Raw genomic sequence first — 56,473 nt, 5'->3', positions numbered from 1 at the left:
ACATCCCAAGAATAACCTCACCTCTTAAGAATCTTCATAATTCAGTATTAAAACTGTCCTACCGAATAAGGGTCGATCGCAATCTCTTTTTCCATAAAAGATAAAATTCCCAAATTTTCTTTAAAATATAGGGAAAATCCTTCTTTATAACTGTATTTTTTTTTGCAACAACATAGAGTAAATAGATTTTGTGAAATACGTTGTTGCAAATGGGCAAAAATGGCATTTTCAGAAAATGTTCTTGTTCTTCTCCTTCTTGTTTCCTTTTTTATAAACAACGTAGCGTCTAAACGCGTGAACCGATTTTCATGAATGAGGTGTCATTCGATTGGGAATTTTATGTCTTTTGGGGGGTCTCGGCGCTGTACATCGAATAGGAGAGGAGTTAGCCCCACGTATGTGACGCCCCTGCTAAATTAATATTACTAATAACTGAGTAAAACTTAACCCGATTGTGTTGAAATTTGGCAGGATGAAAGGGTTAGAGTTCCCCTATGTAACATTAATGCGTCGTTCTGCTCTTACACCTACTAAGGGGAAGTTTTGCAATCATTTAAAATTATCGTTTCGTGTATTTCGCCTACTGTCTTCAATGAAGTGTTATTTAGTTCAAAAAGTGATGTAGATTTGTATTTTTAGAGGTCTCGACACAGAGTATCTTTATGAGAGGAGTTTGCCCCACGCAGGTCAGGCCCTCTCTAAAACTATTGTTACTAATATTTCTACAACGCTTAGTCCGATTTTGTTAAAATTTAGCACGAAGAAGCGGTTAAAGCTTCCCTACGTGTCTCTAAAGTGCCAACATTCTCTTACACTTACTAAGAGGAAGAACTGCAATCGTTCAAATTATCGACGTATAAACTGTTTTTAATGAATGAATTGCCTTTAAATTTGAAATTTTTGATATGGTAGATACGGCTTTTATGGTTCTCGATGGTATATACTTAAGAGGGGAGTTTGCCCACTTAAATAATGACCCCTTTTAAACGGTTATTAATAATAAATCTGTAAATCTTCGCCCAACTTTGATCAAATTAGGCAAGAAGAAGAATTTAGAATGCGTGACATTTAAGTGTCATCCAGCTTTTACACCTACTAAGGGGAAGTATTCGCAACCATGCCATATTCGCAGTTTAAATTCTCTTTGCTTGTTTACTGAGAAGAACTGTAATTGCAAATCATTTTTCTTTCCCCTCTTTAGAAGTTATTGTGTCACAGCTTGTTTTCTCTTACATCCCTTTAGAGAAAGTAGTGTTATCAAAATATAACTTACTGCTCTTATAAGAAGGTACTGGTAATTGCAATTTCTTTCTGTTATCTCTCTTAATGAGATACATCTTTTAAAATTCTAACAGAAAAATATTTATGGGTGATAAAAGAAAAGGCCAGCATAAGGGTCTTTGACATCTAATAAATTATAAAAAAATATGATACTCGAGGTATGAATGAAATGTTTTTTTTTTTCTAATGGCAGAGCCCGCGGCGGAATTGCGATTTTTATTATACGGAATGTCTTTAATGATGTAGTTTTAATTGAGTCTACAGATAATAGGATCTTTCTCAAATTGTTTACTTTGTCGGATTATTTTAGTATTGGATATTTATATTTTCCACCCAATTTAGATGAAATGAAATCTTTATTGCTTAAAGAGTTTACAGATCTCATAGTAAGGTTTGACCTGTCTAACCCATAAATACAAAACTTATTGCATTTTCACTACAACAATAATAATTAGAATATATAGCAAAATTTTGTAAAGAAAAGATATCAGACATCATTTAAATCAACTAAGGAGAACAATCTTTTAAACATAAGCAAAAAACAAAATTAGAACAAGATATAGAAAAATAAATGATAAAGACAATCTACTGAATAGTTCTCTGCAGTAACGAAGTTAATCTACTCAAAAATAAAATAACAATTAATATAATAGGGATTTTTGCTAATATGGCTTTTTTTTTTTTTTTTTAAATTATTATTATTACATTATATAGTTTAGTTTGGAAATTGATAAGTTAAAGTGAGCAAGGAAGTTTCATTGAAGCGCTATTTTTTTAAATTTGAGACTGTTAGTAACAAATAGAAAGATATAGACTTTCTCATTAGTAGTCAATGGCTAAATAAAAAGGGCTAATTGAGTGTTGTAAATTTTCTGAATTATGAAAGAATAATTGATCAACAATTAATTCTCTGATGGATTTTCTATGGAATTGCCAACAACTAGATATATATAATACACTTACAAAATAGCCGACTTATCCTCATCCTTCCACAAACAAAAAATTTAAATAACTTGACACCTTAATTTTTGTATCTACCCTAAGACCAGACTTATTCCACAAGTCTGCCGTTAGTTTTGGTCTATGGCAAACACTCTTTGTGGGAGTAAATTCTTACGTTGAAATTGGATTGCAAGACATTTTGATTTAATTTCTATTACAAAGCCGAAGAATAGTGTCAGCGAGGATCCATCAGCTAGTGGAAAGATGGCTTTCAAAAGTCACTCTCAAAGTGATAGATTTTAAACAAAAATACAGACTAATTACAAAAATAAACATTACTTTTTTGGAAGTCTTTTTTTTTGCAATCGTTCTTATTTATGTGGACATCAACGATATCCTAGAATGAAGATAGAGGATAACCGTAAATAACCTCTCTTCCAAACGCGATTGTAATTGTTCATTAAGTGGTCATAAAGAAAAATATGAAGTTAGGAAACTTTAATTATAATGAACATTGTATCAGAAGGTGAAGGATTAAATAAGTTATTTGGAGTTTATCTATTAATGTCACAAAATGTAAAATATAAAGGACGAGTTTACATTGGCTTTACAATGAATCCTCAAAGGAGGATGAAACAACATAATAGAGGCAAGAATTATGGTGGAGCTAAGAAGACCTCGGGAAAAGGACCATGGTTAGTCAAATTAGGTAAAGAAAAAAACTCTATTGGGAACAATCACACACTTCTTATTACCAAAATCCCAGTGGTTTTGACGAATTTTCTTTTGATTTTCTATAAAAGAAGTTTTTGCAGCGCATTTAATTCATAGCGATATTATTATTTAATTCTTAGTGGATGTTATGTGAACTGGGAAAACTTGAGTATACAGAAAAAGCATTCAGAATGAAGCCCAATGCCCCCTTGAACCTCTTAAGTATCAATGACAGAAATTAAAGCAAAACTGAAACGACTTTCTTCTGGTGTACATATTCTCCCTCTAGGTTGTGGGCCTAGGTACTTCTAGTAATATTGGCTTTTTGCGGGTATCCCAGCTAATCAATCAACACTGACTGCGTAGGGTCTATAAAAATAGTTCTATAAATGGGTCTACAAAATAGTGTGTAAAAAACTATTTGGGTCCATAGGATCCTTGGGCAAGCTAATGCACTCCATAATGGAGTTTTCTAAGGCATGTTCAGGAATTTGGCTTCCTTGATGGTATACCAGGCTAACAACACCCAACTTCGAGATCAACACATTTTGCACCTAATGTTGATTTGTGTTAAGGGTCATCACAATAGATATTTTAGGTCGCAAGGAATCCGGCTTTATTGATTACTTCCTCTCAATCGACTCACACATAGTTTACATTCTAATTTTTGTCATTTAGTAATGTGAGCATTAACAATTTGAAATTCGAGTATGCATTTCACTAAAACTATCTTTTTGTTCTAAAATCTAGGGAAATGATTCTGATGGTGCATGGATTTCCTAATGAAGTTTCTGCCTTAAGGGTTTGTTTTTACTTAGTTTGAATTTTTGATTTATAACTTTTAAGTGTACCATTAATTGGTGCAATATTTATTTTTTTCAGTTCGAATGGGCTTGGCAAAATCCTAAACAATCAAGAATGCTCAAATTCAACAATGTAGACAAGTTAAAATATAAAGAAAACGAATTTTCGTACAGATTGCGTGTGATGAACATGATGTTGAATTCGGGTCCTTGGTATCGACTGCCTCTAATTCTTAATATTATTGCTAAAGAATACTCATCCAAAATTATGGTTAATTTACTTTCTCAAATATTTTTTACATTATTTTTACTTTCATGTTTTTGCAAATTACAATATTTATGTGTGAGGTCGTTTCAAAAGTGGTGAACAATATTTTAACACAACGTTTTTATTCAAGATACCTCTTCGAAGTATCTTTCTTTCAAAAAGTTGCAATGGCACATGAAATGGTGTTCAATGCCATAGTCTTTCTTAACTGCCTTAGTGTTTTCTACATTAACCGTGTTAAAATGAGTTCCTTTGAAGTGGGTTTTGACTTGTAGAACAAAAAAAGTTGAGTTTCTGTCATGATCGTACCATCTCATCGGATCCAGAAATCCTGGGAAATGAATGCATGCTATTGCGATTACGCATTGGACAAATGCTTTACGACCAGTTCTCACACAATCTTTTCTCGTATGCAGATCTTCCGTAAGTATTAACTGATTAACAAAAGTCCCATCTACGATAGAACAGACAAACAATCCGTCCGATTTGTTTATAATTTCTTGAAGTTGAAGGTGCGTATGCTGCAGCTAATTGTACACGATGGCCTCCCTTCCTTTCATTGACACCTTTACCTGAAACTGTTCTGAAGACAAAAAAGTATCCTGTAAGATATTCTCAACAAGTGTAAAGTTTGAGAACCTGATGTTTTCGAGTTTCGTGCAGAACGCTGCCCCAAATTTTTCCAGCATTTTGTTTGCATCAAGTCCCTAAAATTGTCTTGCAAATTGCTAACGCACTGTTCTACGAAAACATAATCTAAATTGACGCAGAACAAAAAACAAAACAAAAAATATTTTGCTTTTAGTAATGCCTTGTATGTTGTTAGTACTACATACGAGTACAATATTACAAAAAGTAAACTAGAGATTCTAATTGCAAAGATACGGCCTACGCTTTTCTTACTTGAAACATTACTATTTTTTGGGAAATTTCTGAATATGAGAGTATCTTTTAACACTAATGCAACAGTGAGTAGTGGAAGTAGGACAAGTTGCTGTGTTTATGTTTAACTAACAGCTGTGAGTTTATTTGTGAAATGATTATTTATTTATCATTTTGTCAGAGTTGGCACTTGCTGGAGTTCAGACTAAGTCTACCAGTTTGTAGAAAAACCAAGTTTCCCTCTTACTGACGAGCGAGTTTTCTTGTCTGTATGCTTGCCTATATACGAAATAATTAATTAATTAAGTGAATTTATTCAGATCAATCGTAGATTAAATAGCGTTAACTGTAGCTTTATTCTAATAGTCTATTTATCCTATCCCTGTGTTGTGTGTGTACATGAGTGTATGTCCATTGCTACAAGTAATTGGTTCTCTATAGAAGTGTGAGAATTTGGTAGAGTCGGCGGCTGGCCTACATTAGTGTTAGGTGTGGAGTATCGTTGGAAAACCCGTAACAAGCCTTGCAGAGGAACTTATAGTACCACGGAATTATGGGAGAAGTGAAGGCTCTCAACGAAGAGGTAGACCAGTTGGAAGAAGAGGTTCGCAGGATGAGCTCCCAAAGCGAAGCAGCAAGCTTACCCTCCAATGAAGGGGGAGTTAAACGAGATCTTTCCCTGGAATCGCTAATCATGCCCTGGGGTGGGGACATGTCACATAGGCCGACTGATCAATTTTTGCAGAATTTTTCTTTTTTCGAGCAATGAATCGGTTATTATGCTCTTCCAATCTCTTCATCTTCATTCCTTCTTCATCAGTTCACTGACTATTCAGGGTATAGTTTGTTCCACTTCTCATCTTATATTTGATCAAATACGTTAATTTGCTTTAAAAACTTAATCACCTGGTTTATTTGGGCTGAATCATTTCCAAGGGCCTCCGCAATGTTGTTTTGAATTCTGCTACTCCGTCGAGCCTGTTCATAGGAACGGACATTCAGCAATGATGTGCTGCACGGACAGACAGATGTTACAGGCGTTGCATACCGGGGTAGGGTCGCCACACATCAGGTAACCATACGTTAGCCGGGTATGGTCAATTCGTAGCCGAGCCACTACTACCTCCTCTCTTTTAATTGACCTGTATGTTGAGTCCCAGGCGTGCACAGTTTCTTTAATTGCTCTTAGTTTGTTGTCCGTTATTGATGTCCACTCGCGTTGCCAGCTGCGTTTTACCACACGCTACGCTTTTGCCACACGACTTATATCGACTGGTATGTTCCTTTCTATGTTTGCTGTCATGATAACGGCCTCTTTGGCAGCTAAATCTGCGACAATATTGCCTTGTATTCCTGAATGTCTAGGAATCCGTATAAAACACACATTTATCTCTTCCATTCTCAGGTTAAAAAGTAATGTGTGTATATCTTGGATTATTGGGTGTTTGGAATAAATATGTTACAATGTTAGTAAGGAACTTGTACAGGGTGAACCAGTAAGTATTGTCCATAGGCCTACTGTGTATAGTACATCTAAAGTGGAGTTCAAAGACGCATTGGCCAACTTCATATTTTCCACTGTTCTTGAGTGACGTCACTTTTAAGTTTTTTTCTAAAATCACTACTTTTTCCAATAAAAATGTTATTACTCAGAAAGTTTTAGTCCGAATTCGATTCTGATGACTCGGTTAGAAACACATATAAATTTGCTAAAAATTGATACCATTTTGAAGCATAAGTTATTCTCAAATCAGCCTCAATCTTCCTCCGAATGCTGGAAAAATAAAAGTAATCGACATTTTTAAGAAAACTCATTCGGCTCTTATGTGATCATTATCAGACCCAGGTTTTTATAAAAGTTTCCTTGTTTAGTGGGCTTTCAAACGGTATATCATTTTCCAGGATTCTATTTATCTTCGCATGAGAAATTACGTTTGTTTTACCAGAAAACGTGTTCACGAGCACTCAACAGTGTTAGTTTATCAAGTTTTTTAATTCATTGAAAACTCTTTTAGATGGACCAACAGTCAATTTTAAAGTAGGCTGTCTTTAAATAAGGAAGTCAAAGGTTAAAAATTGCAATAAAAAGAAAGAAAAAAAAATAAAAATTAAAAAATAAATCTAAACTCTGAAATATTTGAGAAAATATTAGGAAATATTTTAAACAAGTACTACTTTTATAAAAAAAAAAGTCATATAGTTTGTATTTACTCCAAATTACAATTTCACACACAACTACCCTGTTGAAAAAGAAAAAAATGTGAATGTCTTAACAACCCTTTGAACCCACTTACAGATAATCCTTATATCGGAATTAGGTATTAACCAATACAACTAGGTGTCTTACAAATAAACTTCCCTTATCTGTTAGACTTGGTTTCAAAATTTTCTATTGTACCATAACACTGTTGAGTGCTCGTGAACACGTTTTCTGGTAAAACTAACGTAATTTCTCATACGAAGATAAAAGGAATCCTGGAAAATGATATACCGTTTGAAAGCCCATTAAACAAGGAAACTTTTATAAAAAGTGCCAGCACCGGTGTCTGATAATGATCATATAAGAGCCGAATAAGTTTTCTTAACAATTTCGATAACTTTTATTTTTCCAGCATTCGGAGGGAGATTGAGGCTGATTAGAGAATAACTTATGCTTCAAAATGGTGTCAATATTTAGCAAATTTATCTGTCTTTCTAACCGTGTCATCAGAATCGAATTCGGACTAAAACTTTTTGAGTAATAACATTTTTATTGGAAAAAAGTAATGATTTTAGAAAAAAACTTAAAAGTGACGTCACTCAATAACAGGAAAATATGAAGTTGGCCAATACGTCATTGAACTCTACTTTAGATGTACTACACACAGAAGGCCTATGGACAATAATTACTGGTTCACCCTGTAGAATCCGGTGCAAACTGCAATTTTACCCCGGATTCCCCCTATAATACTTAGTGCCATATAAATAGCGTATAGTTCTGCAACATAAATGCTGCTTACCGATGGTAACCCAAACTTATATTTTCTGTTTTGTATAACGACTGCAGCCCCACAGCCTGTTTCGTTTTTAGATCCGTCAGTATACAACAGCAGGACAAATTGTCCTCTACTTAATTTTTTTTCATTAGTGGCCGAAATAGGCGGATGGTCAGAGGTGGATAAGATTATATTATAATATTAAACTACTCGTAAAAGGGGCCGCAGCAGATTTTGTGGCTTGTCGTCCAGAAATATTACTACCCATGGCGACATTTACTGACCTGCTTGAAGTGATTAGAACTCGCTTTGCGAGAGGCCATGCCTGAGCAAAGGCTATTGGGACTCAACTCCCTTGAACAGATGTCGGATGAAGATGCGCGTTAGTTTGTAGATCGGTGTCGGCAAGTTGAGGTAAAACCATTGCCTGTCACGGCATCAGTGTCTGAAGCGGTTTGGGCTAGAGCTCAACTCGAAAGAATTCTTATGGCGACCTATATAAAAGGACTAAAAGAGGAATCAAGTCGACAGCTGCACTACGACCCCCCGAAAACGTTTCATGAAGCGGTGGCTCAGGCTTCGCGTATTGAACAAGTGAGGGTAAAGTCAAACTCTTCACAGGAAATATAAGCAGTGCAAGGAAGTTTCGGTCTAGAAGGGAAGGCAGAAGTTGAGTCCCAACGATCAGGGGGCATGTGCTCTCTTTGTGGGAGACCAGGACATTTTGTTAAGTCACGTGATCAGAGAAGGAAGAGCCATGGGTGGGGTAACCAACATAGTGAGGCTGGTCCCTCAAAAAAAAGGGATTATTTGTTTTGTTTGTGGCCGAATCGGACACTATGCACGAGATTGCGCTCGACGAGCTACCTGAACAAAAGTCAGAACTTGATATATGGAGGAATACTCGCACTCAAAAGCGGAGGACTCGATCGATGGGCCAACGTCGAACGCCCTTACAATCAAGGGCAACGGGGAAGTCTAAGAGCGTAACAATACCTGTGTTCACAGGAAAGCGCCGGTTGGAACTACTTGTAGACAGCGATTCCAAAATTTCCATTTTAAAACAAGCGATTCCTGGATTGGCAGTCAAAAGCAACGGATAGTCCCTCTTTGGAGGAGGGGTACAGGCGGTTGGTTGGCCTTATCTAATCCATTGAATTTGCTTGGATTGTGGAAATAAATCCACTGTTCATCACATTTCAATTGAAAATCTCTCGGATTTGGAAAAAAATTGTTGTAGACTTTAAGAAGAGGCGCGTTTTTCATTATTCAGAGCATCTCTAAGCTTGTATTTCCGGTAAAAATGTTTCAATACCGCTATGCTTCCTCAAAAATGACAATTTTGTGATTCATATTATGTAGTATTTATTAGGATAGGGAAATGTGGTCTAAATAGAAGAATTATAATCTTACGTAGTTTATGTATTTATATTTTCTTTGTTTAGGATGCGAATGAATCTATACCGTTACATATGAAGATGGAACATGGCCCAATCACAGCAACGCAATCATATGTACCAAGTTTTCAAAAATTCCAACCCACTTTATTAAATAATCAGGATGAAATTAGATGCTACATTTGTGCAAAATATTTTGAAAATGGTGTACCAATAATAATTTGTAATAATACTAATTGCAAGATGACAGTACACATATATTGTTTGGCGAAATTTATGTTACACAATAGTGAACATATCCTACCGACACATGGTAGCTGTCCGAGTTGTTCGCAGTATCTTCATTTTGGTGAATTAATCAGTAAGCAGTTGTATGTTTTTGGAAAAAAAATATTTCTGAAATAAATTTTGTGATTTATCCCGAGTATACTCTATTCCCTTGTTATAAAGTTAGAACACGGGGCAGGTCCTGTACCCCAAGGTCCCGCAGCCTTAAGGGCTTAATGTGCCATCCCCTTTAAAAATCTTAAATATAGTCTTCTCAGTTTACAAGGTCTAGAGTTTTAACCACTAGTAGTGTTCGCGACATGATCTCCTTTGATGTCAATGTACGTACTAGAGATTTCTTATCTCAGCCTGGCGAATGCAACGTCAGCAACAGGGAGGTTTATTTCCTCCGCCTAACAGCACAGGGGCTCTAGGTTAGTTAAACACACGTGAGAAACTGTTTCAATTTATTAGTATTATTTATACAGTGGTTTGGCCAAAAAATTCTGCAAAACATTTTCTACCAAAACAAACATGAGAACACTTATTATCTTTTTTTTTAAGCTAAAAAGTACAGAAAAAAATGGTGATACTTCCTTTTTTTTCTTATAAGAATTCCATTTTTTTTTTTTTTTTTATTAAATAAATATTAAATATTTTTAAATAGTAATTATATACAGGGTGACCAAAGTTATATGCTCCACCCACTTTTTTTTTAACGGCGGGAAATTTCGAAAAAATTAAAAACACGTATTTAATCATTTTTAGTCTAGTTTATTTTCAGTGATTGACCCATTTTTTTAAACCCCTGTATCTCGAGATACAGCATTCAACTTTTGTTTTTCAAATGGAACGTTATATTTTTTGTTGCATATTTTTGTAGTATTTGAGCTCCTAAAAACAACAAAAAAAATTTTTTTGAAATCGGTTAGGTTTTTCAAAAGTTATGGTAATTTAAAATATGAAAAACAAATTTCTGTTTACTGTCAAAATTACGTTATTTTTTTTTAAAGAATCTATTCAAACTGGGCACAACCAACAGATAGGCAAGCCAAAACTCTGGACTCCCACGCTTTGCTTGTAGCAGCACTTATCGTGGAGAAGTCAAGATCTAGGCAGGCTAGAAGTTCGACGTTCAGGTTGCTTTTTCTACAAACGTTTAGGTGGAGTTATAGGAAATCAACTAATCGGCCCATACTTCTACAGAGAGAACTTAACTGGTGAAAGGTATCCTACTTTTTTTTCAGAGACATTTTGCCAGTTCCGCTTGAAGATGTTCATCTACAACGTCGGATAGATATGTATTTTCAACAAGATGGTAGCCCGGCGAGAGTGGTTCGAGGTTAGCTGGGCAGAAATTTCTATTAAAAGTGCGTAAGGACTCATTGTCCCATCCAATGGCCACCTCGATCTCCGGACTTGACCCAAATGGACCATATTTTGTGGGGATACCTAAAAAAATAAAGTGTAAAGTATCCTTAATCCCGTGGCTTCAGTCGATGATCTGAAACGTCGAATTACTCTAGCCTGCCTAGATCTTGACTTCGCTACCATAAGTACTGCTACAAGCAAAGCGTGGGAGTCCAGAGTTTTGGCTTGCTTATCCGTTGGTTGTGCCCAGTTTGAACGGATTCATTAAAAAAAATAACGTAATTTTGACAGTAAACTGAAATTTGTTTTTCATATTTTAAATTACCATAACTTTTGAAAAACCTAACCGATTTCAAAAATTTTTTTTTTGTTGTTTTTAGGAGCTCAAATACTACAAAAATATGCAACAAAAAATTTTTTTTTTCAGGCGGGGCTTAACGTCCAACTACCAATTAGGTGTCGTGGACGGAGGCGATTAGCAAACATACTTTACTGTAAACTTCTTTTATTAACCATTAGATAAAATCCAAGGCCTTAAGACCGGGAATCGAACACAGTACCACAATACATATTAGCTTCGCAGGTCTCGCCTCTAACCGCTCGACTACCGTGGCGCCTAACAAAAAATATAACGTTCCATTTGAAAAACAAAAGTTGAATGCTGTATCTCGAGATACAGGGGTTTAAAAAATGGGTCAATCACTGAAAATAAACTAGACTAAAAATGATTAAATACGTGTTTTTTATTTTTTCGAAATTTCCCGCCGTTAAAAAAAAAGTGGGTAGAGCATATAACTTTGGTCACCCTGTATACTATTTCAAAATTGAAAATATAAAAAAAATTATTTTTAATAATTATAGAAAAAAGATAAGGGTAAGGCCCCAACACTGCCTGCCTAAGCGGTAGAAGAGGATAGATTATGATTATGATGATGATAGAAAAAAGATGCACAATCATAATTTTGTTCCTAGGCAAAAATATATAGAGGAGCGAAAATTGATTTATCATTTCAAATTCTTTCTTATTCGATGCAACAGTTTGAATGGTGAGTTATTTAAGGATTATATAGGGAAAGTGCAAGAACTGGAATCGCAAAAAACTGCGTCAACGTAGAGAAAAGGTTGTATCCTGGGTACCCAGAGATTTTCAACCCCATCTTATTAGCGCCCCTTTTATACATATATAAAAATTAAATATGTATAAGCAAATAATTGTAAGGTAATTGTGAGATATCTATACCACACTAATACACTCAGCGCAAAAAGAGGAAAATCTTAATTATTTGCGATATCAGTTTAATGTCTAAATTTCTTGTTTTACTCATTTATTACGGCCTCGAAGTTCAGTTCTACAATTTCAGCTCTAAATTTCATTGCTTTATGGGGACTAGGGAGAGAAAAGATACAGAAAATAAAGTTTTAAAAGTATTGTACAATTTAACCTCACGTCAAGAACTCTACATTAAAACTGTCCGGTAGGACAGTTGTATAAGGGTTGATCGTCAAAAACTGCACGAAAAAGTGTAACGTTGAAAAACACCCAACTTTGACAATTTTTTCTCTTTTTCTATAAAAGATAAAATTCCCAAATTTTCTTTAAATTATAGGACAAACCCTCCTTTATAACTGAAATTTTTTTGCAACAACATAGATGTAATAGGTTTCGAGAAAAAAGTTGCCGAAAATGAGCAAAAACGGCATTTTCAGAAATTGTTGTTGTTCTTCTTCTTCTTGTTGTTGTTGTTGTTACCTTTTTTGTAAACCGCGTACCGCCTAAACGCGTGAACCGATTTTCATGAATGAGGTGTCATTCGATTCGGAATTTTTTGTAGATGTGCCTTTTGGGGGTCTCGACGCTGTACATCGAATGGGAGAGGAGTTAGCCCCCTTTATGTCCCCCTCCAAAATTATTATTTCTAATTTCTCTGTAAATCTTGGCCCGATTTTGATAAAATTTGGTAGGATGATAGGGTTAGGGCTTCCCTATGTACCATTAATGCGACGATCTGCTCTTACACTTGTTAAGAGGAAGTATAACAATCTTTCAAATTATCGAGACGTGAACCGATTTTCTTGAATAAAGTGTCATTCGAATCAAAATTTTGTACAGATTTGTACTTTAAAAGTCTCGACGCCATGCCTCATAAGGAGGGGAGTTTGCCCTACCCAAATAAGACCCTTTCTAAAACTATTATTACCAATATTTCTATAAAGCTTAGTCCGATTTTGATAAAATTTAGCACGAAGAAGTGATTAAAGCTCCTCTACGTGGCTGTGAAGTGCCATCATGCTCTTACGCCTACCAACAGGAAGTACTGCAATCGTTAAAATTATCAATGAGTGAACCGATTTACATCAATGAATTGTCGTTCGATTCAAAATCTTTGCCTTTTAGGGAGAAGTACAGTAATCGCAGTTTATTTTTCTTGCTCCTCTTAAAAGGAAGTACTGAAATCGCAGTTTAATTTTGTTATTTACGTACAAATACCTTCCTATTTTATTCAAAACGCTTTCTCAAAAAAATTGTTATTGAGGATGGTTTGGGGACCACAATTATAATCATTCTTTAAAAAGATCTCTCCAGTAGTTACGGTTCCGACTTAACGCCTTATCAGGTTATAATGATAGAATTGCTTATACCAAATTTTAAAAAAAATCTGTAAAGCAGATATGTAACTTTGCAAAATAGACAAAAAGAAAAATCTATCCAAAAGGTACAAAAATCTCCTTAACAAAAACTTACAGTTTAAAAAGTTAAGTATAAGGGTTGATTAAACGCCAAAAGGTACACAAATCAGCAAGTACCCATCATTTCATTTATACTTCATTGATATGATTTAAGTAATTTTACTGCATTAACTTTTCCTTCACATTTTTAGAATTTATTAGATGTCACAGACCCTTATGCTGGCCAGTTCATTCATAATATTTTTTTGTTATAATTATGATAAAATGAGTTCTGAATTATTCTGAGTAGTCACATATACATGCATGTTAAAGTAGAAAAAGACAAAGTCAGATTCAGCCACTGTTTAAATTTGAATCACGAAGGATTTAAAACAATATTTCAGTCTTGAATTCGTCTTACCGAAATATTCGTGAGCACAAATAACACACAGTTAATAACAAGTAGATTATTCAACAATAATTATTCATTTCTCAATTGTAATTTAATTTAGTCCCCCTAATTTTACTTATAGTAAAATACTGGAATAATTAGCTGTCCTAAAAATATGCATATCTTATTTATTTTATATTACATATATACAACATTGTGGGAAGAACATCTAGATTGAGAATGTAATTGAAGAAAACTATATTATTTGCGATAAAGCCAGATAATTATTACCTATTATTATAAACGTTTGACTACTTCATACAATAACAATTACTTTAATCGAAGAATGAACTTAAACCGACGATTTTTATTTAAAAATAAAAATAAATAAAATGAAATCATTAATGTATGTTGGTGTAAACTTTTTTAAAAAAAGTTTTTGAAATCTTTAGCCTAATTTTTTTTTTCTTTTTAACCTGTAATTAATAGTTTGATTATTATAGATAAATAGATATCACAATCTACAGTCTAGAACAAATATTTTGTAGATGAAAATGGCCAGCATAAGGGTCTGTGACATCTAATAAATTCTAAAAATGTGAAGGAAAAGTTAATGCAGTAAAATTACTTAAATCATATCAATGAAGTATAAATGAAATGATGGGTACTTGCTGATTTGTGTACCTTTTGGCGTTTAATCAACCCTTATACTTAACTTTTTAAACTGTAAGTTTTTGTTAAGGAGTAACATATTAAAACTGTCCGGTAGGACAGTTGTATAAGGGTTGATCATCAAAAACTGCACGGAAAAGCGTAACGTTGAAAAACACCCAACTTTGACAATTTTTTTCTGTTTTTCTATAAAAGATAAAATTCCCAAATTTTCTTTAAAATATAGGGCAAATCCTCCTTTATAACTGTAATTTTTTTGCAACAACCTAGATCTTATAGGTTTCGAGAAAAAAGTTGTTGAAAATGAGCAAAAACGGCATTTTCAAAAATTGTTGTTGTTCTTGTTCTTGTTGTTCTTCTTGTTGTTGTTACCTTTTTTGTAAACAACGTAGCGCCTAAACGCGCGATCCGATTTTTATGAATGAGGTATCATTCGATTAGGAATTTTATGTAGATGTGCCTTTTGGGGGTCTCGACGCTGTACATCGAATGGGAGAGGAGTTAGCCCCCTTTATGTAAGGCCCCCTTCAAAATTATTGTTACTAATTACTCTGTAAATCTTGCCCGATTTTGATAAAATTTGGTAGGATGATAGGGTTAGGGCTCCCCTACGTAACATTAAAGCGGCGATCAGCTCTTACACTTGTTAAGAGGAAGTATAACAATCGTTTCAAATTATCGACACGTGAACCGATTTTCATGAATGAAGTGTCATTCGAATCGAAATTTTGTACAGATTTGCACTTTAAAAGCCTCGACGCTGTGCCTCATAAGAAGGGGAGTTTGCCCCACCCAAGTAAGGCTCTTTCTAAAACTATTACTACCAATATTTCTATAACGCTTAGTCCGATTTTGATAAAATTCTGCTCAAATAAGTGGTTAAAGCTCCTCTACGTGGCTGTGAAGTGCTATCATGCTCTTGCACCTACTAAGAGGAATAACTGCAATCGTTTAAATTATCAATGAGTGAACCGATTTAAATCAATGAATTGTCGTTCGATTAAAAAATCTTTGCCTCTTTGCTTTTTAGGGAGAAGTACTGCAATCATAGTTTATTTTTCTTTCTCCTCTTAATTAATAGGAAGTACTGAAATCGCAGTTTAATTTTGCTATTTATGTACAAATACCTTCCTATTTTATTCAAAATTTTTTCACAAAAAAAACTTGTTATTGAGGATGGTTTAGGCACCGCAACTATAATCATTCTTTAAAAAAACCTCTCCAGTGGTAGTTACGGTTCCGACTTAACACCTTATCAGGTTATAATGATAGAATTGCTTATTCCAAATTTTTAAATAATCTGTAAAGCAGATATGTAACTTTGCAAAATAGACAAAAAGAAAATTCTATCCAAAAGGTACAAAAATCTCCTTAACAAAAACTTACAGTTTAAAATGTTGAGTATAAGGGTTGATTGAACGCCAAAAGGTACACAAATCAGCGAGTACCCAACATTTCATTAATACTTCATTAATAGTTGAGTAATTCTACTGCATTAATTTTCATTAATAAGTTATTTTTTAGAATTTATTAGATGTCACAGACCCTTATGCTAGCCACTTCATTTATAATATTTTTTTGTTATAATTATGATAAATCACATATACGTATTTAGTAAAAATCTATCGAGCAGAAAACGAGATATATTGTGTTTAATTTTATTTCCGTTCTATAAAGTAAAAACTATAACTTCAAATATCTCGAAAACTACTCGATAGATTTTTACTAAATACGTATATGTGATTTATCATAATTATAACAAAAAAATATTATAAATGAAGTGGCCAGCATAAGGGTCTGTGACATCTAATAAATTCTAAAAAATAACTTATTAATGAAAATTAATGCAGTAGAATTACTCAACTATTAATGAAGTATTAATGAAATGTTGGGTACTCGCTGATTTGTGTACCTTTTGGCGTTCAATCAACCCTTATACTTAACATTTTAAACTGTAAGTTTTTGTTAAGGAGATAATAAACATATGCCTTGATCTCTTCATGTTCAATTTAAGGCGCGTTAATACGAGTTCATTGGCGTTCGGACCTAATTTTTTGGTTCTCTGCCGGCCTCCGAGAAAAAGTGCTCTACAGCGTGGGGACCCAATGCCCTGAAGCAGTGTTTAATAAGATTCCTTCATTTTGTTTTCTTTTGGATTACAAATGTCTCATTCTCATTTTCTAATCGTTAGAATTTTTTGATTCGGGAAGATTGTGTCCAAATGTTGAGGAAGAAAAACCTTAAGTTACCGATAAGTAGCTAGTTTATAAACATTGTAGAAAAATCTGGTAAATAGTTTGTGCTCCGCAATAGAGGAAAAAAAAATAGATGAAGATCCTGTTTAGGCACCAAGAACCCCCTTACTAACTCCTGCCAGTAGTGTTGAACTTGTATAGCAATTTGTGAACATCACTTTACTTTGCTCGAAGTGCCAAAACAGTATTAGGAGAAGGGTCTTTTACCTCAGATTAGATAAAGCAGTATATAAAATTATGAGTATACTCTATATACCTATACCTGGTATGAGCTAAACTAGGATAGTCGGTTAGCACATCTGTTTGCGATAACTAGTAATGAGAAAAAGAAATCTGGCCGAATATATGTGGATTCTTCAAAAAGGATATAAAGAAATGCAAGAATAATTTTAAATGAATGTAGACAAAAATTTCATTAAATAAAATTGCACATCTAGGAGGAGAATCGAACCCACTACCATAATATGCCTTAGTTTTGCGGTCTCCAACTAGCCTGGCGGCGCCTCAGTTTATGTATAAAACTACAGGCTACGATACAGTAGAATTATTAAATGTGTACATTCTAGAAAATTAGTGTTATTTATTAATTTACAGAAAAAATTATTGACTCTTTTTGTAAATGTGTATGAAGCGCGACTAGTATTGATTCAATCTGTAGATGTTACCAGTAAAATAAACTTAGCATTTTCTTAGATGAGCTCATTCATGATTTTTAGAAAAGCATATTTACTCAGAATTGTATACGCTTTAATTAATGTTTTCTGACAGATGCATTTTTTGTTTTACTAAGTTCTGAATGTTCACAATTTTATTTAATTTTTAATTTAGGGCGCGTCAATTTATTTTATCTTCTTAATAAAGAGAAGTTAGTTTAATTTTGTCTTTTGTGAAAAATTGAGACTTAATTGTTATAGAAAAGTGCTTCAAATAAAACAATTATATTTTTTTTCTCAAATGTGTTTCTGGGTCTGCTATTTAGTCAGTCAGCGAAAGAACGCGAAATGGATTAGCGAAGGTAGAAGAGATCTCACTATACACTATTTACCTTAGAATATCTTTCTGAGGCGGGTTGGTAATAGCAATATCTCAACTAAATAGGCGTTCTATTGATTTGCAATACTTTTGCACCCAAGGGTGAGATGACAGATAAATTGAGAAAAGCGGCCAAATTGGAACCTAAATAACTCAATTTACAAAATAAGTTTTCTTTTTCTTCGAATAAACTCTCCAAGAATTTTTTTCTTTTAAACATATTTTTACAAAAAGTACATCAAAAGCACAAGACAACTTAATTTTTTGTCATTAACAAAATCAAAATAAAATTGTAACTAGGAACTCAAACAAGTATTGGTGGAGGCCGTAGATCCTTGTTGACAATATAAAATTTATGCTTATTACCAAATAAACCCCAAACTACGGCCAAATTTTCTATCACAATATTGACTGGAATTGTAGCAATCGCTCCCAGTATGCACAGAATAAATTTCACCACGCCAAACCTGGAAACAAAAGCAAAACATTTCGTTAAAAAAAAAAAAAAAAATCGTTACCTACTTTCTACTATACTATAATCTAATTTATAAAAAATCTAGAAGACTAATTGAACGGCGTAAATGGCCTGGATGCTCGCCCTATCTTCTTCAACGTAAAACTTATAACGAAAGTTTAAACTTAAACCTAATCCATATCCTCTAGGCACACCATAATATTAAACGATTCCGAAAAAAATATTCAATTAAATGTGACAATTTATTAAATAAACAATTTGTTTTCAAATTTAATGAAAATAGTTTATGTTCCAAAAAATGGTTAGAATAGTCCACAAGACTTTCTGTTACTGCTTTTTCATTCTTCAAATTTTTATGTAAATGTTACTTAATGGCTACAATGAAGGAACTACGAAGAACTGCTCACTTAAAATTTCTTAAAATAAATTTTCATGCAAAGAATTTCAAACAAAAACGACAGCTCTTTAATTGAGTTGACGGTTACGAATGTAAAAAAAATCGTAAAAGAGACGTTATGTAAGAGCTAGGTAAGCAAAAATTACACCTTCCAAAAAAACCCTAACATAAATTTCCCGGGGGGGGGATAATAATAGTAGTTGCACGTTAAGCATTTCCTGAAAAATAGGAATTTTCTACATTTATTGCTTGCAAATCAGAAGTAATGAGCGCGGAAGAAAATAAAATTTATATGATTCTCAAAAGAACAGATAGATGTGGTTGTTCTTATCTCGAACCCTCTCAAGTAAGAAGAGACAGTCCGTTAGTTGCCGTAGATACCGCAAGTTACGACATTCACGAAAATACAAAATTTTCTCTGCTCTAGTGTAGTCATAATACTCTTTCAAGCTAACTCTCTTGAATTTGTAAAGTGGCCCCTTCCGATTGATCTTTCTCCACATACCTTAATGTCGGATTGAACTTCACAGTTACAGGAATTATAAAATTTTAAGTTTCTCCCATTTTCCAAAGCTACATAAGAAGTCATAAAATACAAAAATGTGTTGATATAAAACACTAAAATTAATATAAAAGTTAAACTTACCTATATAATGAAATCGATTTGATCACACCAAACACGTACATGTAAATGGATACAGATGCGATAAAGGCGCAGGTGAAGTCGACTAGCGGCGGGCAAGGAATGGGGCATAATCCAGCGAGAACGATATTCGACGTGGATAATGGCATGGTCACCCAGGAATAGCAAGAAATTCCTAGCCAAACCTTTTTACCTGCAATTATTCAGTTAGTAATAACAATTACGAAATAACACAAAAATAATTGTAATAACTGCAGTAAGAGAAAGTAGAGTAAGTTCGTTTTTTTTCCATATCCAAAGAACGTACATTCGGTGATAACTCAATTCAGAAAATTTTATGCAATTTTAAATCCTTTTTTTTACTAAGAGAAAGAGAAAATAAATTCAAACATACCCAATGGTATCTGTTTCGAATGCACTACAAGCAGAATGCCTTGCAACCACCTTTTTCGTTGCTGGACAAAATCCCATAAAGTGAACGGTGACTTTTCCCACATTTCACCTTCAATAAAATCAAAAGTGTAGCCTAACGAATACGCTTTCATAGCAAAGAAACAATCTTCGGCCACACTACCGTCTGGTCCATTATCAAAGGTAACCTCACGTTCTGCCCTCACCTGGAATGAAACAAAATTGTAACATATTAAGGAACTAATTCAGCATTAAATATAACTTGATAATATAAATATATATTTGTTCCCAAGAAACTTTTCGTGAATTCAAAAATTTTACTGCCAAGAACAAAAAATAATTTTTTCAGCTTTGAAAAAAGCACCAAGTTTTATGCTTCTGCAAGATAATGCTCGATAAAACATCTTCCTCACATGATAAATACAAAATAAAGAACTAGATATTTCAAATTCTTTTACACCCACTCTATAGCAAATTAGCTTCATCAAACCACCATTTAGACCCAGTCCGTGGCATACTTTTTTCAGGAGAAAATTTAATTAGTTTACAAGTTCACAATGGCACACATGTGGTTTTTTATTCTATAACCAAAGCATATATCAGCAAGTTAACATACAACTGGTACAATGGCTCGCAACACCATTAATAATGTGCTTTTATATGAGCATGAATATAAAATTTATTTTTTCTTTGACAAAACGGCTGCTTTTTCTATTCACCCATTATTTGAAGTTTGCTTACTACAGACCTGTGTCACTACGTAAGATCCTTTCCATGAGAGAAGTGGGCGATGGAACAGAGAGAACTGAAGTCGCAGTTTGCCCATGTCGTCGGCCACTCTGAACGAATCAGCTAACGTTGTAATCCAATTGACCACATCCTCATTTGCGTAAGTAATCAGACCTTGTCCAAACGAATGTTTACCATCTAGTACAAAATTTAAAATACCCCTAATTGAATTATCAGTCAGCAAAGTTTCCTCGTCTAAGTGAACTATCCAATCGGTGTCTGCTAAAGAATTGATGCCATCCTCAAGACAATACTGCAGTGCTCGCGCTTTGAACATGGCTCCACTTTTAGTCTTGTATTCCACTGGTACTACCTGCAATCAAATTGTAAAGGGAGAGCATTTAATTTGTAAATAATAATTGAATAATTAGTAGAAAAAATGCAATTGTTAAGTTAAACTGCTGACGGCACGGCTGGTAGCGGCCGAGAGCAATGTAATAGGATTTCAAGAGAAACAAATATAAGAATTTCTATTGGCAGATAGAAATACTGTCCCTTGAATACATTTTTAAAACCCCATTAAATCTCAAGACTATAAAGCAGGTGTGTGATACAAGTGTAACCCCGTGTCTACTTTATGGTATCCAGACAAGGTATGATACCTCTCCCATTTAAATTCCAAGTTTTTAATTCCATTGGTCGTTCAGTGGTATGTTATGCTGCCTGCCCATTATCAATAAACAAATGTTCTGGTTTCGACATTGGCCCAGAAGTATTCCAGCGATTTTGTAGCCTCTTTGGATAATATACCTGCGTGAAAAGATCAATTAGCCTCCCTGTTAATTAAGATGAAAGCAGCCCAGCGACGGGGGTTTCTGGACCGCGTCTCTCTCTCTCGCCCGCTTCCTTTTACGAGGGGGTACCCAAAAATAACCGGAATTGCGTTGCCGCGCATGGAGCTTATGTAGTACGCATTTCTGCCGCTAGACGTGTATAGCGCAATTCCTTGCCAGTTCAGTCCTGCCTGTGTTGTCTGCCTGGCTTGTTCTGTTCATCTGCAGTGATTGTTTTTACCAGCGCTGTTTTGTTCTTTTTTCGTTTTTTATGATGGCAAGTTTAAGTGAACAACGTGCAGCTCTGAAATTTTGTTTTCTACTCGGCAAAAATGCTGCTGAAAGTGTTTTAATGTTGAAAACAGCTTACAAAGATGACGCTATGGGAAAAACTCAAGTATACGAGTGGTTTACTCGGTTTAAAAATGGCGACATGTCGATTGATGACAAACCTCGTTCTGGACGTCCATCAACTGCCCGAATCGACGAAAATGTTGAAAAAATTCGAGAGCTGGTGTTCACAGACCGTCGACTTTGAAGTTTTGAAAAGATTGCGCAATAGTGTTCGCCAAAAAAGACCCGATTTGTGGCAAACAGGAGACTGGTTCTTCCACCACGACAATGCACCTGCACACACAGCCAACTCTGTTACACAGTTTTTGGCTAAAAATGGCATGGTTCCGCTGCCCCACGCACCTTACTCGCCTGACCTGGCTCCATGCGACTTTTTCTTATTTCCACGCATGAAAAAGGGCATGAAAGGTCACCGATTTGACAACATTGAAGAGGTCAAGAAAAAAACGAAGAAGGAGCTGTCAGCCATTTCTAAAGATGACTACAAAAAATGTTTCGAACAGTGGATGCACCGGTGGGACAAATGTATTAGTTGTAATGGAGAGTATTTTGAAGGGGATAAGGTTGTTCTGTAAAAAATTTGTAAATAAATAGCTTTTAAAAAATAATTCCGGTTTTTTTTGGGTACCCCCTCGCATACAAAGCACTTGACCATTCCTTCAATCTTTGTCACTTGAATGAGGATCATTCCTCGGGTCTGACTCTAACTGAACTTCGCTGGATCTTAAAGTTAAGATCTGAGTAGTCTACCTGAGCCATACGCCATGGCGTAATTCTTTCTGATATTCGGAGACTGTATTTCGGACATTCATTACTTGCAAGAGCACAACTTATTTCTTTGCTAAAAGGAACGTGTAGTTGTCGACCTCTGATTAAATATGCTCGCCCTGCCTGAGCTTATCATTATCAGCTGGTTCAAGAATTTAATTTTTATAATTCATAATTCTGTTATATATCGGTTATTTCGTTTTATTTCTAGGTAAGATATATTTTCTTTTTTTCTCTCTCTGTATGTATACATATTATATTTTTGTAGTAACATCGACTCAGGCTGACGGATTCACCAAGCCGTATAATATTTGCACTTTTTAATTTGTATTTTCTAAGAACAATAAAGATTATTATTATTACTTGATGAATGACTTAAAAAAAAAAAAAATTAATGACAACTGCGTAACACTCATAAGAGCTATGGAGAGGAGTATTTTAGGCATATAAAGAAAGACCAGAGTTCGAGCAACCGAAACAGGGAAGAAGACCCTCTTAGTAGTTAAAGCGAAGAACCTCAATTGGAATTGAGCAGGACATGTTTTTAGGTTGGACTGAAGTTGGACAGATGGACTAAAGCTAGAACAAAGTGGTGTTCTGACAAACCGGAAAAGAAGAAAAGGAAGACGATTTGTTAGATGAGAGATGAATTGACAGAAATAACAGGAACCATCTACGGAAGATTGTATGAGTTTGACAAGAGTGGGAAAAAATGGGGGAGGCTGTTACCCAGAAATGGCCTAATTTTAAGGAAGAAATAATAATATTAGTAAAGAGAAGTTTCAAAAATATATATTTTTATTTCATATTAAATAATTTTATTTTAAAGTATTATAAAAAAAAAAGTTAATATTATTTTCAAACTTGTAAAAATTATGTAAATTTTAAAATCAAATAAAGGCTAATTTTATTTATTTATTTATATATATTTAAGTATCATTTCAATATCCAAGGTGTACCAAAATTCTGTCATTCTCTAAATTCTCAGCTGTACTTTGCACTGTCTACCATTTACCTTCTAAATTTAACAAATTTTTTTATTTTAGCGCCTCCTATCTCTTCATGCTCATCTCTCTCTCTCTCTGCTCTAGCTGTTCGGTCCACGAAGCACCTTTGCCTCCTCTATCACCCTTTCCCACTCTTCTCTCACCAAAGTAATCCTCCTCCACGTCTTTACTCCCAGACTTCTAAAGTCTTCCTCTACATCACCAAGCCACCTAATCTTCGGTCTTCCTCTTTTTCTCGCCTCCCTGGGTGCCCATTCATTATTTTCCTTTGAAATCTGGCATCTTCCATCCTCACTAAACGCCCTAGCCATCTCAATCTTCCCCTCTTAATCCAACCCACTAAATCTTGATCCTGGTACAGCTCTCTTATTTCACTGTTCTTCCTAATTCTGTACCTTTCCCCTTCTTTCACTGGGCCAAAGATTAGAATCTTCCTCTCCCAAGCATTTAGCAGTCTTTCATCCTCCTTGGTTAAGACCCACGTTTCACTGGCATACATAATCACTGGCCTCAATATGCTTTTATAGACGATCAGCTTTGCCTCCCTAGATAGTCCTCGAAAGCTTAAGACCTTCTGCAGCGCCCAGAAACACCAATTGCCAGCTGTTAACCTGCCTTTTATTTCTACACTCACTTCATTCTTGTCGGTTAAAACTGCCACCAGATATTTGAAAGATGAAACCCTCTCAAAATCGTAAGAAGCGCATATAGGCGCTTCATCACTTCCCAGGTTTCTTCGAGAACACACCATAAACTTCGTCTTCGACTGAGCTTTTTTAGCCCACTTTCTTCGAAGCTGCTTCAAATTCTTGAAAAGAACTCGCCAACGCTGCTCTGGTTCTACCTGTCAATACGACATTGTCTGCGTATGCCATATGTTGGCTTAATCTATTATACTAGATTAATCTATTATAGTAGATTGTGCCATTGGGACTTGTCAGTATGGCTCTTACAGCCTTTTCTAATGCTAAATTGAAAAGGGAGAGAAAGGGTCCCCCTGTCGCAAGCCTTTACTTGAGAGGAATAGTTCCGAGGTATACCCTGCACCTTCACACATTCTTTTGTACCGGATAATGTCATTCCGGTGAGCCGGATTAATTTCGCTGGGATGCTAAACTGTTTCATACATAGCAGCAGCTCCTTTCTCTCTAGACTATCATAAACCTGTTAGAAGTGTACCAATAAATGATAGAGAGTAACGTCATACTCATGTTTTTTCCATCATCATTCTCATGGAAGATATATGGCCAGTGGTAGACCTACCTTGTATAAACCCGCTCTAGTATTCCCCAGTTATTTTCTCCGCCCATTTATTCAGTCTGTTCTTTAAAAGGGCAGAAAGTACTTTATATGCCGTGTTTAAAAGAGAGATTCCGCGACAAATGTGTTGGGCAACCCTTTGAAATATCTTGACCATCTTTCCAATATACTCTCCCTATCTCTAGTCAAATCTCCATTCTCCTCACGGCAAAAATTTAGCCGTGGACTAAAGCCTGATTTAGCTTCATTTAATCCTTTATAAAACTTCCTGCTGTTTTGTCCTATAAAATTTTCTTGTAATTCTTGCAGTTTTCTCATTTCTGCCGCCATTTTCTACTCTCAGATATCCTATTGCTCTCTTTTCTCTAAATAGCTCTTTGGCACTTCTAGTCATTCTCTGCAGCATCATTTTCCTAGCTTCATTTCTTTCATGTACCGCTCTTGCACAACCCTCATCATACCAGTCATTTCTAATAGCCTTTTTCGCTGTACCAATGATCTCCTCTGCCGCAGTAGTGACTGCTGCTTTTATCCCATTCTACTTTCCTTGTAAGCTGTCGTCCATTCCGTCATTTCTTTCCAAAAGCTGTGTCACCTTCATCGCATATGCTTTTCGTTTTTCTTCATTGTTTAGTACTTCTCTGCTACATAACACCATCTTAACTCCTCTCTTATCTCTTTGCCTGACTACTAATTTTTGTTTATATTTCACTTTCACCATAAAATGATCACTTCCGATATCTGCACCTCTGCAGCTTCGAACGTCCTCTATATCAGAAACATGCCTTTACTCCATCAAGACATGATCTATTTGATTTCTTGTTAGACCGTCTGGAGAAACACAAGCTTCCTTGTAAATCTCCCTGTGTTGGAAATACGGGCTGACTATACACATTCCTTTGTCGGAAGCAAAATCTATTAACTGTGACCATTATTACTTGTAGTTTCATGCTTATTATGCTTTCCTATAACAGGCCTATGTATAGTCTCTCTCTCTCTTCCCGTTCATGTCCCCAAACACCATTTTCACATCATGCCTTGGTATGCTCTTGTAAGTAATATCTAACTCCTCAAAAAAAGCATCTTTCTTTTCAACATATATTCATCAGTAGGAGCATGCACACTGATCTAAGAAATATTGAAAAATCTACGGAGTCTAACTAAGCAGATTCGTTCATTCACAACTTTGTAACTAATGACAGCGTGTTTAAGTGTATTCTTAATCATGAAGTCAGTCCCAGGATATTTACCCTATGTCCACTATTTATGAGCACATAATCTCTAAACTCCACCATCTCCGCCTCTCTCCACCTAATTTCCTGCAAAGCAACCACTTCAGCTTTGTAATTCTTTAATTGTTCCTCAAGCATCCTACTAGCTCCCGGCTCAAAAATACTTCTAACGTTTCATGTTGCAATCCGTATACATTGTCCTTTCACTCGCCTATCGTGCCTTAAGGCCAATCCGATTTTTCTTTCCTTGAGGTTACATAACGGTAAGCGTTTTTTAGGGTGGGATTGTCAGCCCCACGCCCAATTCCCGCCATTTTGGAGGGCCTAAGATTTTTCTTCGGCGTTTACTCCCCTAGCCGAAGCATTCATCCTAGGGACGGTAGTCCAAAAGTGAGCATGGAGGTGTGGTACCAGTGGGGTCGCTACTCCCGAAGTAACTACATGCTATGGTTACCCCTTGCAGGTTTTCATGCTCATATTAACTAATCAAAAGATCTAGCTATACTCATATATTATTTAAACAAAACAGCTTAGTCTGAAATTCGAGCGAGTTTGCATATCACTAACGCCATTCTAAACTAAATGAAGTAGAGGGAAAATATTATTTCTACACAGCTGTTCGGATCAGGTTCAAAAATTTTCGAGAGGGGATGATATAAGTCAGGAAAGTACCCTTCGTCAAGAGGGTCTTCTATCCTTATATTCAGTACTTTTAAAGGATTAAAAGGACTTCTTCATTAAAAGTGGAATTTCGCACTTAGTGCGAGTAAACTAACTTTCATGAATTAATCCTCATCCACTTAACCAACCTACTAGATACGTAACTTTGTTCCTTTATTCCTTAAACTTATTCAAACTATCTACAGTTCGTACAACATCTCTGAAGTTCTTCCTTTTATTTCACTTCACTTTTCTTCTCAGATCCTGTGTCCACCTACTGCCTACTCTATACTTTCTACAAACGTTTTCTGTGGATGATAGGATTATAGTTTTGAGAGCTATCCTAATTGTTCTAGACCCTCTCCTTTCCATTTTTCTCGTAAAATTTCAGCTCTTTTGGTTGGTTTACCTTCCTTCTTACTTCAGTCTTGAGTTAATATTAATTTATCCATTCCTTAATGCTGTTGGGGATATTTGCCTTTTTATTAAATTTAACCGGGAATAATCTTTCCAGCAATGGTCACTGCCTATTTTACTCTCTCTCTACACTCTAGTATCACATATCTTTTTCATTCGTCTACTAACCATATGACAATTTATAACAGTCTTTACCGCAGAAAGCCGCCCAGTTCTTGTTTCAGTGTATCTTGAAATCAATTATACATTGACAAAAACTTACAGTTTAAAATGTTAGGTATAAAGGTTGATTAAACGCCAAAAGGTACACAAATCAGCAAGCACCCAACATTTCATTAATACTTCATTGATATCATTTAAGCAATTTTACTGCATTAATTTTCATTAATATTTTTTAGAATTTATTGGATGTCACAGACCCTTAGCTGGCCATTTTCATCTTCAAAATATTTGTTCAAGTAGCACTGTACATAGATTGACTGTAATATCTATTTATCTATAATAATCAAACTATTAATTACAGGTTAAAAAGAAAAACGTTATAAAAAATAAAAAAAAATCATGAGGCTAAAAAATTCAAAAACTTTTTTTAAAATGCTGACGCCAACACAAATCAATGATTTTGATTATTTTATTTATTTATTTTTAAATAAAAATCGTCGGTTTAAGTACATTCTTCGATTAAAGTAATTGTTACTTTATGTAGTTGTCAAACGTTTATAATTATAGGTAATAATTAATCTGGCTTTGTAGTAAATAATATAGTTTTCTTCAATTACATTCTCAATCTGGGAGTTCTTCCCACAATGTTGTATGTATGTAATATAAAACAAAAAAGATATGCATATTTTTAGGACAGATAATTATTAAAGTATTTTACTATAAGTAAAATTAGAAGGACTAAATTAAATTACAATTGAGAAATGAATTTATGAATTAATGATGAATAATCTACTTGTTATTAACTGTGTGTTATTTGTGCTCACCAATATTTCGGTAAGACGAATTCAAGACTGAAATATTGTTTTAAATCCGTGATTCGAATTTAAACAGTAGCCGACTCTAACTTTGTCTTTTTCTACTTTAACATGCTTGAGTATGTGACCACTCAGAATAAAGGGCATATCAGAAGAATATTTTGGAATAGAGTTAAAATAAAGCACCTATTTAAAACGAAGATATAATATACATTTTATCGTAATTATAACAAAAAAATATTATTATATTAAAATATTATATAAAAAATATTATGAATTATAGCATAAGGGTCTGTGACATCTAATGAATTCTAAAAAATATTAATGAAAATTAATGCAGTAAAATTGCTTAAATGATACCAATGAAGTATTAATGAAATGTTGGGTACTTGCTAATTTGTGTACCTTTTGGCGTTTAATCAACCCTTATACTTAACTTTTTAAACTGTAAGTTTTTGTTAAGGAGATTTTTGTACCTTTTGGATAGATTTTCCTTTTTGTCTATTTAGCAAAGTTAAATATCTGCTTTACAGATTTTTTTTAAATTTGGAATAAGCAATTCTACCATTATAACCTGATAAGGTGTTTAGTCGGAACCGTAACTACCACTGGAGAGATCTTTTTAAAGAATGATTATAGTTGCGGTCCCCAAATTATCCTCAATAACAATTTTTTTGAGAAAGTGTATTGAATAAAATAGAAAGGTATTTGTACGTAAATAGCAAAATTAAACTGCGATTTCAGTACATTCTTTTAAGAGGAGTAAGAAAAATAAACTGCGATTACAGTACTTCTCCCTAAAAGGCAAAGAGGCAAAAATTTGGAATCGAACGACACCTCATTCATGAAAATTGGTTCGCGCGTTTAGGCGCTACGCAGTTTACAAAAAAGGTAACAACAAGGAGAAGAAGAACAAGAACATTTTCTGAAAATGCCGTTTTTGCTCATTTTCGGCAACTGTTTTTCCATTTTCTTGAAAAGGCTCCAACGATTTTCCTTAACGTTTATGGGTGCACAAGTGGGTTTAGATCTAACAGTATTATTTGACATATTTTTCTGGGAAAAGTCATTTCAAACTAACTACGAAGCTGCCTAGGAATTAGTTATAATGTTTGAAGAAAGTGTGCGAGAACTTGAAAATTTTTATGAAGACCAGAGTGATTGTCATACCAATTTCTCTTTTAGACGACGCCGAAGACAACCAAGAAAATCATTTCGAGACTCAACAACAGTTTTGCATGCCAGCTATACTATGATCTTGAAAAAGCTCTACTTACAGTTTCTAAGATCCGTCTATCCTTAGCAAGATGCAGCGGCTTATCGGTAACCACTTCGATCATGAAATGTTCTAATCCTGCATCCAAACATCTATTTTTAAAGGTATTAGTGTTAAAATGTTAGTCAATCAGATTTTGTTAAATGCAAAATATTTTTGAATATGCGAAATTTTATGTTTTTACCTATTCAAATTTCTGTATACATTACTCTGGACGAGTTGTGGGTAGTCTCCTCTGGTCACAATTCGGACACAAATGAATGGCGCTAGAAGTGGGCTACCTTTCAGGGTAACTTTATCAGGAAATGCGTTATACATAGTTAACCCACAGAAATTTAATAAAACCTAAACGAAAAAATATAAATGTACAACACATAAAAATCTGGCGTGAATACTCACACAGTTTTCCTTTACCAATATTCTAGAAAATACTTGATATAAATTTTTTCCTCCAATTTCGAAGTTTTAATACATTTTTTAGATATTTCAAAGGTACTCAGAAATAAATATTTCTTCTGAAAGGAACTGTCGTGCCAAAATCCCCTTAAAATGAATTTAACTACGAAATACAAGTGATATGCCTACTACGTGCCTAGCCAAACCTAAAGAACATCATTAATGCTGTTTAAAAAATTCTTCGTTCGATATACTCGCACTTCCGCTCAATCAATTTTCCTCTAATTCTAAATTTTATTGTTATTGATATGGTACAGTTTTAGAATTAAACTGAAGTGATACTTCAGAAGATAGTCCTTTCTCTAGGACACTAAAATTATTTGTCCAAAGAAGTATTCGAAACAAACAATAGATATCTATTTTTATAATTTGAACTCTGTTGGGTACAGGTTTTGAAAAACATGTTTCAACATTTTTCAAATATTTCAGCTCTGGTTTGCCCTCCATCAATGAAAGATATATTCTTTGTTTGCAGTCAAAAGGCTGTAAATGGTTGTACAGCTATTGCTTTCAATATTGAATATTAGGTTAGCCTGATTATTATGTGGCCCAGTCTTTGATTTGCGCGCATATTGTTTTTGTTAGGATTTTTTCTGTATGCTTTAAATGATCAGTTAACCATTCCGAAAGGCTTGGCGGGGTACAGATCAGTTAGCATTTCCTAGAAAGCGCCAAGCTAAGTAACCTATCACTAATTAATAATTTATTAATATTAATTAATAATTTACCACTTTCAAACGGTATGTGAATGATTAATTCTGTAGTTACAATAGTATAAAAACATTATTTATCCATCTGTCTAATATTTACGAAGATTAAGTGAGTAGTTAAAATTTTGAGTTAGTAAACTATCTGACTAGAAGTACCAATTTCCCGAGTTCATTCAGTTTTCCAAGATTCTTTCCTAATCGGCTTCATCCGATTTCTTCAACTTAGAATATGAATACTCATATGAAAGGGTGTTAATTTTGTTAGAAACCTCTATTAAGGAAAATTTATTTCTTTTTATCTCTATTTTTGCCTTTTAATTATGGTGCACACACGCAGAAAACAATTATATCAATTCAGAGAGAACAATCGCTTTTTGTCACAACGGGTCTTCAAAACGTATATTTCCAGAGAAAACTCAAAATTGCATATCTACAGCTACACAACACTTTAAAGAAAAAAACAACTGGACGACTAATTGGTAATTTGGTAAAACTGCTATTACCCAATCCCGTCCCCACTTCCTCCGACTAATTTAACCAACTATATCTACCAGGAGGTAGATCGCTAAAGTACAAGTAATCTGATCGCAAGTGGATAACAAACTTCTATTGTTTTCCTTCTCCAGCTTTTTATTTTTTCTTACTTCTCTCTCGAATAACGACCGTGCCGACTTTCGATTCTGAGTTTTCAACGGAGCTGAGGTCTTCTGAGTACGAAAAAGTATTTTTTCACTAATAGGTCTGAGTGCGTATGCGAGTCTGTCTGTCTGAGGAGTGTGATCAGCATTACTAAAAACCAGGAAATTGGAGAAATTCAAATTAGATATTTAGTTTAGGTGCCCAACAACAAGGTGCCACTTAACTACAACTATTTGTCAGCTTTTGGAGATAATATCGAAAGTGCTCCAAAGAATTTCTTTAAACTCGGAATTTCATTAAGAGGAATATGTATAATATCTTATCTAGGAAATTTTGAGGTACGGTCAATAAAATTTTGTAGACAAATTTCTTATTTTTAAACCGACGTTTCGGCAAATTTATTGCCTTCTTCAGGGTCTCAGTCTCACAAAGAAATAATACAACATTAATGTAAATACAAACTGAGTAAATAAAAAGTAAAAAAAATTATAATAAACAAAAAGCTCAATCCTATTGTTTTCACCCATCCCTTACCGCCATATTAACCTGCTTTTCCATGAATCCTCAATAGTTAAGATGTAGCTAAACATATAACTTTGCAAATTCATAATGTAGGTCAATTTCAAATATTTTTTAAAATTGTCATTTTATTAGAATTTTTTACTAATATTTTATTAGTATTACTACTTAACAAAAACTTACAGATTAAAAAGTTAAGTACAAGGGTTGATTAAATGACAAAAGGTACACAAATCAGCAAGTACCAATCATTTCATTAATATTTTTAAGAATTTATTATGTCACAAACCCTTATGCTGGCCAGTTCACTCATAATTTTGTTGTTGTAATAATGATAAAATGTACATTACATCTTCATAATTTAATAGGCACTTTAATTTTAGTTATATTTCCAAATTATTCTTCTGATTTATCTTTAATAATTCCCTTTATTCTGAGTAATCACAAGCACATTAAAATAGAAGGAGACCAAGTTAAGAGTTGGTTATTGATAAAATTTCAATCACGGAGTTAATCCAAAATTTTGAATTCGTCTTACGAAGTTTTTGAGAGCTCAAATTACACACATTTAATTACAAACAAATTATTTAACAGTAAGTAATTCATTTCTCAATTATAATTTCACGTAGTCCCTTTATTTGAGAACTTGTAGTAAAGTACTTCAGCAACAATTGCCTATCCCATAAAAAATATGTATATCTTTATCTATTTTATATTACATGTATATAAAACTTCTGAGGAGAAGATCTAAATTAAGAATATAACTGAAGAAACCCAGATTAAATTATTATCTATTATTTTTAATGCCTGACTATTACATAAAGTAAAGTTACACAATTTATTTAATCGGAGGATGAACTAGTAAGTAAAAAAAAGTAAAGTAATCGCCTATTTTTTCAGGCAGGGCTTAACGTCCAACTACCAATTAGGTGACGTGGACGGCGGCGACTAGCAAACATACTTTACTCTAAATTTATTTTTTTAACCATTAAATAAAATCCAAGGCCTAAAACCGGGAATCGAACCCAGTACCACAATACATGTTAGCTGCGCAGGTCTCGCCTCTAACCGCTCGACTACCGTGGCGCCCTCGGAGGATGAACTAAAACCAACGATCTTTATTTAAATAATAAATTAATTAATAAAATAAAATATATGGGCATAATGACCATAGTAGTTAAGTGCCTTAACAAAGAAAAAAGTAAAGAAAAAAAAAATTATTGATGTATACTGGTGTAAGCATTTTTTTTAAAAAAGTTTTTGATTTTTTTAGCCTCATAATTTTTTTGATTTTTAATAACGTTTTTCTTTTTATCCTGTGATTAATAGTTTGGATTAATAGATATTACAATCTATGAGTTATTTGTTATACAATGGTGTGTTATTTGAACAAATCTTTTGTAGATGAAAATGGCCAGCATAAGGGTCTGTGACATCTAATAAATTCTAAAAAAATATCAATGAAATGTTAATGCAGTAAAATTACTTAAATCAATTAATTATTAATGAAATGACGGGTACTAGCTGATTTGTGTACTTTTGGCATTTAATTAATAATTTCAATCAAAGCAATAATTTCATTATAACCTGGTATGATGTTCAGTCGGAACCGAAACTACCACAGGAGAGATCTCTACAAGAATGCTTAGAGTTGCGGTCCCCAAAGAATCCACAAAAATAATTATCTTGGAAACCTTTTAACAAAATTGGAAGATATTTGTACGTATATAGCAAAAATAACCTGTGATTTCAGAACTTCCTTTTAAGAGGAGTTAGAAAAATTAAGATGCGATCACAGTACTTCTCATTAAAAGGGCAAAGAGAAATGAAACCTCAAATACGCACGACTGTAATACTCCCTTTAGTAGCTGTAAGGGTAACATGACACTTTAATGTCAGGCAGTAAACCTCGAACACTTCTTCCTGCAAATTTTAACAAAATCGGGAGATTCGATAAGTTTAAGAGGGGCCTTACTTAAGAGGGGCAAACTCGCTTCCTAATGTTTAGACATTAAGATCTACAAAAGCTATATCCACATAAAATTTCGAATCCATCGACAATTCATTCATGAAGCGTTGATAATTTGAAACGACTGAAATACTTCTCTTTGTGCTTGTAAGAGCAGGGTGGCGCTTTAACGTTACGTAGGGAAGCTTTAACCCCTTCACAGTGCCAAATTTTATCAAAATCGGGCAAAGATTTGCAGAGTTATTAGTAAATAACTGTTTTATAGGAGACCTTACATAAATGGGTCTGTCTCGCTCTTCGACATACTGTACAGCATCGAGACCTCAAAAGCCATATCTACATGAAATTCCGAATCGAATGACACCTCATTCATGAAAATCGGTTCACGCATTTAGGCGGATTAAAGGAGGATTTGCCCTACATTACAAAGAAAATTTGAGAATTTTATCTTTTCTAGAGAACGAGAAAAAAAAATGGTTAAAGTTGTGTGTTTTTCCACGTTACTCTTTTTCGAGCACTTTTTAACGATCAACCCTTACACAACTGTCCTACCGGACAGTTTTAATTTCTATACATTTTAAATTTTCAACCTTTCTTCTAATTTTTATTTATTATTATAATTAATATTTAATTACAATTTTTTTTTTTTTGGCGTATCGACTGACGAGGTCATTAGTATTAGTGCCCCTAATCATTTTAAGTTTCTCTCTTCTTTTGGCCCCTCGAGCTGGGTAAGACCTTACTTCTACAGAATCATTTTTGTAGTAACATGTCGATTGCAAATGATGTATAATTATTCTTTATTTATTTTATAGGCGCATCGACTGCGTTGGTCATTTTCGCCTATTATTACTATTATTTTACTTTTTATTTACTCAGTTTGTATTTGAATATTGTATTATTGGTACAGATCCTGAAGAAGGCTATAAATTTGCCGAAACGTCTTCATAAAAAAAAGAAAAGAAATTTGTCCATAAAATTTTATTGACCGCACCTCAAAATTCCCTAGGATAATCTATAAACTACAGTTAAAAACCAAACCATCATTCAGTTTGTATAATAGTGTAGGTAATTATCTTTTTGGCATAAATTCCAAGATTCAAAGATATTTAATCATGGAAACTGCGAAAAGCAAAAAGCGTTGTATGTAAGCGTTAATATCAGATTTTAGCTCATAACCTTAAATTTTTCACATAAATCTTGTCTTATAAATTTACCTGAGGTAATGGAAGAAAAGCTAACATCCTGAGCAAGTAGAGCATTAGTGTTGCTAGAACCCCATAGGTCACGAATGGATCCAGATCTGGTTGCGATTTTCTCAGGTGTAATCCATCGGTTAACACTTCAAACACTATAATCACAGTCACCAGCAGTGCCACGTGAAGCGCGTGTTTCACTTGGCTGCTCACCATCCCACGACCTGAAAAATTACCAATATCAGTTTTCATTAAATACATTGGTAATTGCCAATTTCTTTTTTTGAACTAAAACAATAATCTATGGGCAACAATTCCGTGCCACCTTTATTCATTTACGGGAAAAACTCAAATCTTCCCACTTTCATGTCACCCATATTTAAAAAGTATGTAAAAAAGTGGGCTTGAAGATGAAGAGGGAGGAAATCTTAGGGAATGTGGTATGAGCTATTTGCTCAAAACTTAAACAAAAGCGCCATGTCAAGACAATGGACATTTATTCCTGTACATATATGGTCGACATTCTAGGCCTCATGACAACAAGTCAATTCATTTCTTTACAGGCTGGTTTATAGCACTTGGACCAACAAAATCAAAAGTAGCCTTCTAAAAGTTAACCCTCCTGCCAGATTACACAACCAGGGCTGAAGATTCTACTCTTTTTGAACAAAGGACATAATGAGTTCTTTTGACCGGGTACTGCAGGCTCAGAAGACATATGAACCTGTTGGATCAGATCGATAATGGTCATTGCAAAATTTGCGTTACTAAGGAAGAAATACAATTCCAAATCCTCTGCCGTTGCGTGAGCGTGGTACTTATTTGTTTTATTGCTTATAAGAAATATATTTACATTTCTATAGCAAGAGTTTAGCCTCTGCTAGTGATAACAATAAAAAGAAATAGCTACTTCCACTAAAAAGATAAATACAAAGATAAAAAAGATAAATACAAAATAAAAGTATGAAATACAAAATTAAAATCACCCCTTGTTACAATTATTTCTTTAAAAAAACAAAGAAAAAATAATGAAAACGGTATATTTACAAAAATTAACTTAAATTTGATACTGATTAATTATTCGGCGGCAGAATTTCTTTATAGTTGTTGAATATAAGTTTTACAAATTTGTACCTCTCATCTAGAGCACCAGAAATGAAATAAAACAAACTGTTTAATTTTTCTTTGCAGTCAATATCAAATAAATTAGTGTAAACCTCAGAGTTAATAGAGCTTATGTACCTATTTAACAATCTTTTTCTGAGTGAATTATAGAAAGAACATTCCAGCATGAAGTGAATAATATTGTCTCTTTTTCTTTCAGCACAAGTAAAACAAACCATTTCATGGACAAATACATGGTTTATTCCTTTGTGAAAAATCCTAGGATACTTAGTACTGGCTACCCTATTCTGAGCTATCAGTCTGATTTTTGAAATATTACACTTGAGATTAACATATGACTTGCCATTGGCCATAGGACATATCAATCTATAATTGGTATTAAATGTAGAATTGAGTACCTCACTAATGTCTTTAGATAAACAGTTATTATAAAATTTAGAGTTGAGATTTTTCAGGTTACAAAATAGAAATTCAGCACTCTGTAGCTCCCAGACATCCTCTGCCCCTATAGAGTAAAGCATATCTTTAATGAAAACCACCCAGTTATAAGGGATGCCTGGATGCCCAGTCTCCTGTAACATATCTTCAAAAGTGAACTGTTATCCATTTGTAAAAGCTTCAGCCAAAATTTTATAGTTTTGTTAAAGATCTTAGTTTTAATCTGCGGGCATTCGGCTTCAAGGCGAACATAACTGTTGGGTGTATTGCGCGGTAAATGTAGCAATAATTTTAAAAATTTCAGTTGCACGCGCTCAACTAACGTAAAGTAGTTCAACGCCCAAAGTTCAGAAGCATACAGGAGAATGGCAGAAATAATAGTATAGTAAAGAGTCATTTTAGACTGCCAGGTGTCTGACTTGTAGAATGAGAGTACGTTTAAAACTCTTGGAATAGCTATAGAGGATTTTGAGACAAAGTGATCGCAGGCTATTTTAAATTTCCCAGAAGATGCAAGAGGTACTCCCAGATAAGTGAAGTTATTTCTAACTTCTATAGGAGTGCTTCTAAATGTAAAGACATTGTGCTTTTTCACTACGAAGGACATAATGAGTTCTTTTGACCGGGTACTGCAGGCTCAGAAGACATATGAACCTGTTGGGTCAGATCGATAATGGTCATTGCAAAATTTGCGTTACTAAGGAAGAAATACAATTCCAAATCCTGTGCCGTTGCGTGAGCGTGGTACTTAAAAGTGGACGTTGAAACGCCTAAGGCGATGGGTAATAAAATAAGCCTCTATCATACTAGTACATTTACTCTACTAAGTCCTCAACCTCTTTAGGAGGGGAGGGTTCGCCTACTAGAACTAAGAAGAGGCTGGCACAATAAGTCTTCTGTGGCTGCGGTGCCATGGGGCGTAGATCCCGTCCCATCTATTATCTTAATCTTAAGTCACTGATTTATAAATAAATATGGTTAACTATAGGAAACGTGAAACAGTATTGTTCTTAGTTGTCTGGTTCATTAATCCGGAAGGAAGAAAGAATAATGCCAATTTCAGTCATTATTTTTGAATTATTTTGCCGAGCATTCAACCTAGGAATAGGCCATCTTCCATCTGTAAAACAGTGTACGTACCCTTATTAGATGTTGTGCCAGCTCAGTGACCTCTAGAACCGCAGCGTTCAATACTTAGCGGTAGATCGCTCGTCTTTTTTTAAATTCTCTATGACCGAGAATTTTTGAGGATAAATTTTACTCCAATTATAATCACAGCCTCCAAAAGTATTTGGTGTATTTTCAGTCAGCTTTGCTTTGACATGTCCATCATATAAATATTCACTACTTTACCTGAAATTATCATTTACTTTTAATGATTTATAAATTGGTACGTTATAGGGAGCTGGGATGTTTTTTAACCTTGCGAACATTAATCTACAATTACAATTTGCATACATGAAGAAATAATTGTAGAAGGTGGCTCTCAGTAAGTTTGTTAATAAGTACGAGTATGCCGACTCGAAGATGGAATATGCGGAGGATGCAGAGTTGTGAAGTTTATAAGGCCCAGGCCAATGTTTTAAAATAGGTAGTTGCAGCACAAGGAGAATTATCCTTGAAATTTCCTAGAGAGAATTGAACCTAATCACAGAGCTTAAAACATTAGAATATTTAATCATTTTCAAAATTTGAATTAACTTCGCCTCTTGTCTTTAATACCTATAACTTGTCAAATGTCTTGAAATATTCTACAATTCATATGCTTCAAATTCTTGTGCTCCGAATTTCTAACTTTCAATGGTTAAATAAAACGTTTTATACCCAAAATGTAAAGAAAGATTAGCTTTTACTTTCACAGTTGCAAATATATATTGTATAAATAAATCCATCTTTATCTCAATTACACCTTTTGAATTCTCAACTAATGGAAATTTTATTGTTCTTTTGATTTGTGCAATTTATTTCACTTTAGCTCTACAGTCCTTTCCACTCTAGGTTCGTTTGTGAAAGTAGACAGGTGACTGAGGTATTGTCAAAAAAAGGAACCTCCTTTACCATTGCACACTAACCACGCAGAATGACTCAGCATGAGCCGCACATCAACACTCCTATGATCCTCATAAGACTCTACAATAGTATAATAGTATCGGAGGAAACTGGGAAATATTGGGTCGAATCTATAAACATATGTATGTCGGCAGAAGTGAACAATTAAGAGGGGAGTAGTGGCTTGTGAGAACCTATCCCTTTACACTTATGAAGGGAAAATGTGACTCTGGAATCACAACGGTGCGTTCACAATCAAGCGTAGAGTGAGAAAAGCCAAACTCTCTGGCAAAACTGTTTTCAAGAAAAGAAGTCAAAATAGTAAAAAAGTAACAGAAAGAGAAACTTCTCGACGAATGTTTTGAATAAGTTAAGATTGGTCCAAATGTTTTGTTGGGAATACTTCAATAAGATCTGTTCCACACCCAGCAAAAAGTAGCCTTTAGAATACAAGTAACATGGTTCGATTTAAGTTTTAAGAAAAAACACTTTTCCGAAATTGCAAAGTAAGCTTCTTCAATTAAAATGAAAGCTTTCTCAGGGTGATCATCTTCACTGTATTGGCGCCTTCTTGAAAATGTTCCATACACTTTGTATTCGGTAAACTGCTCTCGCTAATTTATTTGCAAACTAGGAAAACTAACTGGAAACCTTAAGTTTTTAACAAAACTTACCAGCCTCATTATAAAAATTTGTATTAAGCTGTTAAAGCAACAATCAATTATTTTACAGCCCCTTGATGGAGGAAGCGTTAAAGACCCACGAAAGGTATTTTTTTTATTTCTAAGACTTCGTTTGGCTTATTACATGAACAAAACCTAAAAAAGTTACCTATGCCTCTACACTTGAAATATAAATTTTATATATGATTTTTGAAAAAAATAATTACAGAAATTAACAACAAATTCATTTATAAAATTATCTAAGAGGGCATTATTTCAAAACATTAACCTAAAAATAAGTGAAAAATACCTTTTAATGATATGGTTCTTCCAAAAAACAAAAAACTGAATCAAAATTTGATGATTATAAATCTTGTAAATACCCAACAAGTCCCATTCAAATACAAAAATAATCATTTCAAAGTTACCATAGTAAATTTAAGCTATAAAAATAAAATGAAATACTTTATATTTGATAATTTTCAAAAAACGAAGAATTCTAATTTTACAAAATAACTTTGTTAACACCAAATTTCTTTTTATTAAAACTACAAAAGTTTGAAATAAAAATTATACCGGCTATAAACATCACTACCTTAATAGCTAAACGAAAACAAAGCCTAACTGAAAACAGGGCGCGGTTCAAACGTTCACACAAATTTACATCATTGAGTAGTTAATATTAGACAAAAATAAAAATGCATTTATGAATAATATTAACAACAGATGACATTCACACAGTTCGTTTATTAGTCATGAGATTCCAGGCAAGGTTAGTGGAATAACAAACATTATCTTTCCCCCCAAAAAGATGCCCCGCTCCGAAGCAAAAAATTATATCTATCATCTAAAATTATCTGTCGTTCGACTTTATTCGACATGTTTTTCTATTTCTGTCAGGTTTCAAATTTTTACCCCTTTATCAAAAATTGATTCATCAGTTTGGAGTAGAGAATTTGAGTATATCATATGCTTTAACTATAAAAACGACAATACAAACTGCTGACTCAGCAAGGCCAGCCTTTCAGCATTATCTCCTTACCATACTCGAGAAGAGTCAGAATAGGTCCCTCAGGAAGTGCATTATGTTCGTTTCTCTCTAAAGTATACATAAAAAAATTAACTTTAATTTAAAAAGAAATAATTGACAGAAAGTGTGACTTCGTAGAATACTATTCTGATTAATTAAAAAATCTTGAAAAAAGTTTCAACGATTTTCATTAAACTTGGCGTGCTGATTGTTTTTCGATTATTTCAAAAATCTTGCCGGAAAAGATTTTATTGCGTGTGGGTGATAAACTAGATAAAGTACTAAAATTGGAAATATAATTTTCAGGTCTGTACAGGCGCTACATGTAGTAGGTACATTCACTTACTGCCTTAAGAGGGGTCATCATCTAGCTGACAGTGTCAACTGAATATTTACTGAAATTCAGGGTTATAAAATGTCAATAATTGGTGTAACGGGCTCAGTGAGTACACTTACTCGTCAGTGTCGCAATTGTGGAGAGAACCGGTGAGTTGACATGGTGTACATATACATATAAGTGGGCTACTGTCAGGCCATGGGGCCAGTATTTTGGGTGAATGTACCTCGTCTAGAGAGGCATGTTACCGGTGGTGACAAGCAGGCTGGCCCATGGTAAGTGGCTGTAGCCCAGTATTGAAGTAAACTTGTGGAATGGTGGTTGTTGACACCTAGAGTTGGTCGACTCAATGGTTGCGAGGACCGAAGTTGTGGGTTTTATTGAATTTGTATTGTATTGATGTGCCTGATATACTTTAATTACTTGATTTGTAGTACTAGATTGTATAATATTTTTGATTAAACATTGTGTATAATAATGTACTAATATATCGTTCAACTGGTTGTTTTTATTTAATTGTAACGAATAGAATTATTTAGATAACTACTTGTCAGTAGTTGAATGTATCATATTTTGAATTTTTATATTAATTATTACAGTATAATAATATATAAATCTCCTTAACGAAAACTTACAGTTTAAAAAGTTAAGTATAAGGGTTGATTAAACGCCAAAAGGTACACAAATCAGCAAGTACCCATCAATCATTTCATTAGTACTTCATTGATATCATTTAAATAATTTTACTGCATTAAATTATCATTAATATTTTTTAGAATTTATTAGATGTCACAGACACTTATGCTGGTCATTTTCATCTACAAAATAGTTGTACAAGTAGCCCATCATTTAACTTAGATTGACTGTAATACCTATTTATCTATAATAATCAAACTATTAATCATAGGTTAAAGAGAAAAACGTTATAAAAAATCAAAAAATTATGGGGCTAAAAGATTCAAAAACTTTTTTGAAAAAATGCTTGCACCATCATATATCAATGATTTTGTTTATTTTATTCATTTATATTAATTTTTAAATAAAAATCGTCGGTTTAATTTCATTCTCCGATTAAATTGATTGTTACATTGCTTTATGTAGTAGTCAAGCATTGAAAATACGTAATAATTAATCTGGTTTTATAGTAAATAATATAGTTTTCTTCAATAACATTCTCGATCCAGGTGTTCTTTCAACAATGTCAGGGCCGGATTTAGATAAAAAGAGGCCCCGGGCTATTCCACTTATCTATAATAGTATAATAATATCTAATCTCCTTAAAGAAAACTTACAGCTGAAAAAGTTAAGTATAAGGGTTGATTAAACGCCAAAAGGTACACAAATCAGCAAGTACCCATCAATCATTTCATTAGCTCTTTCACCTCCCATTTTTAAGTTTGTAAATTACATGAGAGATAATAAAATACATCACAACTGTGATACTCTTTAACAAAAACTTACAGTTTAAAAAGTTAAGTATAAGGGTTGATTAAACGCCAAAAGGTACACAAATCAGCAAGTACCCAACATTTCATTAATACTTCATTAATATTTAAGTAATTCTACTGCATTAATTTTCATTAATATTTTTTTGAATTTATTAGATGTCACAGACCCTTATGCTGCCCATTTTAATCTACAAAATATTTGTTCAAGTAGAACACCATTTAACTTAGATTGACTGTAATATCTAATCAACAAACTATTAATCGCAGGTTAAAAAGAAAAACTTTATTAAAAAAAATAAAAAAAAAAATATGAGGCTAGAAAATTCAAAAACTTTTTTAAAAAAATGCTTACACCAACATTCATCAATGATTTCATTTATTTATTTATTTATTTTTAAATAAAAATCGTCGGTTTAAGTTCATTCTTCGATTAAAGTAATTGTTATTTTATTTAGTAGTCAAACGTTTATAATAATAGGTAACAATTATCTGGCTTTATAGAAAATAATATAGTTTTCTTCAATTACATTCTCAATCTAGGTCTTCCCACAGTATTATATATTTGGAATATAAGATAAATAAGATATGCATATTTTTATGACAGCTAACATAATTATTCCAGTATTTTACTATAAGTAAAATTAGAGGGACTACATTAAATTACAATTGAGAAATGAATAATTATTGTTGAATAATTTACTTGATATTACCTACGCGTTATTTGTGCTCACAAATACTTCGGAAAGACGAATTCTAGACTGAAATATTGTTTTAAATCCGTGATTCAAATTTAAATAGTAGCCGACTCTACCTTAGTCTTTTTCTACTTTAACGTGCATGTACATACTCGTACATACATGTGACTACTCAGAATAAAGAGCATAATAAAGATAAATCAGAAGAATAATTTGGAATAAAGCTAAAATAAAGTACCTATTTAATTATGAAGATATAATATACATTTTATCATAATTATAACAAAAAAATAAAATATTATGAATGAACAAAGGGAAGGGATTAGCTATGCGGTTAGCGTATTGGATTCCCACGTGGAGGTTCCGGGTTCGAATCCAGCTGCAGACCCTTAGATTTTCTCTTTCTAAGAGCTTCTTACAGCTCACTGTCCGGGTGATGGACAGTGTTGTCTGTAACGAGAGAACACTGTCCGGAGGCCGGCAGTGCACTGAAAAAAGCTCCGGGCGCCAATAACCTTAGATGTTGAAGCGACTTAAATCATAAAAAAAAGAAAAAGAAAATGAATGAACTGGCCAGCATAAGGGTCTGTGACATCTAATAAATTCAAAAAAATATTAATGAAAATTAATGCAGTAGAATTACTTAAATATTAATGAAGTATTAATGAAATGTTGGGTACTTGCTGATTTGTGTACCTTTTGGCGTTTAATCAACCCTTATACTTAACTTTTTAAACTGTAAGTTTTTGTTAAAGAGATTTTTGTACCTTTTGGATAGATTTTCCTTTTGTATGTTTTGCAAAGTTACATATCTGCTTTACAGATTTTTTTAAAATTGGGAATAATAAATTTTAATTTTATCATTATAACCTGAAAAGGTGTTGAGTCGGAGTTACTACCACTGGTGAGATCTTTTTAAAGAATGATTATAGTTGCGGTCCCCCAAACCATCCTCAATAACAATTTTTTTGAGAAAGCGTTTTGAATAAAATAAGAAGGTAATTTGTACGTAAATAGCAAAATTAAACTGCGATTTCAGTACTTCCCTTTAAGAGGAGTAAGAAAAATAAACTGCGATTACAGTACTTCTCCCTAAAAGGCGAAGAGGCAAAGATTTTGAATCGAACGACAATTCATTGGTGTAAATCGGTTCACTCATTGATAATTTTAACGATTGCAGTACTTCCTCTTAGTAGGTGCAAGAGCATGATAGCACTTCACAGCCACGTAGAGGAGCTTTAACCACTTCTTCTTGCAAAATTTTATCAAAATGGGACTAAGCGTTATAGAAATATTGGTAAACATAGTTTTAGAAAGGGTCTAACTTGGGTGGGGCAAACTCCCCTCCTTATGAGGCACAGCGTCGAGACTTTAAAAGTGCAAATCTGTACAAAATTTCGATTCGAATGACACTTCATTCATGAAAATCGGTTCACGTTTCGATAATTTGAAACGATTGCTATACTTCCCCTTAACAAGTGTAAGAGCAGATCGTCGCTTTAATGTAGTTAGGGGAGCCCTAACCCTGTCATCCTACCAAATTTTACCAAAATCGGGCTAAGATTTACAGAGTAATTAATGATAATAATTTTGGAGGGGGGCCTTACATAAAGGGGGCTTACTCCTCTCCCTTTCCATGTACAGCGTCGAGACCCCCAAAAGGCACATCTACATAACATTCCGACTCGAATGATACCTCATTCATTAAAATCGGTTGACGCGTTTAGGCGCTACGTTGTTTACAAAAAAGGTAACAACAACAACAACAACAACAACAACAACAACAACAACAACAACAACAACAACAAGAACAAGAACAATTTTTGAAAATGCCGTTTTTGCAAATTTTCGGCAACTTTTTTCTCAAAATCTATCAGATCTAGGTTGTTGCAAAAAAATTACAGTCATAAAGGAGGATTTGCCCTTTATTATAAAGAAAATTTGGGAATTTTATCTTTTATAGAAAAAGAGAAAAAAATTGTCAAAGTTGGGTGTTTTTCAACGTTACGCTTTTTCGTGCAGTTTTTGATGATCAACCCTTATACAACTGTCCTACCGGACAGTTTTAATACAGGGCGAACCATTGGCCGCATTCAGCAGACAAGAGCGCTACCAGATCGCTCCCAAAGGGAGCGCTTTATTTCTCTGAACGCTCTGCTACTAATATAACCTAAACATAACCTTTTTTCGAATTAATATTGGCGAGGAATCGGTCCAATAAAAAACAACTCGTCTTTTAAATTAAAAAGCGTTAGGCCATTTCAAAATCTGTTATTTATTAATCATATTTCAATTTTTTAACTTGTTATCAAAGAGAAAGAAGAGCACGCGATAGGTCACTTTTATGTATTTTTTCATCCCCATTTCTACTAAAAATATTGCCAAGGCAGTAAAGCTAGTATTTTTCTTAATATCGGGAAATAAGTAGTTTTCCGAGTGATTTTTCTAAGAAAAATCAAATGTTAAGAGCTTTAGATGTTCTTAAGCATACACGAAATGACTAAAAAATAATTTTACATCTGTTACAAACAAGAAGGTTTAATAATTATTTGGTAATTTTGGGAGAGTTGCGTTTAATTACCAAAAAAATTGGAAAAATTTCAAAATTGTTTTTATAAATACACGTACTTTGCTAGTAGCGATCACCGCTCCGTCGAAGGAGCATAGAAAATTTCCGCTCCATAAGATGGCGACCGCTCCCACAACATGTGAGAGCGATGCTAAAAGTGCGCCATTCAGCGGATAGTTCCGTAGCGCTCTTGTCTGCTGAATGCGCCCATTTAAGTATTGTCCATAGGCCTACTGTGTGTAGTACACCTAAAGGGGAGTTCAATGACGTATTGGCCAACTTCATATTTTCCACTGTTCTTGAGTGACGTCCTTTTAAGTTTTTTTCTAAAATCATTACTTTTTTCCAATAAAAATGTTATAACTCAGAAAGTTTTAGGTTTTTTTAAAAAAAGGTTAAGGTTTATTCAAATTCTTTTCTTTTTCATCAGTGTAGTTGTGTGTAAAATTGTTATTTGGAGTAAGTACATATGAATTTTTGTTTATAAAAATAGTACTTGTAATATTTCCTAACATTTTCTCAAATAATTCAGAGAGATCAGAATTATTATTATTTTTAAGTGCAATTTGTAACCTTTGACTTCCTTATTTTAAGATAATCTACTTTAAAAATTGACTACTGGTCCATCTAAAAGAGTTTTCAATGAATTAAACAACTTGATAACTAACACTGCTCGCGAACACGTTTTCTTGTAAAACAAACGTAATTTCTCATACAAAGGAATCCTGGAAAATGATGTACCGTTTGAAATAGTGATGGGCTATTTGAGCGGACTCGTTCCATTGGAACGAGTCCGATGGTGGAACGAGTTGATTCAAATCCCTATTTTTAAAAAAAGTGATTCCGCCCCGCCCCAAAAAATTTAGGCAAATAAAAATGAAAATGAGGCAGCAGAAGGTTTGGAACGATTAAACATAAGAACAAATGTCACGCAATTTATTATATTATTATATCATTAAATGTTAGCTTTCCCAGTTAATAACAAAACTATATTTCTTTAAAACACATTGAGTACTATCCCTAATTTCCAATTGCTCTGATAAATATAAAATTAACAACGTAATACAAATATTAACACAAAAATAGGCTAGTCAAATATAAATTAAAGCAATGCAGTTTTGTCATTATCTAGCTTGACCACTAGAAGACTGGAGTTAACTTACTTCAAGAGTATTCAAGGTAGAGAAACGGAAATGGGTAGGAAATTATTCCATAAAAATTCTAACCCTTCAAAATTATAATTACTCATAATATTTATTAACTAAGAATTGAATATCAAGCTTTTAAAATATTATCTTATTGTTTTACAAAAAGAAAAAGCTGTGTGCTTAATCTTAAACTTAGCGCTGGACACTCTTACTCTCATCTTCATTGGCGTAAGCTTGAACGTGTACATGTCAGCTAGACGGTCAAAGTAAAACTGGGCCAAAATTTAGTATTACCTAACTGGTTTACTTAGTGTAGTATCCCTCCCACTCTATCACCTATTTCACAAACATTCATCGATTGAAAATATTTTTTAGTTAAATATTCGTTTCATTGGAATACAAAAAACATTATAACGCTTTCTTAAGATGATTTGAATTTTTAAAATTTGTTTTTGTCCATTACTCTTATAAAATACGAAGAATTTCAAATAAAATATAATATACAAACACAGAATGATCTAGTGTGCAGGTGGAGTCAGTCGTAGTTACCATGACAACGGAACCGTTAAACGACTCCGGCCCAGCTCTAGCATTTTCATTGGTTAAATCCACTGGAGTTGGTGGAGTCGAATCCGGAGTGATTTAAATCCTTTTGAAACCGGTCTCGTTCCATTTTTTCGTTCACTGAATCTAGCCAATAGAAATTGCTGGAGCTGGAACCGGAGTTGTTTAACGGTTCCATTGCTATGGTAACGAGGACTGACTCCACCTGCATACTAGATCATTGTGTTTGTATATTATATTTTATTTGAAATTCTTCGTATTATATAAGAGTAATGGACAAAAACAAATTTTAAAAATTAAAATCATCTTAAGAAAGCGTTATAATGTTTTTTGTATTCAAATAAAACGAATATTTAACTAAAAATTATTTCCAATCGATGAATGTTTGTGAAATTGGTGATAGAGTGGGAGGGATACTGCAGTAAGTAAACCAATTAGGTAATACTAAATTTTGGCTCAGTGTTACTTTGACTGTCTCACGGTCATGTACACGGTTAAACTTACCCAATGAAGATAAGAATAAGAGTGTCCAGCGCTATGTTAAAGATTAAGCACACAGCTTTTTCTTTTCGTAAGATAATAAGATAATATTTTTAAAGCTTGATATACAAGTCCTAGTAAATAAATATTTCTTTATTTATGAGTAATTATCATTTTGCTTGAAGGGTTAGAATTTTTTTTATGGGAATAATTTCCTACCCATTTCCGTTTCTCTACCTTGGATCCTCTTGAAGCACGTTAACTCCAGTCTTCCAGTGGTCAAGCTAGATAATGACTAAACAGCATTGCTTTAATTTTTATAATTGACTAGTCTATTTTTATGTTAATTTTTGTGTTACGTTGTTAATTTTATATTTATCAGTGCAATTGGAAATTAGGGATGGTACTCAATGTGTGTTAAAGAAATATAGTTTTGTTATTAACTGGGAAAGCTAACATTTAATGATATTTTTTAATAAATTGCGTGACATTTTTACTAATGCATAGGGTAAGTACAGAGACCGGAATCGGTGAACGAGTTGTTGGAATCGATTCCAACCCTGGAACTGATTCAAATCCAACGAGTCCAAAGACGGACTCGTTCTGCCCATCACTAGTTTGAAAGCCCATTAAACAAGGAAACTTTTATAAAATGTGCCAGCACCTAGGTCTGATAATGATCACGTAAGGGCCTAATGAGTTTTCTTAAAAATTTCGATTACTTTTATTTTTCCAGCATTCAGAGGAAGATTGAGGCTGTTTGGAGAATAACTTATGCTTCGAAATGGTATCAATTTTTAGAAAATTTATCTGTCTTTCTAACCGTGCCATCAGAATCGAATTCGGACTAAAACTTTCTGCGTAATAACATTTTTATTGAAAAAAAGTAATGATTTTAGAAAAAAAAATTTAAAGTGACGTCACCCAAGGACAGTGGAAAATATGAAGTTGGCCAATACGTCATTGAACTCCTCTTTAGATGTACCTTACTGGTTCACCCTGTATATCAATATGTTAAATGTTAATATTATGTTATGTTTTTAGAATAGCGTAATTTTAATTTTGCTAACAATTGGAATGTAGGCCCCTCTCGATCCTGAGGCCCTAGGCTGAAGCCTAGTTAGCCTATAGGTAAATCCGGCCCTGAACAATGTTATATATTTGGAATATAAAATAAATAAGATATGCATATTTTTTAGACAATTATTAAAGTATTTTACTATAAGTAAAATTAGGGGGCTAAATTAAATTAGAATTGAGAAATGAGTAAATATTGTTGAATAATCTACTTGTTATTAACTGTGTGTTATTTTTGCTCTCGAATATTTCGGTAAGACGAATTCAAGACTGAAATATTGTTTAAAATTTGTGATTCAAATTTAAACAGTACCCAACTCTAACTTTGTCTTTTTCTACTTTAACGTCCATGTATATGTGACTACTCAGAATAAAGGGCTAATAAAGATAGATCAGAATAATAATTTGGAATAGAGTTAAAATAAAGTACCTATTTAATTATTGAAGATATAATATACATTTTATCATAATTGTAATAAAAAAAAAAATGAACTGGTCAGCTTAAGGGTGTGTGACGTCCAATAAATTCTAAAAAATATTAATGATAATTTAATGCAGTAAAATTACTTTAAGGATATCAATGAAGTATGAAGGAAATGTTGGGTACTTGCTGATTTGTGAACCTTTTGTCGTTTAATCAACCCTTATACTTAACTATTAAAACTAAGTTTTTGTTAAGGCGATTCTGTCTAGCTGGTGCCCCATCACCATCAATATTAGTTTTTCAACGTTACACTATTTTCGTGCAGTTTTTGACGATCAACCCTTATACAACTGTCCTACCGGACAGTTTTAATCACTGTTCTCAGACTTGGCTCCTTCACTCTTCCAACCAGCTGCCTCATCTCCAACAATATTATCACTGTTCTTAAACTCGGCACCTTCATTTTACCAATACGAGTGCCATCAATTGTAGAAAGTGCTTGAAGAATTAAGAAAAACTTCTGAAATATCTTCTCTCTTCAACTATTGTTCTCTTTCTATTCCCAAAGACCATTTCTAAAAATTGTGAGGTTGCCTCCCTTTGTCCACATCTCAACATATTGTTGAGGAGAGAGCTTGAGGATTTGGAATAAGTTCTGAAGACGTCTCTATTGACGTATTGCTGAAGCAATTGTTTGGTGGGGGCACCATGATCAATAGGATTTTTGTCATTGAAATCTGCAAAACAAATAGCCATAATAGATAGTTTACAGAAGGAGCAACAAGCAATACTTTTAACTTGCAAAGTGCCATCAGTTCAAGGAAAACACTGATAAATGAGGAATGAAACACATCCTTTCTATCCGCATTGAGTAACCAAGTCGGTTGAAAAAGATGTAAAAGAAGGTTTAATATAGTATTCGCCTACTTTATAAGTGGCAAGTCAATCCAAGGTTGGTTCAATGGTAAGGTGAGAATTACTTTAATGTATGCATAAGACTAAAACTATTACTCACAAATTAACTGAGTAATGTGGGTTTATGTGAGATCTTTCTGATCCAGGAACGTCCGACAAAACAAGGATCCATCAGAGTGTAATAGCAAAGGTGAAACAGAAGTAGCTCAAATTACTTACTTCACTGATATGGAGATGTGTAGTTGATAAGACTGGCAAAATAACAGACTATTACATAAATAGGTTACATATAATGCAGTAAAACATAAGTTAAATTTGAGTGTAGGATGGTTCTATATAAATCTAGTGAGTCGCCAAAATGGTTAAATACGTGTGCAAGATGGTCCTATAAAAGTCTAGTGAATTGTCATCATAACTTAGAATCGCATAATAAAAAGAAAAAAAAAGAGATCAAATTAATATTGCTAGGATGCGTCACATTCTCTTTGAACCAAACAATGAAGAAATCATAAGCCATACTGACATTTAAGGTTAAGTACGCCATCATTCTTAGAAGTTTGGTTAGAAAATTAATAATTAAATACTTAGAGGTAGTAAAACCTTAAAATATCTAAATGGAAGTTTAGTAAACCTTATTTAACCCCACCTAAAATGAGAGTATAACATGGTCTCTATGTAGGTCTAGTATAAAGTGACCACACGTCCCGATCTTGGCGGGACAGTCCCGCTTTTTGGTGGACTGTCCCGCGTCCCGCCGATTTTTAAAAATGTCCCGCTTTTTAGAAAATATCTGCATTTCTTATTATTACTGTACTGTAAAAATATATTACCTATTATTTATTAAATATTATGGTGAATATAAAGAAATAAAAAATACATTAAAAAAACACATAAAATGCATGCAGAGTAAACTAAATTAGGCAATGTACCGAGTTAGATTTACTCGGTAGTGTTCGATCATTGTCGTTAGGTCTCGTACATTGGGATCGTCTAATTGGGTGACATTAAAAAAGGAGATTTTATGGAAATATGTGGAAAAATCTTTTGAATTTTATTATTAATCATTTTCCGAAAAATAATATTTGCGAAAATGATCTTTTTGATGAGGTGAATATTTTGAAAATTGTAGAATTCGCGCCCTCTCTTCCAGGAACAAATGCAGCAACAGAACGTGTTTTTCCTAGTATCAATAAAATATAGACAACTGAAAAAACGCAGTTGAACATTAAAACTTTAAAATCTGTATTATTAAGTGTAAAATATAATTTGACCAATTCATGTGAAATATTTCACGACATTTTAATAAATGATCCGAATCTATTGCAAAGTATTCACTCGGATCAAAAATACGACCGTGAAAGAAAATAATAATTTTTTTAAATAAAAAATTTAATTTGATTAAAAATCATGATGTTCAAATTATTATTTTTTACAAATATTTTTATAGTTACCAATAATTGATAATAAATACATTTTTGTACAAGTATATGAATGTATACAATAAAATATATATAACTAAACTGTATTTCTCATTTCATACCATTTGTCCCGCTTTGTCTCAATGAAAATGTGGTCACTTTAGTCTAGTACGTCACTAACACGGCTAAATGGACCTATCTTGGTTCGGCGAATCGTTATGCTTATGAAGTCCAAATCTGAAAAAATTAATCGAAAAGTATTTGTCGGAGATACACAGAAAGGTGGCCTCGCCAAAACGTGGTTCGAACCATTAGTTGAAAAGTCATATAGTGAGTGATTAAATCAATTTGATTGATTGAAATTAAATTAATTCGGTGATTAAAATTTAAAGTTCAATCAAATTCTCAGTTTTATTATAATTTTATTTTAATTAAATTAATTTGATTAACGATTAAATTGAAAATTTTGTTCACTAATTGTCGTATGATTAAAAGTACGATTAATTTCGCCAATTAAATTCTGATTAACATTTAAAAAAATAATCAATTAAATTTATGATTAAATTGTATTTTTAATCAGTGCCCATCTCTGTCCTATACCAGTCCCTCAGATAGCAAGGGCACTGTAAATGATGATACCGCGACTCTCGCACCCCATCCTCACACCATGTACTGATAGATTAGTTACCCTTTGCGAAGGTATTCAGGTGACCAGGCCACACTAGCACACCTAATCTCTGCCGCCATCCTGAAATCTTCAGTGTTTCTGTCCAAGATCCTCATGTACCTTGCAGTGTCTATAAAACTCTAATGGTTCATGATAAACCTCCGTATGCCTAGAACCTCTCCAAGTTTAGGATTGTGTATACCAACCCTACTAATACCCTAATAATATGTATGAATTAACTTTTTAAACGTTTAGGCATTGAATGTACCAACTTTTTGATTAAAAAAAAATTCTCCCGTTTACGTAACCGCAGTTTAAAGGTAACCTTTTTTCAATCAATCATTTCAGCAACTGAGTTAACCATATTTTAAACTTTTTTAAAAAATCTCTTCATTCCCATGGCATCACAATACAATACTGCACACGTTGTAAACAATTGTAATACTTAATAAAGATTTAATTAACTATTTACATTAATATTGCTCAGATGACTGTTATAAGTAAAATTTATAATGGTAAAATTTTAGGTTAACATGAAGTAAAGATTTTAACATAAAATAAGTATTTAAAAGCATTCAATAAGTGATAAACAATAATAATAACAATAACAACAATAGGGCGCTAATGGCCAAGCAGTCAATGCGCCAAAAAATAAAAAAATAATAACATTTACGACAAAGAAAAATCTGTTTTTTCACAAATTTCTAAAAATATTCATAAAAATCACTAGCGAAAAGATCAGTAAACGGTAGATTCTATTAGTGTGGACCGTCTTTCTGAGTAGGACTCTCTGTGACTCCAGAGGGCTGCAAGAGAACAGTAGATGTTTTAGACTTTCGGTGCTAACATCGTAAGAGCAGGATGATCTAACGTTTTCAATTGGATTTAAATCCAAAATGCTTGAACCACTAAGTTTGCAAAAGCTGATAAGTTCCTCATACAAACTTCTTAAATAGTTAAAGGCAATATTTTTTTTTTTTTAATTCTGAATTGGCAAACAATTCAGTTTGCAAGAAAATGTTACAATTATTAGGAAGATATAATATTTTATGATGAATGAAAATGCAAATGCAAAAAATACTTTTAGCTATTTAAACATGATGGAATCAGAGCTAGCCTAGAGTGGTAGTACTTTACAGGTTTTGGAGTTATTAATTTTTTTTATTGAAGAATTAATAAATCAAACAGACTAGGGAAGCATTTTATAGATAAACCTTAAGCAAAGTGTGAAAAAAATTGGATATTCACAATTATTAAATTTTATAAAAACAATTATCAGACAAAAAAAATGGCAATAATAAAGAAATTATTGCTCAATAACTTACAAGTAATCTCAGTCACCGGATTTGAATCCAATTGAAGACATTTGCTGCCATTTAAAAGTACAATTGCGGGATAGATCAATTAAAACAACGAACTTTAAAAACTGCAATTACAGGAAAAAAGAAAGAAAATTGATTCTGGTTGGTTCATTCAATATCCTAAACGTTTAAAAAGTGCATATAGTAGCGCACAAAATCTCGTTTATCCAAATTTTTCATAACTCTAAAACAATACAATTGATTAATTAAATTAAAAATTAAAAACATTATTCTGACTTGTAGAAAATTTTAAATATTATTTATTACCCAGTTTGTAAATAAATGTTAAATCTTAATTCATATAAATTTAAGTGTAAGTGCTCTTTTCACTTACAAACTTTTCTACCAACTGTTAGCCTTAAAATCAATGATTTAATTGCCTGGTTATTAAAGATATCTTCTTTACGTCATATAATATTAAAGAACACTAAAAAATAGCTAGAATTTAAATTTTGAATAAAATAGTTTTACCAGAATTGAAAAAGAGTAGAATTTTTTTAGTTTTTAAAGAATTTTCTTCTAAATGGCTAATGAATTCTCTTGCACTTGGAATGTTAATTGCATATATATGTATCTATTACATTTTTCAGATTAGCAAGCTTCGCTATTCCAGACCCCAGCCGCGCTTTACGTTATGAGATGGCAAATGGCTTTTGACGAGGGAGATTAATTTTTATAAAAAACATGTATCTGTAACACGTTTTTAGAAAAAGTGATGTTGTTTCTGAAAAAATTATGACTGATTGCAACTGTTATAGAGGTATATTGTCCTGAGTACATCTTTCTCTCATATAATTTATTCTCATCTATTTATTTATAAGGAAAACATACGATAGTAGACATTTGTTCAAAATCAAGATTGTAATAGCGAAAGCAGTGCAATGTTTCCATTTGGGGATTCTCCAAAATTGAATCTAGAAAACAGTCCCAAAGCAGAACTTAACTGAACTGAGAGGAAAAAATAGATTTTATTAAAACTGTCCGGTAGGACAGTTGTATAAGGGTTGATCGTTAAAAACTGCACGAAAAAGCGTAACGTTGAAAAACACCCAACTTTGACATTTTTTTTTCACTTTTTCTATAAAAGATAAAATTCCCAAATTTTCTTTAAATTATAGGACTAACCCTCCTTTATAACTGTAATTTTTTTGCAACAACCCAGATCTAATAGGTTTCGAGAAAAAAGTTGCCGAAAATGAGCAAAAACGGCTTTTTCAAAAATGTTCTTGCTCTTGTTGTTGTTACCTTTTTTGTAAACAACGTAGCGCCTAAACGCGTGAACCGATTTTCATAAATGAGGTGTCATTCGATTTGGAATTTTATGTAGATGTGCCTTTCGGGGTCTCGACGCTGTACATTGAATGGGAGAGGAGTTAGCCTCCTTTATGTAAGGCCCCCTCCAAAATTATTATTATTAATTACTTTGTAAATCTTGGCCCGTTTTTGATAAAATAACAAAAACTTACAGTTTAAAATGTTAAGTATAAGGGTTGATTAAACGCCAGAAGGTACACAAATCAGCTGTTACCCAACATTTCATTCATGCTTAGTTGATATAATTTAAGTAATTTTGCTGCATTAACTTTTCCTTCACATTTTTTAGAATTTATTAGATGTCACAGACCCTTATGCTGGCCATTTTCATCTACAAAATATTTGTTCAAGTAGCACTGTAGATTGACTGTAATATCTATTTATCTATAATAATCAAACTATTAATTACAGATTAGAAAGAAAACGTTATAAAAATAAAAAAAATTAAGAGTCTAAAAAATTCAAAAACTTTTTTAAAAAAATGCTTACATCAACATATATCAATGATTTTGTTTATTTTATTTATTTATTTTATTTTTAATAAAAATCGTCTGTTTAAGTTCATTCTTCGATTAAAATGATTGTTACTTTACGTAGTAGTCAAGAGTTAATAATAATAGGTAATTAATCTGGCTTTAGCGCAAATAATATAGTTTACTTCAATTACATTCTCCATCTAGGTGTTCTTCCCACAATGTTGTATATATGTAATATAAAATAAATAAGATATGCATATTTTTAGGACAGCTAATTATTCCAGTATTTTACTATAAGTAAAATTAGGGGGCTAAATTAAATTACTATTGAGAAATGAATAATTGTTGTTGAATAATCTACTTGTTATTAACTGTGTGTTATTTGTGCTCACGAATATTTCGGTAAGACGAATTCAAGACTGAAATATTGTTTTAAATCCTCCGTGATTCAAATTTAAACAGTAGCCGACTCTAACTTTGTCTTTTTCTACTTTAACATGCATGTATACGTGACTACTCAGAATAAAGGGCATAATAAAGATAAATCAGAAGAATAATTTGGAATAGTGTTAAAATAAAGTACCTTTTTAATAACGAAGATATAATACACATTTTATCTTAATTATAAAAAAAAATATATTATGAATGAACTGGCCAGCATAAGGGTCTGTGACATCTAATAAATTCTAAAAAATATTAATGAAAATTAATGCAGTAAAATTACTTAAATAATATCAATGAAATTTTGGGTACTGCTGATTTGTGTACCTTTTGGCGTTTAATCAACCCTTATACTTAACATTTTAAACTGTAAGTTTTTGTAAAAGAGTTACTAAATAACAGATATCAGAGTGTTAAAATTAACAATATTTTTACTTGTAATATTCATACGTTATTATACTGAATATCATTCCTTTTCATAGAAAAAGGTTAACACATATAAATTCTATCATTTTACACTTATATTTTTTAAATTTATACAATTATAAAATATAAAGATCTTATATATCATAATATATATATCACTTTTAATGTCCAACTTATATATTAAGGCACATTTGTAAATGGTCATTTGTAATTAATAAACTGGTTTTTTAATCAAAAATAGAAAACGATGCAATGTTCTTTGAATCTTTTTGAATGATTTCGTGTCTACATAATTGTATGACACAAAAAAAAAACTTGTCTTACTATTCGTAATAGGAAGTACTGCAATAGAATCAATTTTTTTCTTTCGATATTCAGAGTTTTCACCTAAGGAGCGTTTAAACATTCCCTGTGTCGGAACATTGTGTTCAAATTCGTCTTTTTGTGGTCAGCATAACTGGAACACGGAAAATCCCAAATACTTGATATAGGACAAATGCCTAAAGGCTCTCTCTAATTTTGCATTTTAGCCTGTAAAGTACACATGTAGATCAAACACTTATT

At 33.2% G+C, this 56,473-nt stretch overlaps 2 protein-coding genes and 1 long non-coding RNA gene across 6 annotated transcripts; 2 read left to right on the top strand and 1 right to left on the bottom strand.

The window, feature by feature from the left end:
• The first annotated feature begins 2,634 nt into the window (after nt 1-2,634).
• slx1 (structure-specific endonuclease subunit SLX1) lies at nt 2,635-9,680 on the top strand. The gene is made up of 4 exons (XM_074138831.1): nt 2,635-2,918; nt 3,688-3,739; nt 3,820-4,011; nt 9,311-9,680. Exons 1-4 carry the CDS (start codon nt 2,731-2,733, stop codon nt 9,665-9,667), a joined length of 789 nt encoding a protein of 262 aa, XP_073994932.1. The 5' UTR covers nt 2,635-2,730; the 3' UTR covers nt 9,668-9,680.
• A 7,267-nt stretch (nt 9,681-16,947) lies between these two features.
• On the bottom strand, nt 16,948-39,867 carry egh (beta-1,4-mannosyltransferase egh). Of its 4 annotated transcripts, XM_074138827.1 has the most exons (10): nt 39,715-39,856; nt 39,430-39,562; nt 37,549-37,761; nt 34,867-35,069; nt 29,541-29,701; nt 29,358-29,448; nt 20,592-20,945; nt 19,827-20,049; nt 19,436-19,625; nt 16,948-18,384 (listed from the first exon to the last, which is right to left on the bottom strand). In XM_074138827.1, exons 4-10 carry the CDS (start codon nt 35,059-35,061, stop codon nt 18,222-18,224), a joined length of 1,377 nt encoding a protein of 458 aa, XP_073994928.1. In that variant the 5' UTR covers nt 35,062-35,069; nt 37,549-37,761; nt 39,430-39,562; nt 39,715-39,856; the 3' UTR covers nt 16,948-18,221. The 4 variants fall into 4 exon arrangements, with proteins under 4 accessions (XP_073994928.1, XP_073994927.1, XP_073994929.1 ...); XM_074138826.1 differs by having other exon boundaries at nt 39,430-39,864; XM_074138828.1 differs by lacking the exon at nt 37,549-37,761 and having other exon boundaries at nt 39,430-39,865.
• A 35-nt stretch (nt 39,868-39,902) lies between these two features.
• On the top strand, nt 39,903-40,984 carry LOC141459588 (uncharacterized). Its single transcript, XR_012461520.1, has 2 exons — nt 39,903-40,206; nt 40,456-40,984. It is a non-coding gene; the product is annotated as an uncharacterized lncRNA (long non-coding RNA).
• Nucleotides 40,985-56,473: the final 15,489 nt, after the last annotated feature.

This window comes from Rhodnius prolixus, unplaced genomic scaffold (genome assembly GCF_049639745.1).
Source record: "Rhodnius prolixus isolate KJV_2025 unplaced genomic scaffold, Rpr scaffold_11, whole genome shotgun sequence".
NCBI classification, from domain to species: Eukaryota; Metazoa; Arthropoda; class Insecta; order Hemiptera; family Reduviidae; genus Rhodnius; species Rhodnius prolixus.
This window is presented reverse-complemented; position numbering and strand designations above follow the sequence as displayed.

Coding starts and splice junctions, on each gene's coding strand:
- slx1 (XM_074138831.1), top strand. CDS start 2,731: ATGAACATTGTATCAGAAGGTGAAGGATTAAATAAGTTATTTGGAGTT. Junction 2,919..3,687: donor ACCTCGGGAAAAGGACCATG/GTTAGTCAAATT, acceptor TCTAAAATCTAG/GGAAATGATTCTGATGGTGC. Junction 4,012..9,310: donor AATACTCATCCAAAATTATG/GTTAATTTACTT, acceptor TTCTTTGTTTAG/GATGCGAATGAATCTATACC.
- egh (XM_074138828.1), bottom strand. CDS start 35,061: ATGGTGAGCAGCCAAGTGAAACACGCGCTTCACGTGGCACTGCTGGTG. Junction 29,702..34,866: donor CTTTTCTTCCATTACCTCAG/GTAAATTTATAA, acceptor TTTTTCGTTTAG/GTTTTATTAAATTTCTGTGG. Junction 19,626..19,826: donor TTCGAAACAGATACCATTGG/GTATGTTTGAAT, acceptor GAATAATTGCAG/GTAAAAAGGTTTGGCTAGGA.